The sequence below is a fragment of the Scyliorhinus torazame genome, chromosome 11, assembly GCF_047496885.1.
Source record: "Scyliorhinus torazame isolate Kashiwa2021f chromosome 11, sScyTor2.1, whole genome shotgun sequence".
Classification (NCBI taxonomy): Eukaryota; Metazoa; Chordata; class Chondrichthyes; order Carcharhiniformes; family Scyliorhinidae; genus Scyliorhinus; species Scyliorhinus torazame.
In genome coordinates, this window is record NC_092717.1 from 191458068 (window position 1) to 191530156 (window position 72089).

General features: G+C 53.3%; 1 long non-coding RNA gene across 1 annotated transcript; it reads left to right on the forward strand.

Moving 5' to 3' along the window:
- Positions 1-10955: 10955 nt before the first annotated feature.
- On the forward strand, positions 10956-49546 carry LOC140386034 (uncharacterized). Its single transcript, XR_011933548.1, has 3 exons — positions 10956-11056; positions 39032-39171; positions 49473-49546. It is a non-coding gene; the product is annotated as an uncharacterized lncRNA (long non-coding RNA).
- Positions 49547-72089: the final 22543 nt, after the last annotated feature.

The following is a 72089-nucleotide window of genomic DNA, read 5'->3' on the forward strand; positions in this document are numbered from 1 at the left end:
GGCCAGGCTTCTCAACACCATTGGGGAGTAGGAGGAGCAGCAGCAGGAGCAATGCCACCTGGGAGGCATTGCCAGCAGCTGCCAGTGTGGGCAGCATGATGAGGGGGACCGCCGCCCAATGTAGGAAGAATATGAGTGATCTACTCCGAGCTGCAAGCGTAAGTTACCACCTCTCTCCTACTGGTATCAGTCCCACCTGCCACCCTCCAATTCCCAACTTTCCCCCTCCCCCCAAATCCACTTGCTGACTCCTCACGCCCTCCCAAATCCGACCTCCAAGGTTGTTCCACAGAACCCTCAAACTCACCATTACAACCCTTTAATGTCTAGATGTGGTTCCCACATATGCCACCTGCTATAAATCCCCTCTCTTTGTACCCGCAGGAGAAGATAGCGCGGCAGCACGGTAGCATGGTGGTTAGCACAATTGCTTCACAGCTCCAGAGTCCCAGGTTTGATTCCAGCTTGGGTCACTGTCTGTGTGGAGTCTGCACATCCTCCCCGTGTGTGCGTGGGTTTCCTCCGGGTGCTCTGGTTTCCTCCCACAGTCCAAAGATGTGCAGGTTAGGTGGATTGGCCATGCTAAATTGCCCTTCGTGTCCAAAATTGTCCTTAGTGTTGGGTGGAGTTACTGGGTTATGGGGATAGGGTGGTGGTGTGGGCTTGGGTAGGGTGCTCTTTCAAAGAGCCGGTGCAGACTCGATGGGCCAAATGGCCTCCTCCTGCACTGTAAATTCTATGAAATAAAGATATCCCATAATAAGAGGAAAGGGCGAAGATGGGGGGTGGAATCCCAGAGATCGGAGTCCTCATCCCTTAAGAGGAAAGGGCCCTAGAGATCGAGGGGATTGCCCGAAGGGAGAACAATGATTGACAGCGATGTTGGTTTGCGCCACAGAGGTGACGGCCCACTGCCCCTTCACCCAGATGACCTGTCTTAAGTGAGTTGTTGATGTCCCACACAATTATCCTTCCCTTTCACTGAAACCATGTCTTATGGTTGTCTTACAGGAGCATCTCTTGGAGTTTCAGCGGGAGCGGAGTGCGGAGGCTGCTGCTGGGTGAGTATTGAAGTTTAAAGTAACTTACCTTACAGGAGCATCTCTTGGAGTTTCAGCGGGAGCGGATTGCGGAGGCTGCTGCTGGGTGAGTATTGAAGTTGAAAGTAACTTACCTTACAGGAGCATCTCTTGGAGTTTCAGCGGGAGCGGAGTGCGGGGGCTGCTGCTGGGTGAGTATTGAAGTAAATACTTACCTGGTCCCGTTTCTGTTCCTCTTTGCTGCTGTTGTATTGTTTTTTAATTTTATATTTTTTAAAGCGGGAACAGGAAGTTCGACCCGCGGACTTCTGGGAAGTCCCTCACCAATAAATTCTGGTGGAGAGGAAACCCGAGACACTACACGTGTAGTGTCTCCCACCCGCCCTCCTCCTCTAACCTAATAATAAAACCCATTGGTGTGAGGTAAGTACCATATTGTATGATTATTATTATTTTTAAAAAAAATTTTAGTTGTTAGCCAGATCTTGGTTGAAAGTTAGAGGGATGGCAGGGAAGGGAGTGCAATGTACCTCGTGCAGGATGTTTGAGGTGAGGGATGCCGTTAGTGTCCCTGCTGATTTTACCTGCAGGAAGTGCTGCCATCTCCAGCTCCTCCAAGACCGAGTTAGGGAACTGGAGCTGGAGTTGGAAGAACTTTGGATCATTCGGGAGGCAGAGGGGGTCATAGATAGCAGCTTCAGGGAATTAGTTACACCAAAGATTGGAGATAGATGGGTAACTGTAAGAGGGACTGGGAAGAAGCAGTCAGTGCAGGGATCCCCTGCGGTCGTTCCCCTGAGAAACAAGTATACCGCTTTGGATACTTGTGGGGGGGGGGGACTTACCAGGGGTAAGCCATGGGGTACGGGCCTCTGGCACGGAGTCTGTCCCTGTTGCTCAGAAGGGAAGGGGGGAGAGGAGCAGAGCATTAGTAATTGGGACTCGATAGTCAGGGGCACAGATAGGAGATTTTGTGGGAGCGTGAGAGACTCATGTTTGGTATGTTGCCTCCCAGGTGCAAGGGTACGTGATGTCTCGGATCGTGTTTTCCGGGTCCTTAAGGGGGAGGGGGAGCAGCCCCAAGTCGTGGTCCACATTGGCACTAACGACATAGGTAGGAAAGGGGACAAGGATGTCAGGCAGGCTTTCAGGGAGCTAGGATGGAAGCTTAGAACTAGAACAAACAGAGTTGTTATCTCTGGGTTGTTGCCCGTGCCATGTGATAATGAGATGAGGAATAGGGAGAGAGAGCAATTAAACACGTGGCTACAGGGATGGTGCAGGCGGGAGGGATTCAGATTTCTGGATAACTGGGGCTCTTTCTGGGGAAGGTGGGACCTCGACAGACAGGATGGGCTACATCTGAACCTGAGGGGCACAAATATCCTGGGGGGGAGATTTGTTAGTGCTCTCTGGGGGGGTTTAAACTAATGTAGCAGGGGCATGGGAACCTGGATTGTAGTTTTAGGGTATGGGAGAATGAGAGTATAGAGGTCAGGAGCACAGATTTGATGTCGCAGGAGGGGGCCAGTGTGCAGGTAGGCGGTTTGAAGTGTGTCTACTTCAATGCCAGGAGTATATGAAATAAGGTAGGGGAACTGGCAGCATGGGTTGGTACCTGGGACTTCGATGTTGTGGCCATTTCGGAGACATGGAGAGAGCAGGGACAGGAATGGATGTTGCAGGTTCCGGGGTTTAGGTGTTTTTGTAAGCTCAGAGAAGGAGGCAAAAGAGGGGAGGTGTGGCGCTGCTAGTCAAGAGCAGTATTACGGTGGCGGAGAGAATGCTAGATGGGGACTCATCTTCCGAGGTAGTATGGGCTGAGGTTAGAAACAGGAAAGGAGAGGTCACCCTGTTGGGAGTTTTCTATAGGCCTCCAAATAGTTCTAGGGATGTAGAGGAAAGGATGGCGAGGATGATCCTGGATAAGAGCGAAAGTAACAGGGTAGTTATTATGGGAGACTTTAACTTTCCAAATATTGACTGGAAAAGATATAGTTCGAGTACATTAGATGGGTCGTTTTTTGTACAGTGTGTGCAGGAGGGTTTCCTGACACAATATGTTGACAGGCCAACAAGAGGCGAGGCCACGTTGGATTTGGTTTTGGGTAATGAACCTGGCCAGGTGTTGGATTTGGAGGTAGGAGAGCACTTTGGGGACAGTGACCACAATTCGGTGACGTTTACGCTAGTGATGGAAAGGGATAAGTATACACCGCAGGGCAAGAGTTATAGCTGGGGGAAGGGCAATTATGATGCCATTAGACGTGACTTGGGGGGGATAGATTGGAGAAGTAGACTGCAAGTGTTGGGCACACTGGATAAGTGGAGCTTGTTCAAGGATCAGCTACTGCGTGTTCTTGATAAGTACGTACCGGTCAGGCAGGGAGGAAGGCTTAGAGCGAGGGAACCGTGGTTTACCAAAGAAGTGGAATCTCTTGTTAAGAGGAAGAAGGAGGCCTATGTGAAGATGAGGTGTGAAGTTTCAGCTGGGGCGATGGATAGTTACAAGGTAGCGAGGAAGGATCTAAAGAGAGAGCTAAGACGAGCAAGGAGGGGACATGAGAAGTATTTGGCAGGTAGGATCAAGGAAAACCGAAAAGCTTTCTATTGGTATGTCAGGAATAAGCGAATGACTAGGGTAAGAGTAGGACCAGTCAAGGACAGGGATGGGAAGTTGTGTGTGGCGTCTGAAGAGATAGGCGAGATACTAAATGAATATTTTTCGTCAGTATTCACTCAGGAAAAAGAGAATGTTGTGGAGGAGAATGCTGAGACCCAGGCTATTAGAATAGATGGCATTGAGGTACGTAGGGAAGAGGTGTTGGCAATTCTGGACAGGCTGAAAATAGATAAGTCCCCGGGGCCTGATGGGATTTATCCTAGGATTCTCTGGGAGGCCAGGGAAGAGATTGCTGGACCTTTGGCTTTGATTTTTATGTCATCATTGGCTACAGGAATAGTGCCAGAGGACTGGAGGATAGCAAATGTGGTCCCTTTGTTCAAAAAGGGGAGCAGAGACAACCCCGGCAACTATAGACCGGTGAGCCTCACGTATGTTGTGGGTAAAGTCTTGGAGGGGATTATAAGAGACAAGATTTATAATCATCTAGATAGGAATAATATGATCAGGGATAGTCAGCATGGCTTTGTAAAGGGTAGGTCATGCCTCACAAACCTTATCGAGTTCTTTGAGAAGGTGACTGAACAGGTAGACGAGGGTAGAGCAGTTGATGTGGTGTATATGGATTTCAGTAAAGCGTTTGATAAGGTTCCCCATGGTAGGCTATTGCAGAAAATACGGAGGCTGGGGATTGAGGGCGGTTTCGAGATGTGGATCAGAATTTGGCTAGCTGAAAGAAGACAGAGGGTGGTGGTTGATGGGAAATGTTCAGAATGGAGTTCAGGTACAAGTGGCGTACCACAGGGATCTGTTCTGGGGCCGTTGCTGTTTGTCATTTTTATCACTGACCTAGAGGAAGGCGCAGAAGGGTGGGTGAGTAAATTTGCGGACGACACTAAAGTCGGTGGTGTTATCGACAGTGAGGAAGGATGTAGCAGGTTACAGAGGGACATAGATAAGCTGCAGAGCTGGGCTGAGAGGTGGCAAATGGAGTTCAATGTAGAGAGGTGTGAGGTGATTCACTTTGGAAGGAATAACAGGAATGCGGAATATTTGGCTAATGGTAAAGTTCTTGGAAGTGTGGATGAGCAGAGGGATCTAGGTGTCCATGTACATAGATCCCTGAAAGTTGCCACCCAGGTTGATAGGGTTGTGAAGAAGGCCTATGGAGTGTTGGCCTTTATTGGTAGAGGGATTGAGTTCCGGAGTCAGGAGGTCATGTTGCAGCTGTACAAAACTCTGGTACGGCCGCTTTTGGAGTATTGCGTACAGTTCTGGTCACCGCATTATAGGAAGGACGTGGAGGCTTTGGAGCGGATGCAGAGGAGATTTACCAGGATGTTGCCTAGTATGGAGGGAAAATCTTATGAGGAAAGGCTGATAGACTTGAGGTTGTTTTCGTTGGAGAGAAGAAGGTTAAGAGGAGACTTAATAGAGGCATACAAAATGATCAGGGGGTTAGATAAGGTGGACAGTGAGAGCCTTCTCCCGCGGATGGAAATGGCTGGCATGAGGGGACATAGCTTTACACTGAGGGGTAATAGATATAGGACAGAGGTCAGAGGTAGGTTCTTTACGCAAAGAGTGGTGAGGCCGTGGAATGCCCTACCGGCAACAGTAGTGAACTCGCCAACATTGAGGGCATTTAAAAGTTTATTGGATAAGCATAGAGTAGGTTAGATGGCTTTTGTTTCGGTGCAACATCGTGGGCCGAAGGGCCTGTACTGCGCTGTATCGTTCTATGTTCTATGTTCTATTGTCTACTAGGATTACCATCAGCCAGACATGGACAGAACATTTGAAACATCTGATGGAGTTATTCAATCGACTTCAGGAGGCCGGTTTGGTGATAAACCTAGCCAAAAGTGAATTTGGAAAAGCCCAAGTCACTTTCCTTGGCCATACAATCGGACAGGGTTGAATGGTCCCACGGGATGTGAAAACAAAAGTTATTGAGGAGTTTCCGATACCCTCGACACAACGGGAAATAATGCGATTTCTTGGTATGAGTGGGTTTTACTGGAAATATATACCCGATTTTAGGAGTGTGGTCGCTCCACTGACGGACTTGCTCAAGAAGCGTAACAAATTCCAGTGGACAGCGGAGTGTCAACAGGCATTTGACGGCCTGAAAGCTGTGTTAACCACTGCTCCTGTGTTAGCCATCCCAAATTATACAAAACCTTTCAAAGTGGCGGTTGTTGCGAGTGATGTGGGTGTAGGTGTGGTGCTTCTACAAGATGACGACGAAGGGCTAGAGCGGCCTATTGGTTAATTTTCAAAGAAATTGAATTCTTACCAGAAAAAGTATTTCACGATTGAGAAGGAGACTTTGACTTTGGTGCTGGCTTTGCAACATTTTCACATTTATGTGACCAGCAATCCGCCTGACACCGTTATATATACTGATCATAATCCGTTGACGTTTTTGGAGCATTTCCGGAATAACAATGCAAGGCTGTTTCACTGGAGTTTATTGTTGCAGCCATTTCATTTTAAAATAGTACATGTGGCAGGACGAGAAAACGTGATAGCCGATGCATTGTCACGAATGTGATGAATGGAAGCAATTTCAGTTGGAGGAAGAAAAACGGAAAAAGAATGGACTATATTATTATACCTGTTTGTGTGTGTTGTTTTTTGAAATGAAAAAGTATATTTACTGCGTGCATTTCTTAAAGGATAGTGAAAAAGTGAAAAATGAAACCATCTTGAAGTTGATGGTTTATTTTTTTTTCATGGGGGGAGGTGTCATGTGAGAGTACCTTTAAGAAATGGGTGTTTATAAATGGGTGTGTATATAAATATCTGTAGTGAGAGTACCTTTAAGAAATGGGTGTTTACTACTGCAGTGATGTCAGGGTGGAGCTAGGCTGTCTGTTAGCTTTTTACTTTCATTTTAGGCTGTTTGCTGCAGGGTGTGTTTTTGTTTAGTTTTCAGAGCTGGACAGCTGCAGTCACAGCCAGAAGGTGTATGAATCTCTCAGTAATCTAAAGACTGTAAATCGATCCTGGTGATTTAAAACTAATAACAGTAGTGACTTTAACCTGATGTGCTTCTGGTAAAAGGTGTTTTAAGTCTTATTGAGGTTAAAAGGAAAGCTTAGAGGATTACTTAGTGTTGTAGTCTTTGGGGGTTGTATTTGAATTGATGGTTGCTAAGATGTTCACTGTATGTTTAAAAAGGTTAACTTGAGTTCATAGAATAAACATTGTTTTGCTTTAAAAAAAATACTTTTCCATTTCTGCTGTACCATACCTGTAGAGTGGGCCGTGTGCTCCCCATACCACAATCTAGTAAAAGTTGTGGGTCAGGTGAACTCCATGATACACTTTGGGGTTCTCTAAACCCCGACCCATAACAAAGGGGAAAACAACAATTTATACTGTGCGAGAAGAGAGTGTTGATTGTCCACTTGTGATATGGTTGAATTTTAGATGTTTTTGAATTTTGTTTTATTTTTAACCATATCAGTCAAATGAAATGGCAAAATATTGATCCATCCTCATGGCTGCTCTGCTCAACCCTAGCTTACAGTCAACAACCCTTCCTGCTCCACAATGTCCCATGGATGGTTCTACCAATCTCCATTTACACTAATCCCTCAAATCACTAATGTTATTTTCTGCCGGGTCTTCGTCCAATTCCTTGTTGAAAGGGCCAATTGTCTCAGACTCTGCTGCCTCTGCTGGGAATTTGTTTCTTATTGGCACAGCTCTGTTGTCAGTGAAGTTGGTTCTCATCTTCAGTTTTACTTGAGGCTTGTTCATTATAAATCTTGTGTACATAAATGCTACTGAACAGTTTCACAGTAAGTGCAATGCATTTTTAACTGCAGAACATTGGCTTAAGGTACGGCTCACATTATGTACATATTCACCTGTTAATAATTGAGCTAAACTAGCACTTGAAACCGCAGTGAGTGGGACAGAGATAAAGCAGCTCAATGTTCTTAATGTGATTTGCTTAGAAGCTACTCGCTCCATATTAGGGGAGCATCTTAACAGTGTACACGTGTAGTGCTAGCCATTGTTCTTTGACCCCTGTCTCCTACTAATCTGGCAGTCAGAGACTGGAGGCAATAAACAGAGAACGCCACGTTGTGTAAGCAACATTCAAACTTCTGCTTTGTGACCTGTGCTGCTGCAAAAATGGAATCTTTTTGAAAACCGATGGTGCAGTACTTTAATTGTGCTCCAGGCAACTCACGGGCATAAAATAGGCACCTTTGAACCCAATATGTCAGATGGCCTATGGGTGCTCAATCTGTGGAAGAAGTGAGCCTCCCACCATCTTTCCCGGGCATCTAAGACAACTCCTATAAATATTAAAAATACTAATTTTAACACTTGTATCCTTGGCGTGCTTGAGGATCTTTTTAAGAGATTGTCCGACCATACCACCAGTGATAAACCCGCGTACCACATCAAAGTTCAAATGGTCAGCAGGAACATATTCATCCCCTGTTGGTTTCCGTGCTCTTCATGCCCCAATATGAATTAAAGCTGGATTTCCCTATGATCTGAGTCACTGCCTTCATGCTCACTGGCAGCTTGTGCAATACAGTCAGCATTTCCTGGTCGATGCCCATCAGCCTCATTCAGTAGCCTCTGCCTTTACAATCAGCACTTTGGCAAGTGCTGCCATTATCCCCCCCCCCCCCCCCGAGGTCCCCAAGTTTTGTTAATCTGGATGAGACTCCTCGATTTGTCACCGTGCGGCTGGGATCAGCCCAAATTGTTACAAACCCTTGTGAGGGAAGATGAACTGGCTCCGTCTTTATTCAACCCCCTCTTCTGGTAACAACAAGTTTAATCTAACACGTTTCCCTTCCCTGTGGGTACCTTTTCCACGCCCAATAGTTATGTTTAAAAAGTAGCCAATTTAACCAGGCTTTTTTGAGTTAACACAGAATTAGTTCATTAACTACTGAAAAGGTAAGGGGGAAAATGGTAAAACACATGCATTTACACTCATTCGGATTAGAAGTGAGAATAATAAGTAATATAAAGAAAAGGGTATGTGGAACAGTCCTTGACTCGCAAGGAATAGATGCTGAAGCAAGCCGCCATTATGATTTGATTCCAGTAGAGTTGACTTCTGCTGGCAAATAGTTAATTCTTTGATTCCAGTGTTCTGTAGTTTGGTACAGAAATGTAAGTTCTCTTTCCACCTATGATCATGCTGTTGCCTGGACTGACTTTCGCAGTCAGAGAGAGAGATTTGGGATATACGTACCAAAAAATGGCTATTTTGCAGGGGCTCTGCCAGCTGCTTCTGTTAGTGTGTCACACACCTTCAACGTGAAAAACTTACAGCTGCTGATCCTCATAGAGCACCCACAGATACTGAGTAGTTCTCTCACCTAGCGTTTAACCCATTCCTTGTACATTCCAAGTGGAAAACAGAAGTGACTAGTCCGTCCAGGCAGTACACACCGTTTTGTTTATGATGGGATGGCCATTTGTTGTCAGTGGTGGTGGTAATCTGTCTCTGGAAGCTTTTCGAAGTGCCTTGTCTGGAAACAGTGAAGGGTTCCATTGTCCCTTAGAGAAACACCCTGCAGCAATTTTTGTCAGTGGCTGACAGCACGTTCTCAGTCATCTTTGGGGTTTATGTCCATTTTAAAATATAAAACGCAGGCCTTTTTTAAGCTGTCTATTTCGGCCATAATTCCATGGGTTTTTCCCCATCATCATGACAGTGCCTTTAGGGAGTTAGAGCATGATTTAATGGCCGCGTTGTGCTTGAGTGAGAGAGAGCGACGCAGCCGTTAGATCGTGGGAGAGACCAAAATTGAGAACCAATTTGCGATCTAACCGGTCCGCTCCCTTTGGCAAAATCAGGATCCTGCCATGGCGTGGCGAGAACCCAATAATCACCACTTAAAGCCAATCTCCATACAATTAACTGGAGAGACTCCCTATCTAACGGCCTCCTGTGATCTAACCGTCTTCCCAGCGGGCAATTGCACCTTTTCAAAAACGTGAAGCTGGCGGAACGGCTGCACCGCGGACCTGAAGAGGTGAGTAGCTATCTTCACTCCCAGGCAATGAGCCTGGGAGCTTTGGGTCTGTTGCCCTGGAGCTGGAGGGGTGTGGTGACGTTATGGGGGCAACTCCAACCACTGCCAGTCTGCCCCACTGACCACCCATAACTCCCACTGACTGCGGAGGCCTCTGACCAAGTGGCTGAAGGCTACAGCTAATAGGGAATTGGCAATCGTAGTTAGGTGAGCACATCACAGCTGTGTCCATGGCCAACCTAGACCTCCTGGTCCCTTTCTTTGCAAGGGGTGAGGACTCTGATGTCTGGCATCCCGCAGCCCGTCAGGGCCATTTCCCGTCTGCCGGACATGGGTGGGCCAGGGAGCAGTACAGTGCTGGGCGGGGGCGGTGCCAGATGCATTCTCGCAGGGGTGTGTGCTGGGCCTGGGTGGGTGGGGGGGGCGCGTCCCTGGGGCCAGTGCCAACTCACCTGTGTGGCCCGGTGGAGGACATTGATCTTCTTACGGCACTGCCGGCACTGCTGATCCTCTTGGTGATGCTCCCCGAGCTGTGGCCACTGCCCCTTACTTCCAGGTGGCGCAGGCTGCCCTTTGACTGACCCTCCACGCCCGCTGGGAGAACAGGACATTTCGTCTGATCTCGACTGTATCCAACAATCTGGCCAGGTCGGCATCCCCGAATGGTGGGCTGGCCTCCTCGGTGGCGTGGCTGCAAGCTGCGTGGGGTTTTCTCCGAGGGATCAGTTTAAGTGCTGCTTTGTCGTGTTAGCAGGGAGCATGGCGGACAAATGAGCCGTCAGCGTGAAGCCCGTGGGGCCTCGTTAAGTTGTCCAATTAACATTTGATACCGCTGGCAACCTCATCCGGCCAAGCTTTGGGAAGCTCACAGCAGTTCCTGCTCGCTACCACACTTAGAAACGTTTCCATCAAATCGCACCCTTGGTCTCTGTGGTGAACCATGCACATGTCCTAGTATTTGCACATGTGCTGAGTAATGCATCAGACTGCCCTGTAAAATAGGTGAGTTGCCAGTGCTTGCTTGGTTCAGATTGAGTGGTTGCTCTTTCAGGGAGGCTGGGTTCTTTTTTCTAAGGCGACACAGGGACGTGTTTTAAGCACTGGAGTAAAAGGGAGAATGATTAATATTTAGTGTGAAGGCTGAGCTAAGGTGAACTGAGGGGCAACTGAAAGCAGCTGCAGTTTACCATGCAGAATGTGTATGGTGAAACACAAGAAATATTTAAGAGGATGAAGAAGCCCCTCGCAACATTTCTTCCAGCATACGGCCATGACTCTCTGCACCTGCCGATGATGGCAAGCAAATCCATGGGGATACACCTGGCAGGTGAAGCTGGCCTCCTCTGGTCACAGTGTCCTGCTGTATGGTGAGTGAGATTGTTCTGCAAAGTAACAAATTGAAGCCCAAGGGATTAAATGGGCAATGACTGCATGGATATGCAATTGGCTGTGAGACAGAAAGCAGAGAGTCGTGATGAAGGATTGCTTTTCAGACTGGAGGGAAGTATAAAGGCATGTTCTCCACTGGTAGGTATCGTGTTCACTGCCCTTTTTGATATGTGTTAATGACCGAGACTTGGGAATAAAGGGGTAATTACAAAAGTTTGCAGACATAAATCTCAGTATTGTCGTAAACAATGAGGAGGATAGCAACAGACTTCAGGGGGCATGGATAGACTAGTGGAATAGGCAGACACCTCAGCCGGGAGTCTCCCCTACCCGGCGGGGCGGGTGGTCCCGGCTGGATGGAGTGGCGGGAACCACTCTGGTGTCGGACTGCCCCAATTGTGCTCCGCACCTTTAGGGACCAAGCCCTCACCTTGAGGGGCTAGCCCCGCGGCGGCGTGGTTGGCACGTCGCTGGACGGCGGGTAAGGCATTTGGCGCCACGCCAGCCAGGGCCGAAAGGACTTCTCCAACCGGCGGAAGTCCGTGCATGCGCGGGAGCATCAGCGGCTGCTGACGTCATCCCAGGTCATGCGCGGTGGGGGGGGGGGGTGTCTCTTAGGCGTCGCCATGGTGAAGGCTGTGGCTGAGGCGGAGGGAAAAGAGTGCCCCCATGGCATAGGCCCGCCCGCGGGTCGGTGGGCGCCGATCGCGGGCCAGGCCACCGTGGGGGCACCCCTCGGCCAGATCGTCCCAGGACCCCGGAGCCCGCCCGCGCCGCCTAGTCCCGCCAGTCAGAGAGGTAGTTTTATTCTCGCCGGCGGGACTGGCCTGACAGCAGCAGGACTTCGGCCCATCGCGGGCCGGAGAATCGCGGGGGGGGGGTGGCGCCTGCCGACTGCCGACCGGCGCATCGCGATTCCCACCCCCGCCGAATATCTGGTGCCGGAGAATTTGGCAACCGGCGGGGGCGGGATTCACGCCAGCCCCCGGTGATTCTCCAACCCGGCAGGGGGTCGGAGAATCCCGTCCATGGCATATGAAATTTAATGTGCAGAAGTGTGAATGTGGTAGTATGTATTAGGGGTCATGTGGGACTGTGAAGCCATGATGCTATTGGCTGACAGATCCCGGGTCCTGGTTGGCCGTTGAAGGCGGAGTATAAGAACCCGGGCTTCTCCCCATCGCCCCAGTCTGTTGCTGAACTGCGGGGAACAAGTCACGCTTAATAAAGCCTCATCGACTTCATCTCTATTCGTCTCTCTCGTAAGTTATTGTGCGCTACATGAAGTAATGCATTTTGATGTATGAAAACGAAGGAGATACAATCTAAACTAATTTCTGACAATTTTAAAGAGATTGTAGGAATACAGAGATCCGGGGATTCTTATACCCAAATCTTCAAAGTTGTCAAGAAAGACATTAAAAAGTATAGAGAGTCCGTGGGAGGGATTCTCCGACCCTCCGCGATGAAATCGGCGTGGGGGCGGAGAATTACCCAAAATAGGCTCCCATGCCGGCACGCGATTCTCCGGCGACTGGAGAATCGGCGGCAGTCGCGCGTACGCAATTGATGCAGCGCCGGCTGGGGGCCGTTGAAAGTGGCCACCGCGGCGATTCTCCGCGCTGGACGGGCTGAGTGCCTGCTGAGTTCCACCGAGTCCCGCAGCCGTGGTTCACATGTGTTCCCACCCAGCGGGACCTCACCGTTCTGGCTGCGGGGGCCGTCCTGGTGGGGGGGTGGAGGGGATCCGACTCCGGGGGGGGGGGGGGCCTCCACGGTGGCCAGGCCCACGATTGGTGGCTACCAATCAGCGAGCGCGCTCACTCCGGGGGGGGGCTGTGTTCCTCTGCGCCGGGCCCCTGTAGGGTGCCGCCATGCTGCACGTGGGCCGGCGCAAAGACGGCCGCCGCGCACATTCGCAGATCCGCGGCCGACCGGTTTGCTCTTGTGCGGACCCACGGCAAGCCGGCATAGCCGCCGTGCGCATGTGCGGCTGCGCGGGCGTAACTGCAGGACCCCGCCGGCAGCCGGACCTGTGGGACGCACGCCGGGGCCCTGCTAGCCCCCTGGGACAGCGCGCTGACACCAGGAGGAGACGGTACTGGGACAGCGCGCTGACACCAGGAGGAGACGGTACTGGGACAGCGCGCTGACACCAGGAGGAGACGGTACTGGGACAGCGCGCTGACATTAGGAGGAGACGGTACTGGGACAGCGTGCTGACATCCGGAGGAGACGGTACTGGGACAGCGCGCTGACATCCGGAGGAGACGTTACTGGGACAGAGCCTTGACATTAGGAGGAGACGGTACTGGGACAGCGTGTTGACATCCGGAGGAGACGGTACTGGGACAGCGCGCTGACATCCGGAGGAGACGGTACTGGGACAGCGTGCTGACATCCGGAGGAGACGGTACTGGGACAGCGCGCTGACATCCGGAGGAGACGTTACTGGGACAGAGCCTTGACATTAGGAGGAGACGGTACTGGGACAGCGTGTTGACATCCGGAGGAGACGGTACTGGGACAGCGCGCTGACATCCGGAGGTGACGGTACTGGGACAGCGTGCTGACATCCGGAGGAGACGGTACTGGGACAGCGCGCTGACATCCGGAGGAGACGGTACTGGGACAGCGCGCTGATGTCAGGGGGAGACGGTGCTGGGACAGCGTACTGACATCAGGAGGAGACGGTACTGGGACAGCGCGCTGACATCCGGAGGAGACGGTACTGGGACAGCGTGCTGATGTCAGGAGGACACGGTACTGGGACAGCGTACTGACATCATGAGGAGACGGTACTGGGACAGCGCGCTGATGTCAGGAGGAGACGGTACTGGGACAGCGTACTGACATCAGGAGGAGACGGTACTGGGACAGCGTGCTGATGTCAGGAGGAGACAGTACTGGGACAGCACGCTGATGTCAGGAGGAGACAGTACTGGGACAGCACGCTGACATCAGGAGGAGATGGTACTAGGACAGCGTGCTGATGTCAGGAGGAGCCGGTACTGGGACAGTGCGCTGATGTCAGATGGAGACGGTACTGGGACAGCACGCTGACACCAGGAGGAGACGGTACTGGGACAGAACGCTGACATTAGGAGGAGACGGTACTGGGACAGCACGCTGACATCAGGAGGAGATGGTACTGGGACAGCACGCTGACATCAGGAGGAGACGGTACTGGGACAGTGTGCTGATGTCAGGAGGAGACAGTACTGGGACAGCACGCTGATGTCAGGAGGAGACAGTACTGGGACAGCACGCTAACATCAGGAGGAGATGGTACTAGGACAGCGTGCTGATGTCAGGAGGAGCCGGTACTGGGACAGTGCGCTGATGTCAGATGGAGACGGTACTGGGACAGCACGCTGACACCAGGAGGAGACGGTACTGGTCCGAACGCTGACATTAGGAGGAGACGGTACTGGGACAGCGCGCTGACATTAGGAGGAGACGGTACTGGCACAGTGCGCTGATGTCAGGAGGAAACGGTACTGGGACAGCGTACTGACACCAGAAGGAGACGGTACTGGGACAGCACGTTGACATCAGGAGGAGACGGTACTGGGACAGCGCGCTGATGTCAGGAGGAGACAGTACTGTGACAGCATGCTGACACCAGGAGGATACGGTACTGGGACAGCGTACTGACATCAGGAGGAGACAGTACTGGGACAACGTGCTGATGTCAGGAGGAAACGGTACTGGGACAGCGTACTGACACCAGAAGGAGACGGTACTGGGACTGCACGTTGACATCAGGAGGAGACGGTACTGGGACAGCGCGCTGATGTCAGGAGGAGACAGTACTGGGAGAGCACGCTGACACCAGGAGGAGACGGTACTGGGACAGCGTGCTGATGTCAGGAGGAGATGGTACTGGGACAGCGTACTGACACCAGGAGGAGACGCTACTGGGACAGCGTGCTGATGCCAGGAGGAGACGGTACTGGGACAGTGTACTGACATCAGGAGGAGACGGTACTGGGACAGCGCGCTGACATCAGGAGGAGACGGTACTGGGACAGCACGTTGACATCAGGAGGAGACGGTACTGGGACAGCGCGCTGATGTCAGGAGGAGGCAGTACTGGGACAGCGTGCTGATGTCAGGAGGAGACGGTACTAGGACAGCGTACTGACCCCAGGAGCAGACGGTACTGGGACAGCACGCTGACACAAGGAGGAGACGGTACTAGGACAGCACGCTGACACCAGGAGGAGACGGTACTGGGACAGCGTACTGACATCAGGAGCAGACGTACTGGGACAGCGCGCTGACATCAGGAGGAGACGGTACTGGGACAGCACGTTGACATCAGGAGGAGACGGTACTGGGACAGCGCGTTGATGTCAGGAGGAGACGGTACTAGGACAGCGTACTGACAACAGGAGCAGACGGTACTGGGACAGCACGCTGACATCAGGAGGAGACGGTACTGGGTCAGCACGCTGACACCAGGAGGAGACGGTACTAGGACAGCACGCTGACACCAGGAGGAGATGGTACTGGGACTGCACGCTGACATCAGGAGGAGATGGTACTGGGACAGCGCGCTGATATAAGTAGGAGACGGTACTGGGACAGTACGCTGACACCAGGAAGAGACGGTACTGGGACAGCGCGCTGATGTCAGGAGGAGACGGTACTGGGACAGCGCGCTGATATCAGGAGGAGATGGTACAGGGACAGCGCGCTGACATCAGGAGGAGACGGTACTCGGACAGCGCGCTGACATTAAGAGGAGACGGTACTGGGACAGTGCGCTGACATCAGGAGGAGACGGTACTGGGACAGCACGCTGACATCATGAGGAGACGGTACTGGGACAGTGCGCTGACATTAAGAGGAGACCGTACTGGGACACTGCGCTGACATTAGGAGGAGACGGTACTGGGACAGCACGCTGATGTCAGGAGGAGACGGTACTGGGACAGCACACTGACATCAGGAGGAGACGGTACTGGGACACTGCGCTGACATCAGGAGGAGACGGTACTGGGACAGTGCACTGATGTCAGGAGGGGACGGCACTGAGGCATCAAACTGACATCAGGAGGAGGCGGTACTGTGACAACACGCTTATGTAAGGAGGAGAAAGTACTGGGACAGTGTGCTGATGTCAGGAGGAGACAGTACTGGGACAGCCTACTGACATCAGGAGGAGATGGTACTGGGACAGCACGCTGACATCAGGAGGAGATGGTACTGGGACAGCACGCTGACATCAGGAGGAGACGGTACTGGGACAGCGAACTGACATCAGGAGGAGACGGCACTGGGACAGTACGCTGACATCAGGAGGAGACGGTACTGGTAGAGCACACTGACACCAGGAGGAGACGGTACTGGGACACTGCGCTGACATCAGGAAGAGACGGTACTGGGACAGTGCACTGATGTCAGGAGGGGACGGCACTGGGACATCAAACTGACATCAGGAGGAGACGGCACTGGGACAGCGCGCTGATGTCAGGAGGCGACGGTACTGGGACATCAAACTGACACCAGGAGGCGACGGTACTGGGACAGCGAACTGACATCAGGAGGAGACGGTACCGGGACATCAAACTTTCACCAGGAGGCGACGGTACTGGGACATCAAACTGACACCAGGAGGAGACGGTCCTGGGACATCAAACTGACACCACAAGGCGACGGTACTGGGACAGTACGCTGACATCAGGAGGAGACGGTACTGGTAGAGCACACTGACACCAGGAGGAGACGGTACTGGGACACCGCGCTGACATCAGGAGGAGACGGTACTGGGACAGCGCGCTGATGTCAGGAGGAGATGGTACTGGGACAGCGCGCTGACATCAGGAGGAGACGGTACTGGGACAGCACGCTGACACCAGGAGGAGACGGTACTGGGACACCGCGCTGACATCAGGAGGAGACGGTACTGGGACAGCGCGCTGATGTTAGGAGGAGATGGTACTGGGATAGCGCGCTGACATCAGGATGAGACGGTACTGGGACAGCGCGCTGACATCAGGGGGAGACGGTACTCGGACAGCGTGCTGATGTCTGAGGAGACGGTACTGGGACAGCGTACTGACACCAGGAGGAGACGGTACTGGGACAGCGCGCTGACACCAGGAGGCGACGGTACTGGGACAGCGTACTGACACCAGGAGGAGACGGCACTGGGACAGCGCGCTGACACCAGGAGGAGACGGTACTGGGACAGCGCGCTGATGTCAGGAGGAGATGGTACTGGGACAGCGCGCTGATATCAGGAGGAGACGGTACTGGGACACCGCGCTGACATCAGGAGGAGACGGTACTGGGACAGCGCGCTGATGTCAGGAGGAGATGGTACTGGGACAGCGCGCTGACATCAGGAGGAGACGGTACTGGGACAGCGCGCTGATGTCAGGAGGTGCCGGTACTGGGACAGCACGCTGATGTCAGGAGGAGATGGTACTGGGACAGCGCGCTGACATTAGGAGGAGACGGTACTGGGTCAGTGCACTGACATTAGGAGGAGACGGTACTGGGACAGCACGCTGATGTCAGGAGGAGACGGTACTGGGAGAGCACGCTGATGTCAGGATGAGATGGTACTGGGACAGTGCGCTGACACCAGGAGGAGACGGTACAGGGACAGCACGCTGACGTCAGGAGGATACGGTACTGGGACAGTGCGCTGATGTCAGCAGGAGACAGTACTGGGACAGCGTACTGACATCAGGAGCAGACGTACTGGGACAGCGCGCTGACATCAGGAGGAGACGGTACTGGGACAGCGCGCTGATGTCAGGAGGGGACGGTACTAGGACAGCGTACTGACAACAGGAGGAGACGGTACTGGGACACCGCGCTGACATCAGGAGCAGACGTACTTGGACAGCGCGCTGACATCAGGAGGAGACGGTACTGGGACAGCGCGCTGACATCAGGAGGAGACGGTACTGGGACCGCACGCTGACACCAGGAGGAGACGGTACGAGGACAGCACGCTGACACCAGGAGGAGACGGTACTGGAACTGCACGCTGACATCAGGAGGAGATAGTACTGGGACAGCGCGTTGAAGTCAGGAGGAGACGGTACTGGGACAGCGCGCTGATATAAGGAGGCGACGGTACTGGGACAATGTGCTGACTTTAGGAGGAGACGGTACTGGGACAGCACGCTGATGTCAGGAGGAGACGGTACTGGGACAGCACGCTGACATCATGAGGAGACGGTACTGGGACACCGCGCTGACATCAGGAGCAGACGTACTGGGACAGCGCGCTGACATCAGGAGGAGACGGTACTGGGACAGCGCGCTGATGTCAGGAGGAGACGATACTAGGACAGCGTACTGACAACAGGAGCAGACGGTACTGGGTCAGCACGCTGACATCAGGAGGAGACGGTACTGGGACCGCACGCTGACACCAGGAGGAGACGGTACTCGGACAGCACGCTGACACCAGGAGGAGACGGTACTGGGACTGCACGCTGACATCAGGAGGAGATGGTACTGGGACAGCGCGTTGAAGTCAGGAGGAGACGGTACTGGGACAGCGCGCTGATATAAGGAGGCGACGGTACTGGGACAGTGTGCTGACTTTAGGAGGAGACGGTACTGGGACAGCACGCTGATGTCAGGAGGAGACGGTACTGGGACAGCACGCTGACATCATGAGGAGACGGTACTGGGACACCGCGCTGACATCAGGAGCAGACGTACTGGGACAGCGCGCTGACATCAGGAGGAGACGGTACTGGGACAGCGCGCTGATGTCAGGAGGAGACGATACTAGGACAGCGTACTGACAACAGGAGCAGACGGTACTGGGTCAGCACGCTGACATCAGGAGGAGACGGTACTGGGACCGCACGCTGACACCAGGAGGAGACGGTACTCGGACAGCACGCTGACACCAGGAGGAGACGGTACTGGGACTGCACGCTGACATCAGGAGGAGATGGTACTGGGACAGCGCGTTGAAGTCAGGAGGAGACGGTACTGGGACAGCGCGCTGATATAAGGAGGCGACGGTACTGGGACAGTGTGCTGACTTTAGGAGGAGACGGTACTGGGACAGCACGCTGATGTCAGGAGGAGACGGTACTGGGACAGCACGCTGACATCATGAGGAGACGGTACTGGGACAGTGCGTTGACACCAGGAGGAGACGGTACCGGGACAGGACGCTGACATCATGAGGAGACGGTACTGGGACACTGCGCTGACATCAGGAAGAGACGGTACTGGGACAGTGCACTGATGTCAGGAGGGGACGGCACTGGGACATCAAACTGACATCAGGAGGAGACGGCACTGGGACAGCGCGCTGATGTCAGGAGGAGATGGTACTGGGACAGCGCGCTGACATCAGGTGGAGACGGTACTGGGACAGCGCGCTGATGTCAGGAGGAGACGGTACTGGGACAGCGCGCTGACATCAGGTGGAGACGGTACTGGGACAGCGCGCTGACATCTGGAGGAGACGGTACTGGGACAGCGTGCTGATGTCAGGAGGACACGGTACTTGGACAGCGTACTGACATCATGAGGAGACGGTACTGGGACAGCGCGCTGATGTCAGGAGGAGACGGTACTGGGACAGCGCGCTGACATCAGGTGGAGACGGTACTAGGACATCAAACTGACATCAGGAGGAGACGGTACTGGGACATCAAACTGACATCAGGAGGAGACGGTACTGGGACAGCGTGCTGATGTCAGGAGGACACGGTACTGGGACAGCGTACTGACATCATGAGGAGACGGTACTGGGACAGCGCGCTGATGTCAGGAGGAGACGATACTAGGACAGCGTACTGACAACAGGAGCAGACGGTACTGGGTCAGCACGCTGACATCAGGAGGAGACGGTACTGGGACCGCACGCTGACACCAGGAGGAGACGGTACTCGGACAGCACGCTGACACCAGGAGGAGACGGTACTGGGACTGCACGCTGACATCAGGAGGAGATGGTACTGGGACAGCGCGTTGAAGTCAGGAGGAGACGGTACTGGGACAGCGCGCTGATATAAGGAGGCGACGGTACTGGGACAGTGTGCTGACTTTAGGAGGAGACGGTACTGGGACAGCACGCTGATGTCAGGAGGAGACGGTACTGGGACAGCACGCTGACATCATGAGGAGACGGTACTGGGACAGTGCGTTGACACCAGGAGGAGACGGTACCGGGACAGGACGCTGACATCATGAGGAGACGGTACTGGGACACTGCGCTGACATCAGGAAGAGACGGTACTGGGACAGTGCACTGATGTCAGGAGGGGACGGCACTAGGACATCAAACTGACATCAGGAGGAGACGGCACTGGGACAGCGCGCTGATGTCAGGAGGAGATGGTACTGGGACAGCGCGCTGACATCAGGTGGAGACGGTACTGGGACAGCGCGCTGATGTCAGGAGGAGACGGTACTGGGACAGCGCGCTGACATCAGGTGGAGACGGTACTGGGACAGCGCGCTGACATCCGGAGGAGACGGTACTGGGACAGCGTGCTGATGTCAGGAGGACACGGTACTGGGACAGCGTACTGACATCATGAGGAGACGGTACTGGGACAGAGCGCTGATGTCAGGAGGAGACGGTACTGGGACAGCGCGCTGACATCAGGTGGAGACGGTACTAGGACATCAAACTGACATCAGGAGGAGACGGTACTGGGACATCAAACTGACATCAGGAGGAGACGGTACTGGGACAGCACGTTGACATCAGGAGGAGACGGTACTGGGACAGCGTGCTGACATCCGGAGGAGACGGTACTGGGACAGCACGCTGACACCAGGAGGAGACGGTACTGGGACAGCGTGCTGATGTCAGGAGGAGACAGTACTGGGACAGCGTACTGACATCAGGAGGAGACGGTACTGGGACAGCACGTTGACATCAGGAGGAGACGGTACTGGGACAGCACACTGACATCAGGAGGAGACGGTACTGGGACAGCACGCTGACACCAGGAGGAGACGGTACAGGGACAGCGCGCTGATGTCAGGAGGAGATGGTACAGGGACAGCGCGCTGACATCAGGAGGAGACGGTACTCGGACAGCGCGCTGACATTAAGAGGAGACGGTACTGGGACAGTGCGCTGACATCAGGAGGAGACGGTACTGGGACAGCACGCTGACATCATGAGGAGATGGTACTGGGACAGTGCGCTGACATTAAGAGGAGACGGTACTGGGACAGTGCGCTGACATTAGGAGGAGACGATACTGGGACAGCACGCTGATGTCAGGAGGAGACGGTACTGGGACAGCACGCTGACATCAGGAGGAGACGGTACTGGGACACTGCGCTGACATCAGGAGGAGACGGTACTGGGACAGTGCACTGATGTCAGGAGGGGACGGCACTGGGGCATCAAACTGACATCAGGAGGAGGCGGTACTGTGACAACACGCTTATGTAAGGAGGAGACAGTACTGGGACAGTGTGCTGATGTCAGGAGGAAACAGTACTGGGACAGCCTACTGACATCAGGAGGAGATGGTACTGGGACAGCACGCTGACATCAGGAGGAGATGGTACTGGGACAGCACGCTGACATCAGGAGGAGACGGTACTGGGACAGCGAACTGACATCAGGAGGAGACGGCACTGGGACAGCACGCTGATGTCAGGAGGAGACGGTATTGGGACAGCGCGCTGACATCAGGAGGAGACGGTAATGGGACAGCATGCTGACACCAGAAGGAGACGGTACTGGGACAGCGCGCTGATGTCAGGAGGAGACGGTACTGAGACAACGCGCTGACATCAGGAGGAGACGGTACTGGGACATCAAACTGACATCAGGAGGAGACGGTACTGGGACATCAAACTGACATCAGGAGGAGATGGTACTGGGACATCAAACTGACATCAGGAGGAGACGGTACTGGGACAGTGAGCTGACATCAGGAGGAGACGGTACTGGGACGTCAAACTGACACCAGGAGGCGACGGTACTGGGACATCAAACTGACACCAGGAGGCGACGGTACTGGGACAGCGAACTGACATGAGGAGGAGACGGTACTGGGACATCAAACTGACACCAGGAGGAGACGGTACTGGGACATCAAACTGACACCAGGAGGCGACGGTACTGGGACATCAAACTGACACCAGGAGGAGACGGTCCTGGGACATCAAACTGACACCACAAGGCGACGGTACTGGGACAGTACGCTGACATCAGGAGGAGACGGTACTGGTAGAGCACACTGACACCAGGAGGAGACGGTACTGGGACACCGCGCTGACATCAGGAGGAGACGGTACTGGGACAGCGCGCTGATGTCAGGAGGAGATGGTACTGGGACAGCGCGCTGACATCAGGAGGAGACGGTACTGGGACAGCACGCTGATACCAGGAGGAGACGGTACTGGGACACCGCGCTGACATCAGGAGGAGACGGTACTGGGACAGCGCGCTGATGTCAGGAGGAGATGGTACTGGGACAGCGCGCTGACATCAGGAGGAGACGGTACTGGGACAGCGCGCTGACATCAGGAGGAGACGGTACTGGGACACCGCGCTGACATCAGGAGGAGACGGTACTGGGACAGCGCGCTGATGTCAGGAGGAGATGGTACTGGGATAGCGCGCTGACATCAGGAGGAGACGGTACTGGGACAGCGCGCTGAGATCAGGGGGAGATGGTACTCGGACAGCGTGCTGATGTATGAGGAGATGGTACTGGGACAGCGTACTGACACCAGGAGGAGACGGTACTGGGACAGCGCGCTGACACCAGGAGGCAACGGTACTGGGACAGCGTACTGACACCAGGAGGAGACGGTACTGGGACAGCGCGCTGACACCAGGAGGAGACGGTACTGGGACACCGCACTGACATCAGGAGGAGACGGTACTGGGACAGCTCGCTGATGTCAGGAGGAGATGGTACTGGGACATCAAACTGACATCAGGAGGAGACGGTACTGGGACACCGCGCTGACATCAGGAGGAGACGGTACTGGGACAGCGCGCATATGTCAGGAGGAGATGGTACTGGGACAGCGCGCTGACATCAGGAGGAGACGGTACTGGGACAGCGCGCTGACATCAGGAGGAGACGGTACTCGGACAGCGCGCTGATGTCAGGAGGTGCCGGTACTGGGACAGCACGCTGATGTCAGGAGGAGATGGTACTGGGACAGCGCGCTGACATTAGGAGGAGACGGTACTGGGTCAGTGCACTGACATTAGGAGGAGACGGTACTGGGACAGCACGCTGATGTCAGGAGGAGACGGTACTGGGACAGCACGCTGACATCATGAGGAGACGGTACTGGGACAGCACGCTGATGTCAGGATGAGATGGTACTGGGACAGTGCGCTGACACCAGGAGGAGACGGTACAGGGACAGCACGCTGACGTCAGGAGGATACGGTACTGGGACAGTGCGCTGATGTCAGCAGGAGACAGTACTGGGACAGCATGCTGATGTCAGGAGCAGACGTACTGGGACAGCGCGCTGACATCAGGAGGAGACGGTACTGGGACAGCGCGCTGATGTCAGGAGGGGACGGTACTAGGACAGCGTACTGACATCAGGAGGAGACGGTACTGGGACAGCGCGCTGATGTCAGGAGGGGACGGTACTAGGACAGCGTACTGACAACAGGAGGAGACGGTACTGGGACAGTGCGCTGATGTCAGCAGGAGACAGTACTGGGACAGCGTACTGACATCAGGAGCAGACGTACTGGGACAGCGCGCTGACATCAGGAGGAGACGGTACTGGGACAGCGCGCTGATGTCAGGAGGGGACGGTACTAGGACAGCGTACTGACAACAGGAGGAGACGGTACTGGGACACCGCGCTGACATCAGGAGCAGACGTACTGGGACAGCGCGCTGACATCAGGAGGAGACGGTACTGGGACAGCGCGCTGATGTCAGGAGGAGACGATACTAGGACAGCGTACTGACAACAGGAGCAGACGGTACTGGGTCAGCACGCTGACATCAGGAGGAGACGGTACTGGGACCGCACGCTGACACCAGGAGGAGACGGTACTAGGACAGCACGCTGACACCAGGAGGAGACGGTACTGGGACTGCACGCTGACATCAGGAGGAGATGGTACTGGGACAGCGCGTTGAAGTCAGGAGGAGACGGTCCTGGGACAGCGCGCTGATATAAGGAGGCGACGGTACTGGGACAGTGTGCTGACTTTAGGAGGCGACGGTACTGGGACAGTGTGCTGACTTTAGGAGGAGACGGTACTGGGACAGCACGCTGATGTCAGGAGGACACGGTACTGGGACAGCACGCTGACATCATGAGGAGACGGTACTGGGACAGCACGCTGACATCAGGAGCAGACGTACTGGGACAGCGCGCTGACATCAGGAGGAGACGGTACTGGGACACCGCGCTGACATCAGGAGCAGACGTACTGGGACAGCGCGCTGACATCAGGAGGAGACGGTACTGGGACAGCGCGCTGATGTCAGGAGGAGACGATACTAGGACAGCGTACTGACAACAGGAGCAGACGGTACTGGGTCAGCACGCTGACACCAGGAGGCGACGGTACTGGGACAGCGCGCTGACACCAGGAGGAGACGGTACTGGGACACCGCACTGACATCAGGAGGAGACGGTACTGGGACAGCGCGCTGATGTCAGGAGGAGATGGTACTGGGACAGCGCGCTGACATCAGGAGGAGACGGTACTGGGACAGCGCGCTGACATCAGGAGGAGACGGTACTCGGACAGCGCGCTGATGTCAGGAGGTGCCGGTACTGGGACAGCACGCTGATGTCAGGAGGAGATGGTACTGGGACAGCGCGCTGACATTAGGAGGAGACGGTACTGGGTCAGTGCACTGACATTAGGAGGAGACGGTACTGGGACAGCACGCTGATGTCAGGAGGAGACGGTACTGGGACAGCACGCTGACATCATGAGGAGACGGTACTGGGACAGCACGCTGATGTCAGGATGAGATGGTACTGGGACAGTGCGCTGACACCAGGAGGAGACGGTACAGGGACAGCACGCTGACGTCAGGAGGATACGGTACTGGGACAGTGCGCTGATGTCAGCAGGAGACAGTACTGGGACAGCGTACTGACATCAGGAGCAGACGTACTGGGACAGCGCGCTGACATCAGGAGGAGACGGTACTGGGACAGCGCGCTGATGTCAGGAGGAGACGGTACTGGGACCGCACGCTGACACCAGGAGGAGACGGTACTAGGACAGCACGCTGACACCAGGAGGAGACGGTACTGGGACTGCACGCTGACATCAGGAGGAGACGGTACTGGGACACTGCGCTGACATCAGGAAGAGACGGTACTGGGACAGTGCACTGATGTCAGGAGGGGACGGCACTGGGACATCAAACTGACATCAGGAGGAGGCGGTACTGTGACAGCACGCTTATGTAAGGAGGAGACAGTACTGGGACAGCGCGCTGATGTCAGGAGGGGACGGTACTGGGACAGCAAACTGACATCAGGAGGAGACGGCACTGGGACAGCGCGCTGATGTCAGGAGGAGATGGTACTGGGACAGCGCGCTGACATCAGGTGGAGACGGTACTGGGACAGCGCGCTGATGTCAGGAGGAGACGGTACTGGGACAGCGCGCTGACATCAGGTGGAGACGGTACTAGGACATCAAACTGACATCAGGAGGAGACGGTACTGGGACAACAAACTGACATCAGGAGGAGACGGTACTGGGACAGCACGTTGACATCAGGAGGAGACGGTACTGGGACAGCGTGCTGACATCCGGAGGAGACGGTACTGGGACAGCACGCTGACACCAGGAGGAGACGGTACTGGGACAGCGTGCTGATGTCAGGAGGAGACAGTACTGGGACAGCGTACTGACATCAGGAGGAGACGGTACTGGGACAGCATGTTGACATCAGGAGGAGACGGTACTGGGACAGCACGCTGACATCAGGAGGAGACGGTACTGGGACAGCACGCTGACACCAGGAGGAGACGGTACAGGGACAGCGCGCTGATGTCAGGAGGAGATGGTACTGGGACAGCGCGCTGACATCAGGAGGAGACGGTACTGGGACAGCGTGCTGATGTCAGGAGGAGATGGTACTGGGACAGCGCGCTGACATCAGGAGGAGACGGTACTGGGACAGCGCGCTGACATCAGGAGGAGACGGTACTCGGACAGCGCGCTGATGTCAGGAGGTGCCGGTACTGGGACAGCACGCTGATGTCAGGAGGAGATGGTACTGGGACAGCGCGCTGACATTAGGAGTAGACGGTACAGGGACAGCACGCTGACGTCAGGAGGATACGGTACTGGGACAGTGCGCTGATGTCAGCAGGAGACAGTACTGGGACAGCGTACTGACATCAGGAGCAGACGTACTGGGACAGCGCGCTGACATCAGGAGGAGACGGTACTGGGACAGCGCGCTGATGTCAGGAGGAGACGATACTAGGACAGCGTACTGACAACAGGAGCAGACGGTACTGGGTCAGCATGCTGACATCAGGAGGAGACGGTACTGGGACCGCACGCTGACACCAGGAGGAGACGGTACTAGGACAGCACGCTGACACCAGGAGGAGACGGTACTGGGACTGCACGCTGACATCAGGAGGAGATGGTACTGGGACAGCGCGTTGAAGTCAGGAGGAGACGGTACTGGGACAGCGCGCTGATATAAGGAGGCGACGGTACTGGGACAGTGTGCTGACTTTAGGAGGAGACGGTACTGGGACAGCACGCTGATGTCAGGAGGAGACGGTACTGGGACAGCACGCTGACATCATGAGGAGACGGTACTGGGACAGTGCGTTGACACCAGGAGGAGACGGTACCGGGACAGGACGCTGACATCAGGAGGAGGCGGTACTGGGACACTGCGCTGACATCAGGAAGAGACGGTACTGGGACAGTGCACTGATGTCAGGAGGGGACGGCACTGGGACATCAAACTGACATCAGGAGGAGGCGGTACTGTGACAGCACGCTTATGTAAGGAGGAGACAGTACTGGGACAGCGCGCTGATGTCAGGAGGGGACGGTACTGGGACAGCAAACTGACATCAGGAGGAGACGGCACTGGGACAGCGCGCTGATGTCAGGAGGAGACGGTACTGGGACAGCGCGCTGACATCAGGAGGAGACGGTACTGGGACAGCGCGCTGACACCAGGAGGAGACGGTACTGGGACAGCGCGCTGATGTCAGGAGGAGACGGTACTGGGACAGCGCGCTGATGTCAGGAGGAGACGGTACTGGGACAGCGCGCTGACACCAGGAGGAGACGGTACTGGGACAGCGCGCTGATGTCAGGAGGAGACGGTACTGGGACAGCGCGCTGACATCAGGTGGAGACGGTACTAGGACATCAAACTGACATCAGGAGGAGACGGTACTGGGACATCAAACTGACATCAGGAGGAGACGGTACTGGGACATCAAACTGACATCAGGAGGAGACGGTATTGGGACATCAAACTGACATCAGGAGGAGATGGTACTGGGACAGCGAACTGACATCAGGAGGAGACGGTACTGGGTCAGCATGCTGACATCAGGAGGAGACGGTACTGGGACCGCACGCTGACACCAGGAGGAGACGGTACTAGGACAGCACGCTGACACCAGGAGGAGACGGTACTGGGACTGCACGCTGACATCAGGAGGAGATGGTACTGGGACAGCGCGTTGAAGTCAGGAGGAGACGGTACTGGGACAGCGCGCTGATATAAGGAGGCGACGGTACTGGGACAGTGTGCTGACTTTAGGAGGAGACGGTACTGGGACAGCACGCTGATGTCAGGAGGAGACGGTACTGGGACAGCACGCTGACATCATGAGGAGACGGTACTGGGACAGTGCGTTGACACCAGGAGGAGACGGTACCGGGACAGGACGCTGACATCAGGAGGAGGCGGTACTGGGACACTGCGCTGACATCAGGAAGAGACGGTACTGGGACAGTGCACTGATGTCAGGAGGGGACGGCACTGGGACATCAAACTGACATCAGGAGGAGGCGGTACTGTGACAGCACGCTTATGTAAGGAGGAGACAGTACTGGGACAGCGCGCTGATGTCAGGAGGGGACGGTACTGGGACAGCAAACTGACATCAGGAGGAGACGGCACTGGGACAGCGCGCTGATGTCAGGAGGAGACGGTACTGGGACAGCGTACTGACATCAGGAGGAGACGGTACTGGGACAGCGCGCTGATGTCAGGAGGAGACGGTACTGGGACAGCGCGCTGACACCAGGAGAATACGTTACTGGGACAGCGCGCTGATGTCAGGAGGAGACGGTACTGGGACAGCGCGCTGACATCAGGTGGAGACGGTACTAGGACATCAAACTGACATCAGGAGGAGACGGTACTGGGACATCAAACTGACATCAGGAGGAGACGGTACTGGGACATCAAACTGACATCAGGAGGAGACGGTATTGGGACATCAAACTGACATCAGGAGGAGATGGTACTGGGACAGCGAACTGACATCAGGAGGAGACGGTACTGGGACATCAAACTGACACCAGGAGGCGACAGTACTGGGACATCAAACTGACACCAGGAGGCGGCGGTACTGGGACAGCGAACTGACATCAGGAGGAGATGGTATTGGGACATCAAACTGACACTAGGAGGCGACGGTACTGGGACATCAAACTGACACCAGGAGGAGACGGTCCTGGGACATCAAACTGACACCACAAGGCTACGGTCCTGGGTCTGCACGCTGATGTCAGTAGGAGACGGTACTGGTAGAGCGCGCTGACATCAGGAGGAGACGATACTGGGACAGCACGTTGACATCAGGAGGAGACGGTACTGGGACAGCGCGCTGACGTCAGGACCTGACAGTACTGGGACAGCGTGCTGATGTCAGGAGGAGACGGTACTGGGATAGAGTACTGACACCAGGAGGAGACGGTACTGGGACAGCACGCTGACACCAGGAGGAGACGGTACTGGGACAGCGCGCTGACACCAGGAGGAGACGGTACTGGGACAGCGCGCTGATGTCAGGAGGAGACGGTACTGGGACAGCGCGCTGACACCAGGAGGAGACGGTACTGGGACATCAAACTGACATCATGAGGAAGCGGTACTGGAACAGCGCTGATGTCAGGAGGAGACGATACTGGGACAGCACGCTGACATCAGGAGGAGACGGTACTGGGAAAGCGCGTTGTTGTCAGGAGGAGACGGTACCGGGACAGCACGCTGGCACCAGGAGGAGACGGTAGTGGGACAGCACGCTGACACCAGGAGGAGACGGTACTGGGACAGTGCGCTGATGTCAGGAGGAGACGGTACTGGGACAGCACGCTGATATCAGGAGGAGACGGTACTGGAACAGCGCGCTGATGTCAGGAGGAGACGGTACTGGGACAGCACGCTGATGTCAGGAGGAGACGGTACTGGGACAGCGCGCTGACTTCAGGAGGAGACGGTACTGGGACAGCGCGCTGATGTCAGGAGGAGACGGTACTGGGACAGCGCGCTGACACCAGGAGGAGACGGTACTGGGACAGCGCACTGATGTCAGGAGGAGACGGTACTGGGACAGCGCGCTGACACCAGGAGGAGACGGTACTGGGACAGCACGCTGATATCAGGAGGAGACGGTACTGGGACAACGCGCTGACATTAGGAGGAGATGGTACTGGTACAGCACGCTGATATTAGGAGGAGACGGTACTGGGACAGCGCGCTGATGTCAGGAGGAGACGGTACTGGGACAGCGCGCTGATGTCAGGAGGAGACGGTACTGAGACAGCACGCAGACACCAGGAGGAGACGGAACTGGTACAGCGCGCTGACACCAGGAGGAGATGTTACTGGGACAGCACGCTGATATCAGGAGGAGACGGTACTGGGACAGCGCGCTGACATCAGGTGGAGATGGTACTGGGACAGCACGCTGATATCAGGAGGAGACGGTACTGGGACAGCGCGCTGACATCAGGTGGAGATGGTACTGGGACAGCACGCTGATGTCAGGAGGAGACGGTACTGAGACAGCACGCAGACACCAGGAGGAGACGTTACTGGGACAGCACGCTGACATCAGGAGTAGATGGTCCTGGGACTGCGCGCTGACACCAGGTGTAGATGGTCCTGGGACAGCACGCTGACACCAGGAGTAGATGGTCCTGGGACTGCGCGCTGACACCAGGTGGAGACGGTATTTGGATTGCGCGCTGACACTTGGAAGAAACGGTACTGGGACAGCGAACTGAGATCAGGAGGAGACGGTACTGGGACAGTGAACTTACATCAGAATGAGACGGTACTGGGACACCGAAGTGACATCGGGAGGAGACGGTACTTGGACAGCGTGCTGATGTCAGGAGGAGACGGTCCTGAGACAGCGAATTGACATCAGGAGGAGACCGTACTTGGACAGCGAACTGACATCAGGAGGAGGCAGTCTGCCCTGTTGGTCTCCGGGCCTGCGCACTGCCGGATCCACCTGTGGGGGCACGCATGTATGAGGCGGCCAGCACTCTCAACTTACAAAATGGACGAGGCCAACATTTTCAAAAGCAGGTCGTGGCTGTTGGGCGCTTCTCCCGCGATCAGGAACTACGTGACCGGTCGATCCGTGACTTTCCCGACACCCGCGGTGACCCATCCATGAGTGCGACCCTTAGTTTGAAAAATCATGACGAACAGGTGCCTGAGTGTGATGACTAGTGGATTTCACAGTAACTTAATTGAAGTGTTAATGTAAACCTACTTGTGATAATAATAAAGATTCTTCTTATTATTATTAAATCTCGTTTACAACTCCTCCAGTACCCCTAGATCCTTTTTAGTATAGAGACAAAAATATCACAGATCAAAATAGGAGAACTGTGCATTGCAGTTGTACACAAGCTTAGAAACCTCTCTGCTTTTCAATTCTGTCTCCCGAGAAATGAACCCCAGTGCTCTGTTGACTTCCTTATGACCTTGCTAAACTGTGCTCTACTTTTAGTGTTTTGTGTAATGTGAAGGGTTTGATGGAGTAAATAAGAAGAAACTGTTTCCACTAGCAGGATGATTGGTAAGGACACAGATTTAAGATAATGACAAAAAGAACCACAAGGAAGATAAGGAGAAATATTTTTATGCAGCAAGTTTGTAGCTCAAATGTACTGCCTGCTGCATGGTGAAAGCAGCTTCAATAGTAACTTTCAAAAGAGAATTGGATATATACTTGAAAAGGAAAAATGTGGTGATATGCTTGGCTAAAGAGCAAAGTGGGACTAATTGGATAGCTCAAAGAGCTGGCACGGGACTGAATGACCTAATCTATTGTATGATCATATGATTTGAACATAAAAGGGAGTGTGAGGTGTTTTGAGAATGTGGCAGTCATAGTCAAGTAGTTAATGGAAAATGTGAGGTAAAGGTTGCAATAGTACTGAGGGTACAATATGAGTAGGAGGGGACGATACGTTAGCAACCTCTCACTGGAGATGGAGGTGTTACCCGGAGATTTTCCCCACCTCCTTAGGACAGCAGAATATTCCTCTCACTGACCATCACCTGCACCAGGACCTCCAATGCTGCACTCTCTGGACCCATTGCAGTCAGGCTACTGTGGTGATATGCATCAATGTAAATGCATGTAGGCTAGCTAGACATTAGAGGGAGCACCAGAAACATCACACACACACTCAACCAATAGATCAGTTAGATAGGACAGGATCAATGGACACTCACGATACAACGGAGGTGACACGACCACAGGTGGGCATTACACCAACCCATATATAAAGGACACCACACACATGATCTGCCTCTTTCCAGTGGAGACAGTCAGTGAGTACAGACACTGGGTTGATTCAATATTACACCCACCACGTGGATTGCAGCAGCTGGTTAGTCAGTCTGGGTAGCTATAGTAGGATTAGCAGTAGTGTCGAACCCGAGTAATAGAAGTGTAAATAGTTTAATAAACGTGTTGAAGTTATCACCACGTCTGAACCTTCCTTTGCCAAGTGCACCACAAGGAAGCCGCTTATGTTACACCCACAACATAAAAAATCATGGTACCAGAAGTGAACTGTTTCAATCCACATAGGAATATATCAGTGTACAGTGACAACCAGTAACAATACCCAGGCAAGATGTTTGAGATCCGGGTTCCGCAGCAGCTCCAGTGCCTCTCCGCGAAAACTGGCTGGCATTCCGGCTAAAGTTTGAAATCTTCTGGTGGCAGCCGAACTAGAAGAAGTGGCCGATCCTGAAAAAACAGAGCTACTCCTCACCATCGCCGGTGCCAGAGCAGAAGAAATCCTTTAAAAATTCAAGTTCTCCAAGGGGCAAAACAGGAACGACTTCCAGGCAGCCCTGGACAAATTCGGCAAATACTGTGAGGAAAACACACTCCAACCAGCAAGAAAAGCTAAGAGAAGCGCCAGTACTCACCTCGAGGCCGAGATCCCGGAGCAGAGAACGATTTTGGTCGGTGGCCATCTTTCTAAAGGGACTGCACTTGCGCAGTTGCGCGAGATGCATGCGCAATCACGAAAACGGGCATCGGTAAAGGAACAGCGATCTGCGCATGTGCAATCGCTTCCTACGTGCTACGTCACATGCATCGTGATGTCAGAGGCCCCGGACCACGCCCATTTAAAGGGAAAACGTCCCAAATCAAAGAAAAAATATTTTCATGCCATAAAACAACCTTCCTTCACCTGGAATGCCAGAACAATGCCTCAAATTGAACTAGGGAATGAAATTAACCTCCGAAGAACCCTGCAACAAGCAGTTAACTACGCATAAACCGATGATTCCGACCTTGGATACTTCGATACTGACCTTTACATTTTCTCTGGGCCCAATGCCAGCTCCGACGCAAACAGTGATGATATGGTCCTGGAAGACTACGACTCAGACGAACCTTTCACCTTGGGAGGCTACCCCAGTACCAAATCTGAACCGCAACTAGACGTGTTGCACATTGGCGACCCCCGCATTGAATCCGACGCAGACGCGGATTCGTCCTTCGGATTTGAGGATCTTCAGCTCAGCAGATATGACATCCCAACTCGTGAGTGCAGGATGATGCTACAGCCTGAAACCAAGAGACAGAGAGTGGTACAAGCCCACAGAAAGAAGCCTGCTGCCACACAGAGCATGGTCGACGCACCGCTCAGGGTTCCAGACTCTATGAAAGAAGACACGCAAGACTCCACACCGCAGTCCTTGCATGAACAAGAAGTGACTCCAGTGTCACAAGTCTCCGCAGCGAGCTCGTGGACAGACTCCACGATAGAAGCAACGCAAGACTCCAGAGCGCAGTCCTTGCAGAAACAAGACCATGAGGGTCTAGCAACCTCCTCTGACCAACTAGCGGCAGATGAAGCTAGTCTGCCATGCTCAAGTAAACAGCAAGAAGACTATGACAGTCTACCACGCTCCAGTGCACAGCAGGGCGACCATGACGGTCTATCATGCTACAGTGAAGAACAAAGCAACGTTGACAGTCCAAGCCCAAATGAAGGACAATAGCAAGACAATGACAGTCCACCCACATTGTTTGCGCCACCAGATGAAGACTCTGACAATTTACCCAACCCAAGTGAACAACAAGCAGCTACTGAGGCTCTACCCACGGTATGTGAAATGAATGACGACAGCATCCCACTTCCCATGCAAGATGTGCAAAGTGACAGACCTCAGCTAGTGTGTACAGAGGCACTCGACGATCACTGTGAGACCACTGGTGACTCCGGTGACACCACAATACTTCCACCCTCATTCGCTCGAACCTCTCCACAAGTCAATGCATTCCTACATGTTCCGACTCCAGACGTGCAGCTTCAAGAAATCTCAGCTGACTCCAGTGAATCTGCTCAGACTCCGGATGGGGAGCATCAACAAACCAACACTGACTCAGTTAAAACAGACCAGACTCCAGATGGGGAGCAACCAAACGCCGACTCTGATTCACGTAAGCCGGACTTTACTCCAAACAGGGAGTGCCACAACCTCAGTGATGGCACGCTCAGGATGACAGCAGATGCCACAACGACAGGAGATGGATCACTTAACAATCACACAGGGTCAGTAATAACAAGCAGCGGCTACAGTCCAACAGGAATACACCAATATTCACCACAGCTATATCCACACATTTTTTCCACACGAGCAGTACAGCCAATGACAGCTCATGCTGGACAAACCCAGTATTCAGGCATGCAGCAGCCAGCAGTCTATGCAGCATATTCTCAAACAGGCCAGCACTACGGATTGCCTACTAATGGAATCAATACCGCAAGCGCAATCTGCACTACAGACTGGATGCCTTAGTTACAGTCCAGGATTTGCTGCACCCCAGCCTGGCCAGACAGCACATTCCTATCAGATGCACGGTTCTAGTTTCACACCATCACCAGGTATTTATGAGAGCAGCAATTCTGTTTCTAATTCGACAAGCTTCAACGGTTCTCAGCAGGACCACCCTTCCTACACAGCATGTGGCCAGAACCAGTATGTACAGTCTTATCCAACTTCAACATATGGCACATCCATGACCTCGAATGATACTGCTGATGGTACCTCTTCAACGTCAACACCTTATCAGCTACAAGATGCTATCCGACAGCACCATCAGAAACATCGAAAAAAGAAAGGGACTCCAAATCAGACAGTGAAGTGATTTGACCACTTCTTGGTTCCTGTGGCACAGGGACGTTGATGGCGTACATAACCCAGAGAGATATTTAACCATGATGATTGATGGTTTATGGACTCACACAAATGATTTGGACTTATTGTTTAATCACTGTTCCCATGACTTGTATATACCTTACCTTATCAACCTGTTCTTTGTTCAATTTTCTTAAAGTGTACAGAAAATATGAACATATAAAAAAGGGGGGATGTGGTGATATGCATCAATGTAAATGCATGTAGGCTAGCTAGACACTAGAGGGAGCACCAGAAACATCACACACACACACTCAACCAATAGATCAGTTAGATAGGACAAGACCAATGGACACTAACGATACACACGGAGGTGACACGACCACAGGGGGGCATTACACCAACCCATATATAAAGGACACCACACACATGATCTGCCTCTTTCCAGTGGAGACAGTCAGTGAGTACAGACACTGGGTTGATTCAATATTACACCCACCACGTGGATTGCAGCAGCTGGTTAGTCAGTCTGGGTAGCTATAGTAGGATTAGCAGTAGTGTCGAACCCGAGTAATAGAAGTGTAAATAGTTTAATAAACGTGTTGAAGTTATCTCCACGTCTGAACCTTCCTTCGTCAAGTGCACCACAAGTAAGCCGCTTATATTACACCTACACCAGAACAAATCAGCCACTGCTTGCAAATGTTTTCCTGCCTTTTTCCTGTTGTCTGCAACCAGGATGGACCTCACCTGTAAGAAGAGCTGGTTGCCTTTAAGTGGCATCAGTCAAGCCATATTCATGCCCCTCAATGCACTTGCATTAGCTGCCCTCCTTTAAAAAATGATTTTCCAATTAAGGGGCAATTTAGCTTGGCATATCCACTTAGCCTGCACACCTTTGGGTTTTGGGGGTGAGACCTACACAGACACTGGGAGAATGTGCAAACTCCACAAGGACAGTGACCTGAGGCTGAGATCAAACAAGGATCCTCAGCGCCGTGAAGCAGCAATACTAACCACTGCACCACCTTGCTGCCCATAGTAGCTGCACCCCTGACTCTACATATTGAGCTGGCCATGCAAATTCCACATGTTCCCTTAATTTTCATGCATCCAGGTGAATGGGTGTAGTCAGTGCATGCCATGTATGCCAGTTTGCAGGCAATTAAATTCTTAAGCCATGTTGGAGAGGTGCGTTTCCTAGGAATATAGAAATTCCTACATTTAAAAAGATTAAGGTTCATTTGGTTTGCCTTCTACCATCCTTGTACTAGCATGATACACTGATAATGGAGCTGTTGATTAATCACTGCAATCACTTTTTATCAATTAGTCTACACCAGACCCAGATATGTCAGGACTAAAGTACTCCCAGTGGTGGAGAGCTTCCTTCAGCAGTTAGATGCAATAGCTCCATCTTGTGAACTAAAAGTGACATAAGACACAGCAGCATAGAAATTGTATCCTATTTTTGTGAACCTTAACTCCTATCGAGCCACAGGAACAAACGGACGGGAACCTTGTTTAAATATCTCATATAATGTTCTGCACCTCCAACAATGGCACCTGTCCTTACGTGCTGCACTGGACTGTCAACCTAACTTATAAGCTCCATTCCTGTTATGGAACCAAACCTGCAACTCTGCAAGCAGTCTCAACAATATATACAAATCATACATAGAAGAACAGGGTAGAGAAATGGAATATTAAAATGGTTCATGGGAACTAGGTCATATAATAATCTTTATTGTCACAAGTAGGCTTACGTTAACACTGCAATGAAGTTACTGTGAAAAGCCCCTAGTCTCCACATTCCGGCGGCTGTTCGGGTACACTGATGGAGAAATCAAAATGTCCAAATTACCTGACAGCATGTCTTTCGGGACTTGTGGGAAGAAACTGGAGCACCCGGAGGAAACCCACACAGACACGGGGAGAACGTGCAGACCGTCCACACAGACAGTGACCCAAGCCACAAATCGAACCTGGGACCCTGGAGCTTTGAAGCAACAATGTTACCCACTGTGCTACCGTGCTGCCTTCATATATCCAGTTGTTGCCAAAGAGATTAAAACTTCTTTTCCCTGTCCGTTGTGTAGGACCTGTATGAGATGACTTGGTTAACTTCAAGTCAGATCCTAATATGCCTTTGACCAAATGAAATTTTTAACTAATAATGTCCATGATTTATTTCATAGATATTGGGATAGCTACTATGGGAAAAGAGGACCACACAGTTCTAGTTTATTAGCGTATCACACCCACACTGCTTTTTACCCTTCGGGGAACAGTGGGGGTGGGGGGGGTGCGGAGTGGTAGAAGGATTTCCGTGCTGATTATCAGCCCATTGAACCGCATTGAATGCTCCATCCATAGCCAATCAGTCCTGGCATTGGACTCGAATCTGGAACTTCCATTGTGCCTCAAGACCTCCGACAAGTTCAATAGGGAATGATATTCTGCAATTTGGGCAACTGTGGGTGGGAGACTTCGGACAGATTTACTGTATATATGGCCATTCTGTGCTGAGCTGCTGATGTCAGCTTTTCCTCTCCATCACCAGCCTTGATTCCATGTCAATCACAATGTTGTCCTCCAATTTGAATGGCATCAGGTGCATAGGTGAACTAAAGTTTACTGCAGTTCAAGACTCGATCGATCACAGCTCCCAACCAGAATCTCGGGATAAACTTTTGATTTTATTTTTTAAATTTAGTATACCCAATTCATTTTTTCCAATTTTAGCGTGGTCAATTCACCTACCCTGCACATCTTTGGGTTGTGGGGGCGAAACCCATGCAAACACGAGGAGAATGTGCAAACTCCACACGGACAGTGACCCAGAACCGGGATCGAACCTGGGACCTCGGCGCCGTGAGGCATCAGGGCTAACCCACTGCGCCACCGTGCTATCCCATCTCGGGATAAACTTGCTTCAAATTCTGTTCCTCATTCTCAAAATTGTTCAATCTTAACTCTTCAGTGGCAGCCTTCCTTCCATTTTGCACTTTGTTGGTTAAGTCTGTGTTAAGCATTGCCTGGTGTGACTCACGAGTTCCACTCTGGCATGGCAGTCTCTGTTGCACTTGTTGCAGAGGAAGACAGTGGGCTGAGAAAGTGCACAGACTTCTGAATTCTCTGGGCCCTCTTCGCAGCAAGCTGAGCTTTTCTTTTCTGCTTGGCTCTTCCAATGCCCTTCCAAACAGCCGGACCTTAGAGGTTACAGTTGTCAGGGACTATCTCCCAGTTGTCATAGAAAGCATCCTATCTGACTGCATCACAGCCTGGTATGACAATGCCTGGCCCAAGACCATAAGAAGCTACGGAGAGTTGTGAACACAGCCCAGTCCATCACGTGAACCTGCCTCCCGTCCATTGACTCTGTCTACACCTCCCCTGCCTTGGGGAAGCAGGCAGCATAATCAAAGACCCCTCCCACCCGGGTTATTCTCTCTTCCAACCTCTTCCATCGGGCAGAAGATCCAAAAATCTGAGAACACGCACTAACAGATTCAAAAACAACTTCTTCCCCACTGTTACTAGACTCCTGAATGACTCTCTTATGGACTGAACTGATCTCTCCACATACCTTCTCTACTGAGTAGTACTATACTCCGAATGCTTCATCCGATGTCCGTGTCTATGTATTTACAGTGTGTATTTATCGTATGTCCTATGTTTTCTATGTATGGAACGATCTGTCTGGACTGTACGCAGAACAATACTTTTCACTGTCCCTCGGTACACGTGACAATAAATCTAAATCTAAATCAATGTCTGCTTTTTTCGTATTTTCATATTTCGCTTGTCGCTATCCTTGTGGCAGAGGTGTAGATACCAAGGAGGTTGCAACCCAGTGACCAGTTCATCATACAGAAGGTCTTTGGGTACCTGATGAATGTGGCTGAGCCAGCACAGGCATCGTAACTTATCAATGTGTGTATACTGTTGGAACTGGCATGCTCCAGGATCTCTTAGTTGCTGCCAAGAGGTGCTAAGGATCCAGCTGAGATAGCAAAGGTGAAACAGTTCAGCCTTTTCTCCTGTCTAGTTTATGTTGTCCAGATCTCATCACTGTAAAAGAGTGTGATGAGGATGCAGACTTGGTAGTTTGATTTTCTCAGCCAGGTTCCTGCTACTTCGTAACAGTTGCAGTTTTTGCAATGCGTGTGTTGATTTCATCATCAAGTGACAGATTGCTGGTGATTGTGGAGCCTAGATGTGTGAAGCTATCAATATCTCATTGCCAATGCTGATAGATAACGGAATGGCAACATCCTGGACCTTGATATTTGTCCTCCTGGTGCTGATGTCAAACCAAACTTTTTTCAGGGATGACCGAGAACCTGCCCATTTGCCAGCAACGACATTCCTTAGTGTGGAATGTTAGTGAAGCATACTTGGAATTTGGAGCTCCTGAAGTGACATGAGGATTCAAAAGTCATGCGGGGCAAGTGGAAGAAGCTGATTGGGTGAGTATGGTCAAGTAAGCATTTACAACTTTTATCACTCATAGTTTGTAAGGTCTATGAGGGGTGGTACCGGTTAACACAGGTGGCTGAATAGCTGGGTTGTGATGCAGGGCGATGCTAACAACGCGGATTCAATTCCCGTACTGGCTGAGGTTATTTGAAGGCCCCATCTTCTCAACCTTGCCCCTCGTTTGAGGTATGGTGATCTCAGGTTAAATCAGTTCTCTCTCAATTTAATGGGGCTAGTCATGTGCTCCGCCTGCTCTAAGTGGGTAGCTGGGGACATTTCCAGTGCCCGGGGCCAGCATGTGTGCAGGATGTGTCTCCAGCTGCAGCTCCTGGAAGCCAGGGTTTCGGAGCTGGAGTGGCAGCTGGGGACATAGTGGAACATCCATGAGGTGGAGTATATCGTGGCTAGCATGTGTAGAGAGGTGGTCGCATTGTAGGTTGAGACTTCACAGGCAGGATGGAAATGGATGACCACCAGACAGGGCAAGAGGACTAGGCAGACAGTGCAGGAATCTCCTGTGACCATTCCACCTGCCAAATAGATATACAGCTTGGATACTGTTGCTGCTTCCCAGGGGTGCTTCTCAATTGCACCATTGTTGGTTATAATGCAAAATGGAGGAGTTCCCCCCCGCCCCCCCCCAAGTCTATCCCTCCCTCTCACACCTTGGCTACTTTCTCCTGATTCTTGGCTACTTGGCTATTCTTCTGCTTGTTCGTTGGCGACAAACAGGTCCTGGAATAATTAGGTGAATGGCTCCCACGTTCTGTGGAAGCCGACGTCCGCCCCTGGATGGCGAATTTGATGTTCTCCATTTGGAGAGATACTGAGAGGTCAGACAGCCAGTCTGCAGCTTTGGGTGGTGCTGCTGACCGCCAGCCGAACAGGATTCTATGGTGGGCGATCAGGGAGGCAAAGGCAAGGGCGTCGGCCCTCCTCCCCATGAATAGATCTGGCTGGTCTGATACCCTGAAGACCGCCACTTTCGGGCTTGGCTCCACCCTCATCCCTCAAATTGCCTCAAAGAAGGCTGTCCAGTACCCAGCAAGTCTGGGGCAAGACCAGAACATGTGGGCGTGGTTGGCCGGGCCTCCTGGGCACTGTTGGGTATGTAATAGTTATAGGCGATTCATTTTTAAGAAGAATAGATAGACATTTCTGTGGCTGCAAACGAGACTCCAGGATGGTATGTTGCCTCTCTTGTGTTTGGGTTAAGATGTCTCAGAGCGGCTATAGGACATTCTGGAGGGGGAGGATGAACAGCCAGTGGTTGTGGTACACATTGGTATAAACGACATAGGTGAAACAAGTATTGAGATCCTAAAAGCATAATATAGGAAGGTAGGAAGTAAGTTTAAAAAGTTAGACCTCAAAGGTAGTGATCTCAGGATTATTACCAGTGCCATGTGCTAGTCAGAGTAGAAATAGCAGGATATATGGGATGAATACATGGCTGAAGAGCTGGTGGAAAGGGAAAGGTTTCAGCTTTCTAGGCATTCGGTTCTGGGGGAGGTGGGACCAGTCCAAACTGGCCGGGTTACACCTGGATAGGACTGGGGTATTTGCTGCAGTGGTTGGGGATGTTTTGAACTAAAATGGCAGCTGGATGGGAACCTGCAAGGGGTCAGAGGAGGGGGAAGCATGGACAAGAACAAAAGACAGAATGAGAATAAGAAAACTGAGACGGCAGAGAAATTAAAGCCAGAATCAAACAGGGCCACAGTGCAAAGTAATGGGAATGGGACAAGGATTGTTAAAAAGAAAAGCCTTAAGGTTTTGTGCCTGAATGTGTGAAGCATTTGTAATAAAGTGGATGAAGTAATCACACAAATAGATGTAAACGGGTACGATAATGCCGGAGACATGGCTACAAGGTGACCAGGGGTGGGAATTGAACATCCAGGGATATTCAATACTTCAGGATGCTATTGAGGGAGTGATGCAAAATTTTACCAGACTGATTATTGGGATGGCGGGACCGACGTATGAGGAGCGATTGAGTCGATTAGGATTATCTTCACTGGAGTTTAGAAGAATGAGGAGGGATCTCATAGAAACCTATAAACTTCTACCAAGGAGCTGCACGGTGGCTCAGTGGTTAGCACTGCTGCCTCACGGCGCCGAGGTCCCAGGTTCAATCCCAGCTCTGGGTCACTTTCTGTGTGGAGTCTGCACATTCTCCCCATGTTTGCGTGGATTTCACCCCCACAACCCAAAGATGTGCAGGGTAGGTGGATTGGCCACGCTAAATTGCCCCTTAATTGGTAAAAATGAATTTTTTAAAAATTCTACCAGGACTAGACAGGGTGGATGCAAGAAGGATGTTCCCAATGACGAGGGTGTCCAGAACCAGGGAGGATATGGGGTAAATCATTTAGGTCTGACAGTGGTGAACCTGTGGAATTCAATACCACAGAAAGCAGTTGAGACCAAAACATATGTTTTCAAGAAGGAGTTAGATAGAGCTCTTGGGCCTAATGGAATCAAAGGAAATGGGGAGGGAAAGCAGGAACAGTCAGCCATGATCTTAATGAATGGCAGAGCAGGGGGCGGCATGTGGCACCGTGGTTAGCACTGGGATTGCGGCGCAGAGGACCCGGGTTCAAATCCCGGTCTTGGGTCACTGTCCATGTGGAGTTTGCACATTCTCCCCATATCTGCGTGGGTTTCACCCCCACAACCCAAAGATGTGCTGGTTAGGTGGATTGGCCACGTTAAATTGCCCCTTAATTGGAAAAATAAAAATAATTAGCTACTCTAATAAAAAATGAATGGCAGAGCAGGCTCGAAGGGCCAAAAGGCCTTCTCCGGATCCTATTTTCTATGTTTCTATCTTTCTATGAGAAGATCATGCTAATCGTAAATCTTTCAGTTCTGAAACCGCACTGGGACTTGAGGTAGATGCATTCAGCCACGATCTGCTGTCTAATAAGGGTGGCATTGGCAAATACTTTTCCCACTATGTTCAGCAGGGAGATGCTTCACTAGTTATTGTCATTGTTGCCTTGCCCTGATTCTTGTCACAATCTGAATTATCCTGGGCCGCTGACTCCGCCCTCCTGCAGAAGAAGAGAAGTTTGTGCAGATGCTGAAGGACTGCCAGTTTCATTGGCTTGATGAAGTTCAGAGTTCAGGCGGCATAGCAGTGCCAACTGGAGTTTTGTCCGTGGCAAGTGAGTCAGTAGCTTTTGCTAAGCTCTGCCATAGGTTTTATATGGTGCCTAGAGCTTCCTTGGTGACAGTGTTCTCCCTCGAGTATAACTCAACGTAATGTTCCACCCATCTCTCCAACTGTTTATTATAGTTGGCGATGACCTTCCTGCCTTTGTTTTCAATGGAACCATTTTCTTTGATGAAGGACCTGTTGCTTTTTTGATCTCCTTTTTTCATGCCTCTGACATTCTCTGTGTTGAAGGATATCTGGGTATTCTGGCAAAGTTAGAACCAGTAGTTATTGGCACATTGCCAAGCTGTCACTTGGACATCACTGTGAATAGTTCTTACTGCATTCAGAGTTAACCCATGCAGACACTGGGAGAATGTGCAAACTCCACAGTCACCCAAGGTCAGAATCAAACCCGGGTCCCTGGCCTGTGAGGCAGCAGTGCTAATCATTGTGCCACCATGCCGCCCTTTCAGACACATTTCAAAGATGACAAGTCTGTGGTCAGTGCAGCAGTCACATGGTCTTTGTCTTCCTCACGCCCTGTCTGTCATTCTTCCTGACAATGACGTAGTCGATGAAATGTCAGTACCCAGAGCGAGAGTGCTTCCAGGGCATCTTATTTCGGTTTGGGAGCGGGAACCTGTGTTAATGAGAAGAAGCTCATGCTCAGCACAGAATTGCAGGAGTAGAAGACCATTGCTGTTGCCTTTCCCAACTCTGCTTTTGCCGATAACACCTCCCCAAATTTGGAGATCTGTGCCGACTCTGGCGTTAAAGTCACCAAGTATAGTGAGCTTGTCTGACTTTGATGTTGCTGTAGTCAGGAAGTGGAGGTCTTCAAAGGATTTCTCCTTGATGACTTCAGGATTGCTCATTATGGGAGCATATACGCTAATGATGGTAGCTTGATTCTTGCTTGCCAGTGGGATCTTGAGGGACATTAAACGGTCATTTAGACCCTTCAGGAGGCTGGTCAGCTTGTTCACCAATTCCTCTTTCACTGTAAAGCACACACCAGCCTCGCTCCAATCCTCTTTGGCTCAACCACTCCAGGAGAAAGTGATTCCTGCCCATTTCCCTGAATTGACCTTTCTCTCTGTAAGGCTTGATTCGCTGAGTGCGGCAACGTCAACTTTATTTTGGGCTAGCTCACTAGGGCAGTTCTCCGCTTTGATTTATCAGTTTGGCCGTTGTTAATGAGAGTGTGCACATTCCATGCGCCAAAGGTGAGATATGCCATATTGCTTTTTTCTCTTTTTGATATTACTACCACTAAAGTGGGAAGCCCGCCAGCTGCGGTAAGCTGGCCGGGTTTTGGTGAAGCAGGCAATGTTTGGGGCACCTTTTCTAGCCCCTTCCTCAGACAATGGAGGTGGGCAGTGTGGTCCTGAAAAGGGCTGCTCAGTCGTTCTGCTGGCTGCCGGGTTTCACCGCTGCTTCGGTTCAGTGAAAGACGACCCGATGGCCTGAGCTGCCTGTGTGCGGGTTTGCAGTTATAGCTCTCAGTAAATCACTCCTGCTGCTTCATCGTTCACCCATCGTCACAGGGCTTGAGGTTCGATAGATGTATGAAGATGACTTGCGCGTGAAATTGATTTAAGTGAGGAAGAGTTGCTGATGGATCTCTGTGTCTATTCGGAACCCTGGATATCCGTTATCCCTTCTCAGTTCCCAAATAACAGAAGTCAAGTCTGTTCTTTTTGGCAAAGTCCACTTGTACTTTATTTGTCAGCTGTGCCACTGGTAACCTTGTTTTCAATACAACATTTAGGAAGTTCCAACTAGCCCTGCAGCAAACTAGTCAGATTAAGTGGGTGGGATTCCCTGACCCCGGGTCCGGGTTGGAGAATCGCCGGGCCGGGCGCGGTTCACGCGACGCCGCCCAGGAACCTGTCCGCCAATTCTCCGGATTGGCGCTGGCGCGGTCGGTGCGGCGCTGGTTGGGGGCCGCTGTACGCCCCCCCCCCCGGGCGATCCTTCTCCCGGGATGCGCTGACTGGCCGCCAAGAAAGCCTGTGTCCTGCCGGTGCCATTCACAAGTGGTCTTACGCGGCGGAAACTCGCCATCCATCCTGCAGGGGACGGCCTGGTGGGGGGTGTGGAGGGGGGATCCGGCCCCTGGGGGGGCCTCCACCGTGGCCTGGCCCGCGATCGGGGCCTACCGATCATCAGACAGGCCTCTCCTGGTGGGGGCCTCTTTTACTCTGCGCCGGTCCTTGTAGCCCTATGCCATGTTGCGTTGGGGCCGGCGCGGAGAAGGAAGCCAGAGCGCATGTGCGAGTTTGCGCCGGTTGCAGCGGGCATGCGTGAGTTCGTGCCAGCCGCAGTGCGCATGCGCAGACCCGTGGCGCCCGTTTGACGCCAGTCTCAGCAGCTGGAGCTGCGTGAATCGCTCCAGCGCCGTGCTGGCCCACTGTAGGGCTTAGGATCACTGCTCATGGGGGCCTGTTGACGCCGTTGTAAAACGCGACGGCGTTTACGACGGTGTCAACACTTAGCCTCCCGCCCATTGTCTTTAGCGAATACAATAATTGAGTTTTCATTCGATTACAGATCATAGTAATTCTTCACATCATAATACACAGTATAAAATAACTAAGTGATTTAAACAAAAGAAAGATGACGATTAGCAAAAGCAAGCAGCAAAGACATAGGTTTCAGAAATAAAGATAGAGTGATTCCGGAATGAGTTTTTCCATCCTGGTAAGTGATTCTTAAGGAGTTTATTACCTTCAGGTCTAGCCTTCTTTTTACTTCTCATTGGCTGGTAGTGGGCAGCACGGTAGCATTGTGGATAGCACAATTGCTTCACAGCTCCAGGGTTCCAGGTTCGATTCCGGCTTGGGTCACTGTCTGTGCGGAGCCTGCACATCCTCCCCGTGTGTGCGTGGGTTTCCTCCGGGTGCTCCGGTTTCCTCCCACAGTCCAAAGATGTGCAGGTTAGGTGGATTGGCCATGATAAATTGCCCTTAGTGTCCAAAATTGCCCTTAGTGATGGGTGGGGTTACTGGGTTATGGGGATAGGGTGGAGGTGTGAGTTTAAGTGGGGTACTCTTTCCAAGAGCCAGTGCAGACTTGATGGGCCGAATGGCCTCCTTCTGCACTGTAAATTCTATGTTAACTAATTTATAATTCACTCAATTCGGCCAAACTGTCTGTCCGTCAATTTAAGAGATATATGTAGTTAAATATCTTGGTGCCACTTTCCCATACCATTGCTTGCCAATTTTCCAAATGATCCACACCTGCATCTATCATTAATTGGAAAAACACAGTTTTAGCTAAGAAATGATATCTCTAGACTGACTGTTTCCATAGAACCGGGGCTACTCATACTGGGACCGCCGCTCAGTTTTCCCCATACATGGGGCCTTTTAGCTAGTTGACATCAATGACCTCGCAGTCTCAAGCGGCTTGCAAAATGTGAAACTTAAGAAAGAAGTTTCCACCAGAGTGTTATCTGGATTAACCCTTAGTGAGTTCCCAGCTATTTGTTGCACTGAAGTCATGCTTCATATGGTTATAGTTAATTATTCTTAATGAGTTCTCAATTAAACCTCTATTATCTCCCCTTACTCTCATGGTTATAGTTGATCAGAAAAGTCAATTTCTATCAGTTGTGCACCGTCAGTCTAACTCTCTACTCCTATGTCCACCTGTACCCAGTGGCAGAACAGAGTCCAGATGACTGGAGGATAGAATAGGGCGCGGTGGATGCCCAGGACATCTTCAGTGTCTTGTACTCCTCTTTATGCTCCACAACACATTGCTGATCCTGCCTTCCAGCCTGTTGAATCTATTTGTGGTTTCTGCAATCCGTCAGGTGCAAACTTCATGTGCTCAGGTGGATAAGCCCTGTCTCACCAAGGGCTTAGGTCCATCGGCTACCCTCACCTGGTCATCCTGCCCTTCAAGACGGTTTTCTGGGCTGTGGCCCCTGTTGGAACCTGGAGCCACGTAAGAGCTGAATGCCAGGTGGTGTCCAGTGCAGGCAATCTGCTCGGAGACGAGCACAGCGTGATCCCCTGACAGAGGTACTAGTCCTAACCTTGACACCCCATACCCTTAAGATTATGTGCTCCAGTTCAAAAGTGAGGTTCAAACCTATCTTCTTGACTCAGAGGCTATTGCCAACTAAACCATGACAACAAAATGATGCCACCACTGGGAATTCAGTGCCAGAGCTCTTATACTGTACATAAAAGCAGTGGTGGTCATATATGAATTGTTCAGATGACAGATGCTCATTTGATTTTCCACTCATAATACAGAGTGAAACTGCAGCTTCAGGTACAAGCTGCAACCAGGGACTAGCAGCATGAACATAAGTCAGGTAACTATTTCCCTAAGGCTGCAAATCAACTACTGACGAGTGAATTCTGTTCCCCAGGTTTAATAATAAAATAGATGTATTTGTATGCACTGAGTGTACCTGGGTACACTGTTGATCATGTCCACACATGTACACTTGTCATCTGGGATTAATTTATAGGAGGAAGAAGCCAAGGCACTTTTCTCCCATTCTGTTATCCAAACTCTTGTTACACTTACTCGCATCCAAAACATTGCCGCCATATTCTAAATTGTAATAAGTTCTGTTCACTCCTGTGTTTGCTGACCCACATTGGTTCCCAGTTAAGCAATGCCTCAATTTTTATATGTTCATTCTTGTTTTCGTCTCTGCGTTCTTCTCCTGTTCTGTAACTTTCTCACATATCTGCAGTCCCCCAATTCTGGCCTGTCGCTCCACCATTGATGGCTGTAATTCAAGCTGCCAAGCCCCTTAGCCCTGGAATTGTCTCCCTAAACACCTCTGCCTCTCCGTCTCCCTTTCCTTCTTTAGGACATTCCTTAAAGCATACCACTTTGACCACGATTTTAGTCACCTGCCCTAATATCCTCTTATGTAGCTTGTATCAAATTTTGTTTGATAATTGGGGTGGCATGATGGCACAGTGGTTAGCACTGCTGCCTCACAGTGCCAGGGACCCGGGCTTGAGTCCGACCTTGGGTGACTGTGTGGTGTTTGTACTTTCTCCCCGTGTCAGCGTGGGTTTCCTCGGGGTGTTCCGGTTTCCTCCCACAGTCGAAAGATGAGCAGGTTAGGTGGATTGGCCATGCTAAATTACCCCTTAGCGTTCAAAACGTTAGGTGCGGATAGAGCAGGAATTGGGCTTAGGTAGGGTGCTCCTTCGGAGGGTTGGTGCACACATGATGGGCTGAATGGCCTCCTTCTGCACAGTAGGGATTCTATGATGACCATCTATGAAGTGGCTTGGAACATCCTACTATGTCAAAAGCATGAATTAAAGGGCAGCACGGTGGCGCAGTGGTTAGCACTGCTGTCTCACAGCACCAAGGTCCCAGGTTAGATCCCGGCCCTGGGTCACTGTCCGTGTTCGCACTTTCGCACTGTTCGCACATTCTCCCCGTGTTTGTGTGGGTTTCGCCTCCACACCCCAAAGATGTGCAGGGTAGATGGATTGGCCATGCTAAATTGCTCCTTAATTGGAAAAAATGAATTGGGTACTCTAAATTTATTTTTACAAAGCATGAATTAAATGCAAGTTTTTGTTGGGGAACAAATAAGAAGGAACTTTTTCCATTGGCAGAAGTGTTGGTAACCTGACAATACAAGTGTAAAATAATTGACAATTAAACAGGTAATTGGGGGGTGTGGTGTTGCATCAGGTGAAAGTCTTTTTTTTAAACAGTGAGTTGTTATAATCTGAAATTCTTCGCATAAAAGAGTGGAGAGATCAGATCCAACAGTAAATTGTGGAAGGAAATGGATATATAATGGAAAAGGAAAAATAATAGCTGTAAATATATATCCTGATTTCTGTTTGTCTTTTTTATTTTCCTTTTTTGCACGGTTTTGTAACATGCAACTTATGAGTCATGAAATATAAGATGCGAAAACCCAATAAAAACATTTTTAAAAACAGAAAAGGAAAAATGTACAGCCCTAAGGTTGTGACTGATTGGATGACTCTTTCAAAGGGCCAGCATGGGTACAGTGGGCTGAATGGTCTCCTTCAGTGGTGTTTAATTCTATGATTCTACTCTATGATTATCCCTGAGAATTGGAAGCTAGTGTTGTCAAGCCTTAAATTAATCTGAGAGAGGACTGCCCTTGATCAAACCTGGCACCTGTGAAACCTGTATAGTACCAGACTGGAGGTACATTTTTTAACCAGCTGAACTTGGGCAAAATGGATGAGGGAAGCTGGGGAGGGTGCAGAGGTGGGGAGAAACAATGAACTTGTCTGGAAAGCCAAAAGTGAAATGTGCTCTCATGCGTAATTCTAAATGAGAAATAATGGGCAGGCTTCTCCTTTAAAGGGTTAACGTCCACTCAGAAGCTGGGACATGCAACAGGGAAAGGCATCAGTAGCTGGACTTTTAAAACATTTAAAGTCTGCCCTGTACGCATGAATAAGTGACTTGTCTCTTCAATCACTAGTGAATTGACAATGAGCCTCCTTGTACTTTTTTTATTGTTTCCAGATGGCTACTATTTTCTTCACTGATGACAAATAATACAAGCCTGAAGTCGTTTTGATTTATTCCACTCCTTTTTTTTCTGTTTCGGAGCCAACTGCGTTGTCCGGCAACAGCTGTCTCTCCCCGTGCCAGCCTTGTACAACAGTACGCATTTAGATTTGCTTTGTACGAGCTGGCTCCCCGTGTTTGATTTCCTGGTTGGACTGTGTTTACACTTCAGATGCTTGCTTCATCCATTGCAAGTTATTGTTTATTCATATACATATATGGGAAGCTTTGTACTTTTCTGAGGTAGAAAGTTCAGCTGGTTTGAGGTGCTTTTTGCAGGTGGCAGCAATGTGCTTGGGGGGGGGGGCAATGCCTTCATCATTCTGCTGGTGCCGTGCCAGCTCACGTGTTTATTGGGCCTTTCTCAATCTCCGCGGAAACATAATCCCTTAAACTGGCAATTAAACTGGGTAGCGGATAAGTAACTGGATTCTCTTCCTCTGCTGGTGAAAGTCAAGTGTGAAAAGCTGTTTTCAAAACAAAGACGTCTGTGTTATACTTCAGGGGGAGGAGCGCGTACTGAAAGAGAAAGTATATTAATAACATTAACAAAAAAATTTTTTTTTAAAGGTATACAACCCATAAAACCTGTCCATTGCGGTTTCTGGATGAAGCAGATTTAATAAAAGGACAAGTATTTCTCATGTTGTTCCTTTTCAAAGTTATTTTTAAATGATTTGTTCCTGGGATATGAGCAACAGTGGCAAGGCAATATCTCCGTACATGCCCAGGGCATTGAGAGTTAACTGCATCTAACCATTTCTCCGTTTGCTATTAATTTTTCCCTTTCGCCCAGAAGAGAGGAAAGTAGTAGAAAGACAAAAAAAATCTGAAATTTCTTACGAAACACAATTATTGTACACATTGCATGATTTTTCATACCTTGAATAAATAGGTCTAGATATGACATATTCAGTCATTGAGCAGCACCATATGTCAGCATGTATCCTGGGTTCAAATCCCATCTATAAAGGATTCAGTGAACCACTCTCTCTCTCTTGTTGTAAGAATCTTATTTAAGATAGAACCCATCTCTCGTGGTAAGCTGATTAAAGTTCAGATTTTAAGTGGGGCGTGAACACTTAATTGATTTGGAGACAGGTTTCTTGGCCACTTACAGCCAGTAGAGGCAGGAATGGAGATGGGTCAGATGAAGTGTGGACTACTTTAGACTCCGCTTGGCAACCATGACTGGTTGTTCTGAGGGAGTGATCTACAGTTCGTGCCAAAGCCTTCACCAGAGGGAAGCTGATCTGGAGACCTGGCACCTTGGGCGGGGCAGACCCTCCCTGATGATGACCTGAATCTAATGTGCGAGTCTGTGAGGGAGAGGAGGAAGCTCCTCTTCCTGAAGAGCGGCAGGATGAGGCCACTCATTTTTCAGCAGAGATACCTCTCGGCGCCTAATGGTCTCTCTCTGTCTCCTCTTCCTCCTCCTCTCGCGCCCCTGCACCCTCCCTGATGAGCTGTTCCCTTCCAGGGCCTCAAAGTCCTTCAGATCCACTTCTCTCTGGAGGGCCATGTTATGCAGAGCACAGCAGCTTACCACAATGACTCAGAATCTTGAGGGGAGATGGTGACATTGTGGTTGTCACACTGGGCTAGTAATCCAGTATAATGTCCCAGGTTCAGGCCTCACCTCGGCAGCTGGTGAAATTTGGATCTAATTAATAAAATCCCAAATGAAAGCTAGCATCAATGATGGTGACCATGAAACAACCGTTGATTGTGACCATGAAACAAGTGTTGATTATCGTTAAAACCCCATCTGGTTCACTCATGTCCTTTCAAAAAGGAGATCTGCCATTTTAACCTGGTCTTAGCCTACAGTGTGATTAACCCTTGATTACCCTCTGAAATGGCCTAAAAAGCAACTCAGTTCAAGGGCATAGGTTTGGGCACCAAATGCTGGCCTTGTTAGCTATACCTATGGAATAATAAATTAAAAATATCCTGCAGTCAGGTATTGGGGGGCACCATCCAACAGGTCTAAGCACTGGAACCTCATCTTCAGAAGCCTGAAAGCCTGCTCAATGGTTGCTGTGTTGACAAAGTATATGGGCCGTAGCAACTGTTAGGGTAGTGACACACACATGGAGGAAGGTCGTGTTTTGGTCGCAGACCAGTCGGACATAGAGAGAGTTGAAGCCATTCCTTTGGTGAATCTCAGTGGCCAGTTGCCGGATGTCTTCTTGGTCACATGGGTACAATCGAAGATGCCCTGCACCTGGGGAAAACAGATGGAGGTGAAATCCAATGTCCTCTGTCCCAAGAAGACCATGTTAATCTTTAAATGAATGTGCTGTCAAGCTCCAGAAAACTGGACAGCAGTGACCTAAAGCCTGATGGCCCTGCTCCCATTGCCAGCTGAAGCCTTCCTTCTGGCAGGTGTCTGCCCAATTATCCTTGGCAGTGTTGCACTTTCTCCTCTTACCTGGCAATGCCAAGGGGTGCTGCCCCCATTTTAAACTTGGGTGCTGAATGCCTTACTCTCCCTGCCACCTGTGCTGCACCAATGGCACCTCCTTATCAAGTGCTCAGACCCTCTTTGCCTTGATGGCCCTCGATGCCATGGGATAGCTATGTCTGTAGTCCTAGATGTATTGTCTTCCTTCAGTCCCTCAGTTTTGGAAAATGTGGGCAACCTGTCTGGACTTTAAAAATCAGAACGCCAAGCCCTGAAAATTCATCACAAGGATTTTGGTGAGGAAAGGCAGATTGGAAGTTGGGCAGCAGTTTGCAACACAAAGGGGATTATGGGTTGTTCTTTGGAGGAAGGGGTGAGGAACATCATCCGACGAGAAAGGACCAATAACAATATCAACTAACCTGAGTGCTACGTTTACTGGGAATAAAATCAAAGGAGCATGACGTGGGTCGCATGGACAAGATAAACTTGGAGAAGACAGAAGAGAGGAGGGAAGTGAGAGAAAGATACAAGTTCAGGGTTAGGGCAGTTGGAACCTGAGAGGTAGTTTGGACTGAGGGAAGGGAAGGAAGCAATGGAAGCAGCTGAGTGGATGGTCTCAAACATAATGACAAAGAAGCCTATTATCTCCCTGTATTTATTGTTGACCGTGAAGGAGGCAGAAGTGAGAGGGTTAAGAAGATGCTTTGCAATGGAGAAAGGAAACCAAAGTTATTGGTACAATCCAGGATTATACTGAAATAATGAGCAGTTTCTGGCAGTGAAGAGTCGGAATCGGTCATGCTTTATATGGTTCAGCCAGACCTGGCAGTGAATGGTTAGACTAGTTATCCTCCACGTCCATTTTTAAGTCTGCATTCCTTGGATGAGGAAATAAACACAGAGGGTGTAATGGTTTTCATGGGGACTAAGACACCAAAGGTTGAGGTAAAGGTTGCGACTGAGCAGATTGATGACTACATACGAATTGGCAACAGGTGTAGGCCACTCGGCCCCTCAAGCCTGCTTCACCATTCAACAAGGTCATGACTGATCTGATTGAAACCTCTACATTCCTGCTAGCCTTGATAACCTTTCACCCCCTTGTTAATCAAGAATCTATCTTGCTCTGCCTTAAAAATATTCAAAGACCCAGCTTCCACCGCCTTTTGAGGAAGAGAGTTCCAGAGACAGATTACCCTCTGAAAGAAAAGATTTCTCCTCAAATGAGCAACACCTTATTTTTAAAAGTGACCTCTAGTTCTAGATTCTTCGACACGAGGAAACATCCTCTCCACATCCACCCTGTTAATACCCCTCAGGATCTTAAAGATGTCAATAATAATAATCTTTATTATTGTCACAAGTAGGCTTACATTAACACTGCAATGAAGTTACTGTGAAAATCCCCTAGTCGCCACATTCTGGCGCCTGTTCGGGTACACGGAGGGAGAATTCAGAATGTCCAATTCACCTAACAAGCACGTCTGGGACTTGTGGGAGAAAACCTGAGCACCTGGAGGAAATCCACGCAGAAACGGGGAGAACGTTTCTGTGACCCAAGCGGGAATCGAACCTGGGACCCTGGCACTGTGAAGGAACAGTACTAAACACTGTGCTACCGTGCCGTTAAGTCGCCCCTTACTCTTCTAAATTCTAGTGGATACAAATTTAACCTCTCAAACATTTCCTCATAAGACAACCCGCCCATTTCTGGTATTAGTCTAGTTAACCTTCTCTGAACTGCTCCTAATACATTTACATCTTTCTTTAAATAAGGAGACCAACATTGTATACAATGCTCCAGGTTTGGTCTCACCAATGCCCTGTACAACAAAAGCATAACCTCCCTATTTTTGTAATCAATTTCCCTCACAGTGAATGATAACATTCTATTAGCTTTCCTAATTATTTGCTATACCTGTATATCAGTCTTTTGTGATTCATACAACAGGACACCCAGATCCCTCTGCACCTCAGGGGCGTCATTCTCCGACCCCCCAGAGGGTCGGAGAATGGCCGTTGGCCGCCGTGAATCCCGCCCCCGCCGGTTGCCGAAGTCTCCGAAGGGAGAAAAGTCGGCGGGGCGTTAATGGCGCCGCTGCCGCGGAGAATGTCACGGGTCTGCGCAAGGCAGCCGATTTTCGGCCTGCCGATATTCTCCCTTCCGGATGGGCCGAAGTCCGTCGACGTGATGACCGTTCATGTCGACGTGAATCAAACCTCCTTTTCATCGGTGTGACCCGGTGCTCCAGGCTCACGCCGACCAGCTTGGAGGTGAGTGACGGCCTGGGGGGTTGGCTCTGGGCAGGCAATGGCGTGGCCGCAGTCTGATTGCGTGAGGAGAGGTGTGTCTCGGGTTGTGTGTGTGTGTGTGCGGCGGGGGGGGGGGGGGGGGTGGTTAGAGTAGGCTGGGCTCCGGGGGAGTGCCGGGAGGGGGTCCGTGCCGGGGTGGAGGTTGGGGGGGTCCGTGCCAGGTGGAGGTTGGGGGTTGGGGGGGGTCCGTGCTGGGGTGGAGGTTGGGGGGGTCCGTGCTGGGGTGGAGGTTCGGGGTTGGGGGGGGGTCCGTGCTGGGGTGGAGGTTGGGGGGGGTCCGTGCTGGGGTGGAGGTTGGGGGGGGGGGTCCGTGCCGTGCCGGGGTGGAGGTTGGGGGTTGGGGGGGGGTCCGTGCTGGGGTGAAGGTTGGGGGGGGGTCCGTGCTGGGGTGGAGGTTGGGGGGGTGTCCGTGCCGTGCCGGGGTGGAGGTTGGGGGGGTCCGTGCCGTGCCGGGGTGGAGGTTGGGGGGGGGGTCCGTGCCGTGCCGGGGTGGAGGTTGGGGGGGGGTCCGTGCCGGGGTGGAGGTTGGGGGGGGTCCGTGCCGGGGTGGAGGTTGGGAGCGGGTCCGTGCTGGGGTGGAGGTTGGGGGGGGTCCGTGCTGGGGTGGAGGTTGGGGGGGGTCCGTGCTGTGCCGGGTGGAGGTTGGAGGTTGGGGGGGGGGTCCGTGCTGGGGTGGAGGTTGGGGGGGGGTCCGTGCTGGGGTGGAGGTTGGGGGGGGGTCCGTGCCGTGCCGGGGTGGAGGTGGGGGGGGGGTCCGTGCCGTGCCGGGGTGGAGGTTGGGGTTGGGGTGGGGGGTCCATGCTGGGATGGAGGTTGGGGGGGGGGTCCGTGCCGGGGTGGAGGTTGGAGGGGGGTCCGTGCTGGGGTGGAGGTTGGGGGGGGTCCGTGCTGGGGTGGAGGTTGGGGGGGGTCCGTGCTGGGGTGGAGGTTGGGGGGGGTCCGTGCCGTGCCGGGGTGGAGGTTGGGGGTTGGGGGGGGTCCGTGCTGGGGTGAAGGTTGGGGGGGGGGTCCGTGCTGGGGTGGAGGTTGGGGGGGGTCCGTGCCGTGCCGGGGTGGAGTTTGGGGGGGGGTCCGTGCCGTGCCGGGGTGGAGGTTGGGGGGGGTCCGTGCTGGGGTGGAGGTTGGGGGGGGTCCGTGCCGGGGTGGAGGTTGGGGGGGGGTCCGTGCTGGGGTGGAGGTTGGGGGGGGTCCATGCTGGGGTGGAGGTTGGGGGGGGTCCGTGCTGTGCCGGGGTGGAGGTTGGGGGTTGGGGGGGGGTCCGTGCTGGGGTGGAGGTTGGGGGGGGTCCGTGCTGGGGTGGAGGTTGGGGGGGGTCCGTGCCGTGCCGGGGTGGAGGTTGGGGGGGGTCCGTGCCGTGCCGGGGTGGAGGTTGGGGGTTGGGGGGGGGGTCCGTGCTGGGGTGGAGGTTGGGGGGGGTCCGTGCTGGGGTGGAGGTTGGGGGGGTCCAGGCCGGGGTGGAGGTTGGGGGGGGGGGGTCCGTGCTGGGGTGGAGGTTGGGGGGGGGGTCCGTGCTGGGGTGGAGGTTGGGGTGGGTCCGTGCCGTGCCAGGGTCGAGGTTGGGGGTTGGGGGGGGGGGTCCGTGCTGGGGTGGAGGTTGGGGGGGGGGTCGCGCTGGGGTGGAGGTTGGGGGGGGGGGTCCGTGCTGGGGTGGAGGTTGGGGGGGTCCGTGCTGTGCCGGGGTGGAGGTTGGGGGTTGGGGGGGGGGTCCGTGCTGGGGTGGAGGTTGGGGGGGGTCCGTGCTGGGGTGGAGGTTGGGGGGGGGGTCCGTGCCGTGCCGGTGTGGAGGTTGGGGGGGGTCCGTGCTGGGGTGGAGGTTGGGGGGGGGTCCGTGCTGTGCCGGGGTGGAGGTTGGGGGTTGGGGGGGGGGGTCCGTGCTGGGGTGGAGGTTGGGGGGGGGTCCGTGCTGGGGTGGAGGTTGGGGGGGGGTCCGTGCTTTGCCGGGTGGAGGTTGGGGGGGGTCCGTGCCGTGCCGGGGTGGAGGTTGGGGGTTGGGGTGGGGGGTCCATGCTGGGATGGAGGTTGGGGGGGGGTCCGTGCCGGGGTGGAGGTTGGGGGGGGGGTCCGTGCTGGGGTGGAGGTTGGGGGGGGGGTCCGTGCTGGGTGGAGGTTGGGGGGGGTCCGTGCTGGGGTGGAGGTTGGGGGGGGGTCCGTGCTGGGGTGGAGGTTGGGGGGGGGGGGGTCCGTGCTGGGGTGGAGGTTGGGGGGGGGGTCCGTGCCGTGCCGGGGTGGAGGTTGGGGGTTGGGGGGGGGTCCGTGCTGGGGTGAAGGTTGGGGGGGGTGTCCGTGCTGGGGTGGAGGTTGGGGGGGGGGTCCGTGCCGTGCCGGGGTGGAGGTTGGGGGGGTCCGTGCCGTGCCGGGGTGGAGGTTGGGGGGGGGTCCGTGCCGTGCCGGGGTGGAGGTTGGGGGGGGGTCCGTGCTGGGGTGGAGGTTGGGGGGGGTCCGTGCCGGGGTGGAGGTTGGGGGGGGTCCGTGCTGGGGTGGAGGTTGGGGGGGTCCGTGCTGTGCCGGGGTGGAGGTTGGGGTTGGGGGGGGGTCCGTGCTGGGGTGGAGGTTGGGGGGGGTCCGTGCTGGTGTGGAGGTTGGGGGGGGGTCCGTGCCGTGCCGGGGTGGAGGTTGGGGGGTCCGTGCCGTGCCGGGGTGGAGGTTGGGGTTGGGGGGGGGTCCGTGCTGGGGTGGAGGTTGGGGGGGGTCCGTGCTGGTGTGGAGGTTGGGGGGGGGGGTCCGTGCTGGGGTGGAGGTTGGAGGGGGTCCGTGCTGGGGTGGAGGTTGGGGGGGTCCGTGCTGTGCCGGGGTGGAGGTTGGGGGTTGGGGGGGGGGTCCGTGCTGGGTGGAGGTTGGGGGGGGTCCGTGCTGGTGTGGAGGTTGGGGGGGGGTCCGTGCCGTGCCGGGGTGGAGGTTGGGGGGTCCGTGCCGTGCGGGGTGGAGGTTGGGGGTAGGGGGGGGGATCCGGGCTGGGGTGGAGGTGGGGGGGGGTCCGTGCTGGGGTGGAGGTTGGGGGGGGTCCATGCCGGGGTGGAGGTTGGGGGGGGGGGTCCGTGCTGGGGTGGAGGTTGGGGGGGGGGTCCGTGCTGGAGTGGAGGTTGGGGGGGGTCCGTGCCGTGCCAGGGTGGAGGTTGGGGTTGGGGGGGGGTCCGTGCTGGGGTGGAGGTTGGGGGGGTCCGTGCTGGGTGGAGGTTGGGGGGGGGTCCGTGCTGGGGTGGAGGTGGGGGGGGGTGTCCGTGCTGGGGTGGTGGTTGGGGGGGGTCCGTGCCGTGCCGGGGTGGAGGTTGGGGGGTCCGTGCCGTGCCGGGGTGGAGGTTGGGGGGGGTCCGTGCCGTGCCGGGGTGGAGGTTGGGGGGGGGTCCGTGCTGGGGTGGAGGTTGGGGGGGGTCCGTGCCGGGGTGGAGGTTGGGGGGGGGTCCGTGCTGGGGTGGAGGTTGGAGGGGGTCCGTGCTGGGGTGGAGGTTGGGGGGTCCGTGCTGTGCCGGGGTGGAGGTTGGGGGTTGGGGGGGGGTCCGTGCTGGGGTGGAGGTTGGGGGGGGTCCGTGCTGGTGTGGAGGTTGGGGGGGGGGGTCCGTGCCGTGCCGGGGTGGAGGTTGGGGGTCCGTGCCGTGCCGGGGTGGGAGGTTGGGGTAGGGGGGGGGGATCCGGGCTGGGGTGGAGGTTGGGGGGGGGTCCGTGCTGGGGTGGAGGTTGGGGGGGGTCCATGCCGGGGTGGAGGTTGGGGGGGGGGGGTCCGTGCTGGGGTGGAGGTTGGGGGGGGGGTCCGTGCTGGAGTGGAGGTTGGGGGGGGTCCGTGCCGTGCCAGGGTGGAGGTGGGGGTTGGGGGGGGGTCCGTGCTGGGGTGGAGGGTTGGGGGGGGTCCGTGCTGGGGTGGAGGTTGGGGGGGGGGTCCGTGCTGGGGTGGAGGTGGGGGGGGGGTGTCCGTGCTGGGGTGGTGGTTGGGGGGGGTTCTGTGCCGGGGTGGAGGTTGGGGGGGTCCGTGCTGGGGTGGAGGTTGGGGGGGGGTCCGTGCCGAGGAGGGGGATGGGAGGGCAAGTGAGTTGGTCCACCTGACCAGGTGCCAGCCTCCAACAGTTGGACCCATGCGGTCCATGCCACCTGGCTGGGGGAGGAGGTTTATGGGCAATGATGACATGTCGTCGTTCCCCTCCCCCCACCAGGCCGTCATGTTTTCAGATCATCCAGCGATGTTGGCCGCCGTGGTGGCAGCCGCTCATGTCTATGTTGCCCTGGATGAGGAGGAAGAGGAGGAGGAGGAGGAGCGTGCCAGAGAGGCGGCGCAGGCTGCCGCAGAGGGGCAGGTGGCAGCCGCCCAGCTGGAGGGACACCTGACCGACAGGACGAGGAGGGGGAGGAGGACGTCGCGGCCCCACGGCAACGAGGCACCCGAGGGCGCCCCGTGTGTACCGGCCCCGGCAGTCATACCAGGACCTCACGGACCGGGAATGCAGGAGGAGACTCCGGATGAGCCGGGAAACCGTGGCACACATCTGCCACCTGCTGGCACACCTGTCACCGCGTGGCACTGGCGGGGGACACCCTCTCCCCGTGTCCGTCAAGGTTACGGTGGCCCTGAACTTTTATGCAACGGGGTCATTCCAGGCACCGAGTGGGGACCTGTCCGGCATTTAGCAGACATCGGTGCACCGGTGCATCCAGGCAGTGACAGATGCCCTATATGCCATGGCGCACCGCTACATCCGCTTCCCCATGGACCGGGCCAGCCAAGATGCCCGGGCCGTGGGCTTCTCTGCCGTTGCCGGGTTCCCATGGTCCAGGGCGCAATCGATGGGATGCACGTCGCCGTGCGGCCACCTGCAGATAACAGGGCCGTGTTCACTAATAGGAAGGGGACCTATTCGATGAACGTACAGGTGGTCTGCGACCACCGCATGATGATCCTGCACGTCTGCGCCCGTCACCCAGGCAGTGTACACGACTCATTCGTGTTGTCGCGGTCATCCATCCCCGGCATGTACGAGGGACGCCATCCCCGGCTGAGGGGCTGGTTGCTGGGTGACAGGGGCTACCCATTGCGATCGTGGCTGATGACGCCTATACGGAGGCCATGCAATGAGGCGGAGAACCGCTACAATGATGCCCATGTAGCGACAAGGGGAGTGATCGAGAGGTGCTTTGGTGTGCTGAAGATGCGTTTCAGGTGCCTGGACCTCTCTGGGGGCGCCCTCCAGTATCGGTCAGATAGGGTCGGCCGCATCATTGTGGTGTGCTGCGTCCTGCACAACATAGCCCAGCAGAGGGGCGATGTGCCGCAGGCAGAGGAGGGCGGAGTGGAGGAGCAGCAGGAAGAGGCCCAGTCCCCCTCAGATGAGGGGGATGGGGGCAATGGTCAGGGCAGACGGGGTAGACACAGGCGGGTGGCTGTCCACCGTTACCGGCTGGCCCAGCGGGCACGGGACAGACTGATAAACGCCCGCTTCACTGACTAGATGGGCGTGGGAATCGGGTAGTATGGCCACAGACCGCACACCATGGCAACAGCCGACCACCCACACCCCCCACCCATCCACCCACCCAGCACCCTCACCCCCCCTCCCCAACCCCACCCACCCCACCCGCATGCACCCCACCCCCCCCCCCCCCATTGCCGATCCACCTGCGGCACAATGGGCCGGGCTCACACAGTTGCGGGTGGACGCGTGTCTATCGCAGGCCATGGAGGATGATGACAACCCGCCCTGCGATGAGCTCCTGGCTCTACATCGTTGGACTATGTCTGACCCATGGCCACAGTACCACCATCCACCCGGACCATCCCTGCATGCGGCTGTGACACTGCAGCGCACGGTCCCGTCCTCTGCCCGGGGGATGTTGATGGCGGCCCAGGGGGAAGGGGGCAGACTCACCTGGGGCTGAGGTAAGACCACCCCTCACACACACACTTGTGCTCAACGTACATGACACCCCCGCACACTTTGGACAGAGCACAAAGGCAGCTTCGGTAGGTGTAACATTGACTTTAATAACCAAAGGAGTTCATGCACGTGCCCTAGCCCCTAAAACTCATCTGTGCCCTGCACCCGTGCCAACTTACTCAGTGTCTAATTGTTTGGGCTTACGGGCCCTTTGACTACGTCTACGTGGTTCCCCAGACGGTACAGCAGAACTGGAGGTGGACTCCTGTGATTCCTGCCCTGACACTGGATCCCTTTGGCGGCCGTTTCCTGGGGCGTCCTGGCCTAGATGGGCCAGGCTGCGGCCCGGGCGACTGGGATGGCGAGCTGCCAGCCTGTCCTGCCCGTTGCCCACCCGATGCACCTGGGACGGAAGGGGGGGGAGTCCGAGGTGTCGCGGTGTACCGGACCTCCCCTACAGAGGGAGCCGCGACGGACCACACCACCTCCTCCTCCCTCGGGGTGCCCGATGGCCCCCAGGCCTCTACATGGGTGGGGGATGCGAACGGACTGGCAATCCGACGCCCCCCCGACATCTGACGCTGCCAGTCCTGGAGGCCCGTGCTGGTATCGACAGGGGTCTGCAGGTTTGCAGCCATGGAGCCCAGGGTGTTGGCAAACCCTGTCTGTGACAGTGCGTCGCCGGCTCGCACATGGCCACTGGCGCCGATGCCCTCAGCGATGGCCTGCTGAGACTGGGCCATGGCCTGCAGAGACTGGGGGCCATGGCCTGCAGAGACTGGGCTATGGCGTTGAGCGCCTCTGCCATCTGGCGCTGGCACTGGCTCATGGCCTCCTGTGAGAGGGCAGCCATGTCCTGGGCCACAGACGCCGCCTGCACGGAAGGCCCCAGGCCTCACAAACCGTTCCCCATGTCTGACACCGTCGCACCCGTTGCCTCCACCGCGGACGCCACCCGTGCGGTGTCAGCCTGGGTGGCACGCATGACCGGCACCACTCCCAGCTCCTGGACGCGGGTGGACTCCTCCACCTGCGACCGCAGCCGCCGCAAGCCGCCCGTCACCCTCTTCGCTCGTCTCCGGGTCGGTGGTTGCATCGGATCTATGTGTGGGTGTGGTAACTGCAGGAACCCGGGATCCATCTGGGCGGCAGATGTTCGCTTGGGCTGGGCTGCCCTCCGACCGCCCGGTCCCTCTGCTGCTCCTACCTCCACCTGCTGTACCGGGACGGCTGTGTTGTGCGCACCAGTGAGTGTACCAGACGCCTCATCACTAAAGTGCCCAACCGTGGTGAGTGTTTCTGCGATGGTGGAGGGTGTTGGTGACAGCAGTGGCGTTGTGTCGTGCTCTTCGTCCCACTCTGAGTCCATGGCACTTTGGGGTGGGGGTTCGTCTCCACCCATCCACTCTGAGTCACTGTCCGGTATTTCGTCTTCCTGGGTAGTGCTGTCCCGGGTAGGGGTGTCCTGGGTAGTGGTGTCCTGGGTAGTGGTGTCCTGGGTAGTGGTGTCCTGGGTAGTGGTGTCCTGGCTCGGATGTGACGGGGGCCTGTGGCTGCCCCCCTCATCGCTGGGTGGTCGCTCCCGCACGTGACGGGGGTGTCGTCTCCCTGTTGCTCCAGGTCTCTCCGTCTCCCGTGGTGTGCGAGGGGAATCCTGCGGGCGTCGCATGCTGGAGGGTCCGGGTCTCTCCGTCTCCCGTGGTCTCCGAGGGGCATCCTGCGGGCGTCGCATGCTGGAGGGTCCGGGTCTCTCCGTCTCCCGTGGTCTCCGAGGGGCATCCTGCGGGCGTCGCATGCTGGAGGGTCCGGGTCTCTCCGTCTCCCGTGGTCTCCGAGGGGCATCCTGCGGACGTCGCATGCTGGAGGGTGCGGGTCTCTCCGTCTCCTGTGGTCTCTGAGGGGCATCCTGCGGGCGTCGCATGCTGGAGGGTGCGGGTCTCTCCGTCTCCTGTGGTCTCCGAGGGGCATCCTGCGGGCGGTCTGCATCTGCGGGGATGGGTGCCTGGACGTTTGGTCCTGCGATACACAATGAAGCATGCATGGTTCAACATCAGGCAGTGATCAGGTGATACGGGGGAGGGGGATATAGGGGAGGGGGGATATGGGGACGGGCTGTCGGTGGCTCACTCGCTAGTACGCCCCCGACCTCTGCATCAGCAACCTCCCGGTCCTCAGGTCCGCCAGCCAGTTCCAGGGCCCTTTCCTCGTGTACGGTCAGTGGCCTCTCATCAGCGGGCCCTCCTCCAGTCCTCACATGCTCCCTATTGTTGTGTGCACGCTTCTCCTGTGGGGGGGGGGGGGGCAGGGGTAAAAGGCAACAGTGTTAGGCAGGTATATGAATGCACGCCATCGGTTGCGCGTGCATTGCAGAGGTTAAGGTTAGGGCTGGATTCACTTGGGGATATGGGGGATATGGGGGAGGGGGGGATATGGGGAGGGGGGATATGGGGATATGGGGGAGGGGGGATATGGGGGAGGGGGGATATGGGGGATATGGGGGAGGGGGGATATGGGGGATATGGGGAGGGGGGATATGGGGAATATGGGGATATGGGGGAGGGGGGATATGGGGGAAGTGGGGATATGGGGGAGGGGGGATATGGGGGATATGGGGAGGGGGGATATGGGGAGGGGGATATGGGGAGGGGGGATATGGGGGATATGGTGGAGGGGGGATATGGGGAGGGGGGATATGGGGGATATGGGGGAGGGGGGATATGGGGGAGGGTGGGATATAGGGGAGGGGGGAAATGGGGGAGGGGGGATATGGGGGATATGGGGAGGGGGATTATGGGGGAGGGGGGATATGGGGGAGGGAGGTATATGGGGATATGGGGAGGGGGGATATGGGGGAGGGGGGATATGGGGGAGGGGGGATATGGGGAGGGGGAGATATGGGGGAGGGATATGGGGGATATGGGGAGGGGGGATATGGGGGAGGGGGGATATGGGGAGGGGGGATATGGGGGAGGGGGGATATGGGGGAGGGGGGATATGGGGGAGGGGGGATATGTGGGATATGGGGGAGGGGGGATATGGGGGAGGGGGGATATGGGGGATATGGGGGAGGGGGGATATGGGGGGATATGGGGGAGGGGGGATATGGGGGATATGGGGGAGGGGGGATATGGGGGAGGGGGGATATGGGGGATATGGGGGAGGGGGGATATGGGGAGGGGGGATATGGGGATATGGGGGAGGGGGGATATGGGGATATGGGGAGGGGGGATATGGGGAGGGGGGATATGGGGAGGGGGGATATGGGGGATATGGGGGAGGGGGGATATGGGGAGGGGGGGATATGGGGGATATGGGGGAGGGGGGATATGGGGGAGGGGGGATATGGGGGAGGGGGGATATGGGGAGGGGGGGATATGGGGAGGCTCACCCTGCCTGCTCTGACGAGGTCGTTCACCTTCTTGTGGCACTGGGTGCCTGTCCGTGGTGTCAGGGCCACAGCGGTGACGGCCTCTGCCACTTCCCTCCACAGACGCCGGCTGTGGCGTGGGGCAACTCTGCGGCCGTGCCCGGGATACAGGGCATCCCTCCTCTGCTCCACCGCGTCCAGGAGCGCCTCCACATCGCGTGACTCGAACCTCGGGGCTGAGCAACGGCCAGCCATCCAGTCGGGTGTTGCGGTCGTGTGTTCCGGTCGGGTGGGGGGGAGCAGCGCGGCCTTATGAGCCGTCACGCCGTGCAGCGCGTATGACGCTGCACGGCGTGAACCACTGTGCAAGCGCGGATCCCATTACGTCGCTGCTAGCCCATTTCGGGCCGGAGACTATCGACCCATTTTTCCGACGTGACGCAAGTCGGATTTACGCCGTTTTTTGCGCCGATCGGCGAACTTTCCGCCGATAACGGAGAATTTCGCCCCAGAGCTCTTCAATCTCTCACCTTTTAGATAATAAGCTTCCTTTTTATTCTTCCTACCAAAAGAAACAATTTCACATTTAGCCACATAAAACTCCACTTGCCAAAATTTATCCCATTCACTTAACTCATCTATGCACTTTTTTTTCCGCCCCCTTACATCCTCTTCATAATTTACTTTCCTACCTACTACCTTTGTGACATCAGGATTAAAGTCCACAACCTGAAGCTTTATCTCTGTTTCTCTCCTCCACAGATGAAGCCAGACCAACATTTTCTGTGTTTTTAAAAAATGTCCTTCTTGGGTTGAGGTGCATCATAAAGTATTCACTGTGTTGTTGGAGCTCAGCTCGTTGTGAATACTCCCTCATGATATCATGCTCCTTCAGGACTCTCAAATTATTCCTTCAGCCCACTGAGTGCTTGGCTAAGAATGCTCTGTTGCCAGGCGAGAAGCTACAAATGACCTGCAGAGTCGTTCTACTTAATAATAATAATCTTGATTATTGTCACACGTAGGCTGTGAAAGTTACTGTGAAAAGCCCCTAGTCGCCACTCTCCGGCGCCTGTTCGGGTACACTGAGAGAGAATTCAGAATGTCCAATTCACCTAACAGCACGGGCGTCATTCTCCGACCCCCCCCACGGTGGCCTGGCCCACGATCGGGGCCCACCGATCCGTGGGCGGGCCTGTGCCGTGGGGGCACTCTTTCCCTTCCTCCTCCACCACGGCCTCCACCATGGCGGAGGCGGAAGAGACTCTCCCCACTGCGCATGCGCGTGAAACTGTCGGCGGCCGCTGACGCTCCTGCGCATGCGCCGCATTTCCGCGCCAGCTGGCGGGGCAACAAACGCCATTTCCGCCAGCTGGCGGGGCGGAAATCCCTCCGCCGCCGGCCTAGCCCCTCAATGTTGGGGCTCGGCCCCCAAAGAGGCGGAGCATTCCGCACCTTTGGGCCGGCGCGATGCCCGTCTGATTGCCGCCGTTTTTGGCGCCAGTCGGCGGACATCGCGCCGTTGGGGGAGAATTTCGCCCCACGTCTTTCGGGACTTGTGGGAGGAAACTGGAGCACCCGGAGGAAACCCACGCAGACACGGGGAGAATGTGCAGGGTCTGCACAGACAGTGACCCAATTGGGAATCGAACCTGGGACCATGGCGCTGTGAAGCAATAATGCTACTCACTGCGCTACCGTGACTTGGCTGAGGAAACACTTTCCTCCAGGTCAGAGGGCACTTAAAAGGACTGAGAGAGTGTTCTCAATGGTTGATCGTGGTCTCCATACACTGAGGATAATAAAATGTCGCCACAGTCCCAGAGGGTCATAGGCTGCTCTCCCCTGAGAGCTGACTGCTGGTGATTTAACCTGAGGGTCACCACACCTCAGGCGAGGGGTGAGGCTGAGAAGGCAGGGCCTTCATTAATAACCTCCACCGGTAAGGGAATGGAACCCATGCTGTTGTCTAACCGGATGCAGTCTTACTGAATGCAGGGAGCGAATTCAGTCTTGTGCTTCCTGGGCAGGCTTGTGTTCACTTAATGAAGGTGAATGGGCTTAAAGCTCACATTTTGACAAATAGTTATGCAGACTCGAAACGTTAGCTCCCTTCTCTCTCTCCACAGATGCTGTCAGACCTGCTGAGATTGTCCAGTATTTTCTGTTAAAGCTCATACACCTGGCAGAGGAGACACTTCGTATAGTCCACTGAATGTTCCAATATCCAGTGTCAAACTCAGGTCACTGAGAACGTTTCCTCAGCATATTAATGGTAGCATGTAGTCACTTTTCTTCCTCCTTCTCATGTGCATTTGCTATGAGCATGCCTGCATACCTTTTTAAAAATAAATTTAGAGTACCCAATTCATTTTTCCCAATTAAGGGGCAATTTAGAACATAGAACATACAGTAGTGAACTCGCCAACATTGAGGGCATTTAAAAGTTTGTTGGATAAACATATGGATGATAATGGCATAGTGTAGGTTAGATGGCTTTTGTTTCGGTGCAACATCGTGGGCCGAAGGGCCTGTACTGCGCTGTATTGTTCTATCTATGTAAGAACATACAGTGCAGAAGGAGGCCATTCGGCCCATCGAGTCTGCATCGACCCACTTCAATCCTCACTTCCACCCTATCCCCGTAACTCAATGACCCCTCCTAACCTTTTTGGTCACTAAGGGCAATTTATCATAGCCAATCCACCTAACCTGCACGTCTTTGGACTGTGGGAGGAAACCGGAGCACCCTGAGGAAACCCACGCAGACACGGGGAGAATGTGCAGACTCCGCACAGACAGTGGCCCAGTGGGGAATCGAACCTGGGACTCTGGCGCTGTGAAGCCACAGTGCTATCCACTTATGCTACCGTGCTGCCTTTAGCGTGGCCAATCCACCTACCCTGCAACATCTTTGGGTTGTAGGGGCGAAACCCACGCAAACACGGGGAGACTCCATACAGACAGTGACCCAGAGCCGGGATCGAACCTGGGACCTCAGTGCAAGAGGCGGCAGTGCTAACCACTGCGCCACCGTGCTGCACTTGCCTGCATACCTGACCAGCAAACTGCAGGCTTTTGATTTTATAAGCTGAACATTTTTATATATTGTTGGCAAATAAGCATTTTTTTAGTTTTATTAGATTCCAATTAATATAATGTGTTTCTTCAAGCAGAATATTATTTATCATAAGATGAGTTTAATTTGTGTTCAAATGGCTAATTACCAACCAGCCCTGGTAATGAGAAAGGATGGCTTTGAAGTAGTGCATCAAAGGTGTCATAGAGAGACTTATCTGAGAGGAACCTACTTTGTTATAAGATTCTATCGATTTAATAATGCCCCACCGCCACGACACATTGGTTTAATTAGTCTGGGAAATGAAAAGACAATCCAACTGAAGAATATGTACGTTTTTCTCTAATTATTCCCCCTTGGCTTTTCTCCCCACCTCTCTTGAAGGTGTTAATTCATGATAGCCTACAGTAAAACTAGTTCTACCTGTCTGCCTATAACTGGCGTAATGAGCTATTTTTCACATGGGACTGTAAATAGGAAATAATGATCAGTAGTGAGGGCTCTGGAAGTGTTTTCACCTGTATCCCAAGGGCAAATTGTAACTCAGGAACATGTCCAAGCAAGGATGATGTGTGAACTGAACAGGTTGTTTGGTGAGACTGTCAATTAAGGGGCATTGATGGTGTACTTGGTGATCTCTTATTGAATGTTAGGTCCTGTTAGAAAGACCAACGTGGTATTTTCCTGTATATTCTCTCTGAATAAATGCTGTTTTAAGAGATTGCAGGAGATCAAAACTCAAGACTCTTTCGGGGTAGGTTTCAAACATGGCCTCTGGTCAGAATACCAATGATAGAAATTGAAATGAAAACCAGCCGGTCTCTTTAGCAGGTGCGCAATCCGCAATGTCAGTTTTATGCCCAGGGGATAACTGAATCTACAACATGTAATATAGAACCTTTGAAATATATTGCTCAAACCAGTTCAAGCAATCTACCTTAGTGTTGCTTGTGTTAACCGACCCTCTGGGTCTCTCTCTCTTTTACATAGTAAGTAGTCTTACAAGACCAGGTTAAAGTCCAACATGTTTGTTTCAAACACTAGCTTTCGGAGCACTGCTCCTTCCTCAGGTGAATGAAGAGGTATGTTCCAGAAACATATAGAAAGACAAATTCAAAGATGCAAGACAATGTTTAGAATGCGAGCATTTGCAGGTAATTAAGTGTTTACAGATCCAGAGAGAGGGGTAATCTTGGCTATAAGTTTCTGCTCGGCGATTCTGCGTTGTCGCGCGTCCTGAAGGCCGCCTTGGAGAACGCTTACCCGGAGATCAGAGGCTGAATGCCCTTGACTGCTGAAGTGTTCCCCGACTGGAAGGGAACATTCCTGCCTGCTGATTGTCGCGCGATGTCTGTTCATTCGTTGCTGCAGCGTCTGCATGGTCTCGCCAATGTACCACGCTTCGGGACATCCTTTCCTGCAGCGTATGAGGTAGACAACATTGGCCGAGTCGCACGAGTATGTACCGCATACCTGGTGGGTGGTGTTCTCACATGTAATGGTGGTATCCATGTCGATGATCTGGCACGTCTTGCAGAGATTGCCATGGCAGGGTTGTGTGGTGTCGTGGTCGCTGTTCTGAAGGTAGTTTGCTGCAAACAATGGTTTGTTTGAGGTTGCGTGGTTGTTTGAAGGCAAGTAGTGGGGGTGTGGGGATGACCTTGGCAAGATGTTCACCTTCATCGATGACGTGTTGAAGGCTGCGAAGAAGATGTCGTAGTTTCTCCGCTCCGGGAAAGTACTGGACGACGAAGGGTACTCTGTCGGTTGTGTCCCTTGTTTGTCTTCTGAGGAGGTCGGTGCGGTTTCTTGCTGTGGCGCATTGGAACTGTCGATCGATGAGTCGAGTGCCATATCCCGCTCGTACGAGGGCATCTTTCAATGTCTGTAGATGTCTGTTACGCTTCTCCTCGTCTGAGCAGATCCTGTGTATCCTCCTGCACACACTGGATAAAACAGCCCCATCCAAACTATTCGAATTATAGTGGTTCCAATCAATATTTGGAAAGTTAAAGTCACCCATGACAACTACCCTGTGACTACCGCACCTATCCAAAATCTGCATTGCAATTTTTTCCTCCACATCTCTGTTACTATTTGGGGGCCTACAGAAAACGTCTCACAAAGTGACTGCTCCTTTCCTATTTCTAACTCCAGCCCACACTACCACAGTAGATAGATCCTCCTCAAACTGCCTTTCTGCAGCCATTATACTATCCTTGATTAACAATGCTACTCCTCCACCTCTTCTCCCTAATCTTACTGAAACATCTAAACCCCGGAACCTCCAACAACCATTCCTGCCCCTGTTCTATCCACGTCTCCGTAATGGCCACAACATCGTAGTCCCAGGTACCAATCCATGCTTCAAGCTCACCAACCTTATTCCTGATGCTCCTCGCATTGAAATAGACACACTTCATACCACCTTCATGCCTGCAGGTCCACTCTTGGTACCTTCCTCAGTACTGCACTACCCTCAACTTCCTGAACTCCAGCAACGCTATCTCCTGGACTACAAATCAGTTTCCCATCCCCCTGCCAAATTAGTTTAAACCCCCCCCCCCCGAAGAGCTGTAGCAAATTTCCCTCCCAGGAAAATTTTGTTTGTACAGGTCCCACCTTCCCCAGAATGTGCTCCAATTATCCAAGTAACTGAAACCCTCCCTCTTACACCATCCCTGTAGCCACGTGTTTAGCTGCACTCTCTCCCTGTTCCTCACCTCGCTAGCACGTGGCACTGGCAGCAAACCAGAGATGACAACACGGTCTGTCCTGGCTCTCAGCTTTCACTCTAGCTCCCTGAATTCCTGTTTTACATCCCTGTCCCTTTTCCTACCTATGTCGTTGGTACCTATGTGTACCACAACTTGTGGCTGCTCCTCCTCCCCCTTAAGGATCCTGAAAACACGATCAGAGACGTCATGGACCTTGGCACCCAGGAGGCAACACACCAACCGTGAGCCTCTATCATTGCCACAGAACCGCCTATCTGTACCTCTAATTATAGAGTCTCCCGACAATTGATGAGAAGACTGTTCTAGTCTCAGAAACATGGAATGGAACTTTACACTATGTCAAAGGTGGCGTAAAACATGGAATAGGTTAATGCAGGGTTAACTTTAGGGTATACAGGGTAGATTCTGCAAGGCCAACACTCCCAAGACAATCTCACACACAGACAGAGCTTATGAGAAAGTAACACAAAAATTTGTGGGCAAGAAGGACAGGCGGTTATCAGTCTCGCATTGACATTCTCATCTCTTAATCATAAGGCCATAATTTTCTAATCCCAGACCATGAACTTGAGTACATAATCTAGGCGTGACACTTCAGGGGCAGTACTGAAGGATTGTTAAACGTTTTGTTCTTTGGTTGGGATATTAAACCAATGTCCTGTCTGTTCTCTCAGGCGGATCTTGTCTTGTTTCTTGTTGCAGGATGACCGACACCATTGCTGTAAGCTACCTTTATGACGAGCACATTTTCAAAACATGCACACACAACTGCAAGGAATCTACAGCCTTGCTACAAGCTACAACACCCTTACATGCGCTATCTGACCTTCGACCCCCAGGTCAGGTGACCCCATGAAGTACAGAGTATACCACATTGTCTCCGATACTGGAGTCACAGCCACAATCACCCTATTTTCATGACAGATGTAAAAGTTTTCATTACACTATTTTGAAAAACAATGGTTGTGGGCGGTACGGTCTCTATATTTACAGGCTACTAATTCTCCTTCAACTAGAAAATTCAAGGCCATCAGGAAGAGTGAGCGTGGTTTTGTGAAAGGGAAATCATGTTCAACCAATTCACCAGAGTTACTTGAAGGAGTCACATGTGCTGTGGATAAAGGGGAGCCTGGAGAGGTACTGTACTTAGATTTCCCAAAGGCGTTTGTTAAGGTTCCACCTCAAAGGTAATTGCGGAAAATAAAAGCTCATTGTGTAAGGGGTAACATATTTAGTATGGATAGGAGGTTGGCTTGCAGAAAAGAGAGAGTATGCATAAATGGTATTTTTCCATTTGGTGGGATGTGATGAGTGAAGTCCTGCAAGGGTTTGTGCTGGGGCTTCATCATTTTACAATTTATACCATTGACTTAGATGAGAGGAACGAAGGCATAGTGGAGAAATTTGTAGATAACAAAAAGATAGGGATAGAGTATGTTGTGAAGTGGACATAACCAGGTTACAGGCGGATACAGATAGGTTGTGAGTGGGCAAAATCTAGCAGATGGAGTATTAGGTGGGATAATGTGAAGTTGCTCAATTTGGCAGGAAGAATAAAAAAAGCAGAGTATTATTTAAATGGAGAATGTCTGCAGAATTTGGAAGTGCAGAGGTGTAGCCATCTGGGATGGCCACTTACAAAAAGAAACATCGACGTTCGCAAAGCCGAAAGGGAAATATGGCCAATGTAAGATTCAGGCAGACACAGAGCCTGAATGTATTTTTGTGAGCAGAGAATCCAGACAGCATCGAAACCCCCAACCGATTAGCATTTTAATGGCCCATCCCCGCAAGACAAAGGATTGATACTCAGGTAGCCGATACAATTCCAGACATTTCGGTGCCACTCCCTTTACTCAGGAAGCATAAACAGCAAGGTCAATGACCGCTTAGGACATGCCCAGCCATCAAGGCAAACGCCCCTTTTTGGCTCAGATCGAAGGCAATGATCGAGAACTTCCCAATTAATTGGGTCCAAACCTAAGGACCGCCCAAAAGAGCGCGAAACTCCCCAAGGATAAAGAGAGACACCGCCATGTGTTCGGCCTCTCTTGGACCTGGCGCTCCGGCAACGTCCATCTCCAATCGCAGCACTGCCAGAAGCAAGTTCAAGTTCAACGCTCGCTCCCAGACGGATGATCCTAGCCGAACCGCAGTTACTTCTCCAGATCCAGTAGATCCAGATTCGAACAAAGGCCCACTGTTCCTCTGACCTAAGCCGGGTGCCTGAAGTTAAGTACAGGTTGTCATAGTTGTTAGGTGTAGTTTAACTAGTAGTGTTTATGTTGCATGTGTAAGTTAATCTTGTGTGTAAATAAAGTACCATTTATCTTCAACTAACTAACTGGTTGTTTGACACTTTGACCGATACCTGGTTGAACCTTGTGGTGGTATCATTTGATACCCGGCGACTCTGAGAGCATATAATATCGATATCTAAAAAAAGAAGGGCAACCTTATTAATTGCCATATTTATAGCAGGTAAAAAAATGCAACAGAGGTGATGCACGATCAATGACCACTAAAGCGAGGTTGTAGTCCAACTGAAGGCTTTAATAAGCTAGATGTTTCCCCCAGCAGCTCAGGTACAGAATGAAGTCTGCTGGGGCGGCATGTGCTCTTATACCCCGCCTTGCAGGGCAGAGCTACCATACAGCTTGACCAATAGGAAACATACACTATCTACCAATGGTGTTCCAGCATTACCAGGTACCGTAATACCTCTACACAGACTACCACATTCACCCCCTGTTAAAAAAGAAATCCGGCGGGGGTGGTGGCCTGATATTACAACATGGTAATGTGGCAAAAATTATAGTTATGGAAGTACCGTAATACCTCCGTACAGCGTTTTGTAACTATTTACAATTCTATTTACTATTTACTATTTACCATTTATGATTCATAATTAACTATACACTTTACAATGAAGCAATCAGTCGATCGGGGGCCCTGGTCGTCATCTGTGATCGTCAAAGCTTCGGTGGTGACTCTGGTGGAGGCTCGGGCGTCTGTGACTCCGGGAGCATGGCCTCGATCCCTGTGGCAGCTTTGACACCCCTAGACGGCGCTGGTGGGGAAAACGGTTGACCTGGGAAGGGAGGGTCTGCGGGGTGCGTCGGTGGGTGGGGGGGGGGGGGGGGTGGGGGGCAGCGGAAGGACCGATCCTCCTGTAAGGTGCACCGGTGGGAGGGAGGGTGGGACTGGTGGCTGGGATGTGCGTGAGGCTCCGGCGGGCGGCAGGTCTCGTAGGGAGACCGTATCTTGTCAGCCGCCGGGGTACGCCACTTAGGCGTACTGGGGGTTAGCGTGGAGAAGACGGACCTTCTCAACCCACGGGTCCGAATTGTGCGCCCGCACGTGTTTTCGGAGCAGGATGGGTCCGGGAGCTGCCAGCCAGATTGGGAGCGAGGTCCCAGAGG